This window comes from Rhinopithecus roxellana, chromosome 10, assembly GCF_007565055.1.
Source record: "Rhinopithecus roxellana isolate Shanxi Qingling chromosome 10, ASM756505v1, whole genome shotgun sequence".
Taxonomy (NCBI): domain Eukaryota; kingdom Metazoa; phylum Chordata; class Mammalia; order Primates; family Cercopithecidae; genus Rhinopithecus; species Rhinopithecus roxellana.
Genome location: NC_044558.1, coordinates 133,460,296 through 133,532,384, shown reverse-complemented (window position 1 = coordinate 133,532,384; position 72,089 = coordinate 133,460,296). Strand labels below are relative to the sequence as shown.

General features: G+C 38.1%; 1 protein-coding gene across 1 annotated transcript; it reads right to left on the bottom strand.

Moving 5' to 3' along the window:
• Positions 1-17,422: 17,422 nt before the first annotated feature.
• Positions 17,423-40,950, bottom strand: RASSF8 (Ras association domain family member 8). Its single transcript, XM_010379844.2, has 5 exons — positions 40,883-40,950; positions 33,692-33,859; positions 24,900-25,789; positions 22,561-22,705; positions 17,423-21,573 (listed from the first exon to the last, which is right to left on the bottom strand). The coding sequence occupies exons 2-5, from the start codon at positions 33,792-33,794 to the stop codon at positions 21,452-21,454; spliced, it is 1,260 nt and encodes a 419-aa protein (XP_010378146.1). The 5' UTR covers positions 33,795-33,859; positions 40,883-40,950; the 3' UTR covers positions 17,423-21,451.
• Between the last annotated feature and the right edge of the window lie 31,139 nt (positions 40,951-72,089).

Below are 72,089 nucleotides of genomic sequence, written 5' to 3'. Positions count from 1 at the left end.
CTATCAGAACATCCTCCCCCCCCCCTCCCAATTTGAAAGTCTCCCAAGCACCAGAGTTTCTTAGTAGAGAGAGACTTTTCTTTAGGGATAGTTAGTGGCATGAAAACAAATCCTAAACTTTAAACAGATGAGAATTTTGGGGCTAATGACAGGTAATATTAACAGTGTCACAAGATCAGGTTCTGACTTCGTAAAGATTGAAAGAGCGTAACTTCAGGGAGCCCTTGATACAGTAGAGCCAAATCGGAGTCCTCCTGCAGAGGGCATAGGATGACCAGGCGGTGAGGAGAGCCCACATTGCAGTGCAGTGTGTAATCCTGGGAGAGACCCTCTTTAATCCTACTCTGTTAGAAAACTGGAGAATGCCATGGCACTTTGAGCAGATGGAAAGATTTTCTCCACACAGGAAACTTTCCAGCTCTTTCTACAGTCTCTGCACTGCAAGCTGGTTTAAAGAATGTTAAGCTTTTTCTAAATAAATTATAAATGGAGGTTGAGGAAAGGCTATTGGGAATGCATTTTCTCTGAGTTATGATGAACAGAACAAATCAGGAAAAGAATCATTACGAAGTACTGTGAGCCACTCAATCTTTGAGAATTTGCTTTGATGACATTGTAGGGTGAAAAAAGGCAGCTAAGCTAATTTTTGTTTGGAAAAAAATTGTGTTTAAGCTGTTTATCTTAAATGAGAGATATTATGCTTTATGGATTTTTGAAAAAAAAATTAAGAAGGAGTTGTGGCCATGGAAGAGAGATGGAGGTAAGCAGATGCAGCAGGTGGAGTGTGCGTGTTGAGGAATGTAGCTCCAGGCAAGAGAGAGGAAATGGAGGCAAAGGACACCTGGGCTTTGGAAATGGACCTGCAGCTTCACATGGGTGGATCAAAGGCTGACCACAGGTTACATAGCCCAAGTATCTGGGACAGAGATGGAAATGCTGCCTTAGGAATGAGAGGTGATTCTGAATTGAGTCCACTGGAGAAATACACATACCATATATCTCCAGCGTGAGTGTTCACGCTCTGGAATCCATGGCATGCATGAAGGTAGATGACAGGTGAGAAGTCATAGTTCTGAATGCTTCAGTACCTCATTCCCCACATAGGGAAAAGGCCACGGAGCCGTATGTTAAGACCTTCTGCAAACAGGCAGCCTTCTTCCAAGTAGGCCCGAGTGCATACTCATGAAGCATATACTAAGCACTGGCGAACAGAGGAAGAACATCACATCAGTGTGTCCTTGTCTCTATTCCTCCTTCTCCCTCTCAGCCTCCCCTAGCACCGGTACTATTGTCAGGAGACTGAAGTCTAGGAGACAGAAGAGGAGGCCACCAGGAATGGAGAATGGATAGGCTGCGGAGCCAGTGAGAACAGATTCATTTTTCTGTTGTCACACTTGTGAGTAATTTGACTTGGGCAAAGAGTTTTTGTCTTCTTATACGCAAGATGGGACTCATACATTTGCCTTTTCATTGAATTCAAATTTGCTGAAGGCATATTATATGCCAGGGCCTGTAATAGGTTCTAGGAATTGAGGGGTGAAGAAAACAAACATGGTCCCTGCCCTTGTGCTGCTTACAGATAGGAATCAAATAACCAGAAAAATCACTGTATAATTACATAACTGTGTGATAGAAAGCAAAGAATGCTATTAGCATTTAATAGGTGAACCTAATCTGGTGGGAAGGGAAGGGAGGTTGTTAGGTAAGACTGTTTTTTTTTGTTTTTTGTTTTTTTTTAACGGAGTCTTGCTCTGTCACCAGGCTGGAGTGCAGTGGCGCAATCTTGGCTCATTACAACCTCCATCTCCTGGGTTCAAGTGATTCTCCTGCCTCAGCCTCCTGAGTAGCTGGGACTACAGGCACCCGCCACCATGCCTGGCTAATTTGTGTATTTTTAGCAGAGATGGGGTTTCACCATGTTGGCCAGGATGATCTCAATGGCTTGACCTCGTGATCCACCTGCCTTGGCCTCTCAGAGTGCTGGGATTACAGGTGTGAGCCACTGGGTCCGGCCCAGGTAAGACTTCTCAGTTAAAACCAGTACGGCAGGCTGAGGATTGGAGACACAGAGACCTCTCCGTGCAGGATCGGTCCTTAAGAGCAACAAGCAGCCTGATATGCAAGAGCACCCTGCCGCCTTGAGAGAGGCCTGCAAGGAGGAGGCCAGTCCAGCCACACAGTGGGGACACTGGATCCCCAGACTAGGGAGGTGTGTTCGGAGTTATTGACCTTTCTTCTTCTTCTGTTACCTCTTCATTGTTCTATGGACAATGCTTAGTGAAGAACTTTGAAGAGATTGAACTGACTGACAAATTTAAGTTGCAGCCATGTTTGTGATTTCTGTTCTTCATTGGCGTGATTTTCAAACCTCTCTGTGTTTATTGTCCTTAATACAAATCAGAGAATCGTGGAGTGCTAGCACTGGGAAAGACAGAAATGAGCTCACCTTAGTTCTTTATTGTACACAAGTGGGAACTAAGGCCCAGAGAGACTCAATGCCTTGCCCAGTGTTCAGTGGCTATTATGGAATAAAGATGATTTAGAACTGCTAGGCCTCCAGCCTCCTTTCTACTTTCTAATTTACTATTTGCTTTCCCTTAAAGTACCTGATAGAGTCAGGAAATGGGGAGTTTAAACAAACGTGAAGTCAACCTATTGGAAACTACTTCCCATAAAAATCTATCAGAAATGAAGTAACTGGCAATAGAGGGTATGCCAGAAGCAAAATGAAACAGGCATATATCTCTCCACAACACTCAGAGTTAAATATTATAAATATTATACTTTGTTTTTCTTAATTAAATACAGCATCAGCTAATTTTTGGCACTTTCCCTATTCTCCTTATGTCTTTATCTTCGGATGGCATAAGAACCCCTGAGCTAATATAATTCAGGGAAAAAGGGGAGCGGTCTGGTTCTCAGCCCCTGTTGAGGGAGAAGCATTCAAAGGTAGCTGACTAAGCCAGTAGCTCTGCTCCCCTTCCTCCACACACAAACGCATGCACATACACATGCATGCATACACACACATACTCCAGGCAAGCTCAGCATGAGAAACTCCCCCAGGCTGCCATGATGCCTCAGAAGCACTGTGCAAACAGCTTTGCCACCCTCATCCACTCTCAGGCTTGAGCAATACTGTCTCCAGGTGGCGTCTTACTTCCCTATTCAACCTCACTCCTCAGGTCCAGTGCAGCTTATTCATTTCATTGTGTTGGCTTATTATCTCTAAAACATAAGCATTGTCTGCAGGGCATTCTACTCCTATCTCAAAATTATCTTCACTTAGGCAATACCACCTGCATACAAAAAGCAATTTACTACCCTAAGAGGTAAGAAGAGCCCAGATACTTGACTCCCTAATAATCGTCTTTCCTTTCTGGGCATGGGGGCTGGAGAGAAAAGAAAGGTAATGTTGATAGTCTCTAGAAAATCTAGAGTTGCTAAAACCAAAACAAAAGAAACTAAAAACTGGCCAGGCCCGGTGGCTCAAGCCTGTAATCCCAGCACTTTGGGAGGCCGAGACGGGCGGATCACGAGGTCAGGAGATCGAGACCATCCTGGCTAACATGGTGAAACCCCGTCTCTACTAAAAATACAAAAAACTAGCCAGGCGAGGTGGCGGGCGCCTGTAGTCCCAGCTACTCCTGAGCCTGAGGCAGGAGAATGGCGTAAACCTGGGAGTCGGAGCTTGCAGTGAGCTGAGATCCGGCCACTGCACTCCAGCTCGGGCGACAGAGCAAGACTCCGTCTCAAAAAAAAAAAAAAAAAAGAAACTAAAAACTAAAAAAGACATTGGTTAAATTTGTCCTCATATGGTCCCATTACCTAAGTACAATTCGGTTTAGACAAGTGTCCCATCCACCTGTTGTTAGATGGTGACTGCTATGGTCTGAATGTTTGTGTCACCCAAAATTCATCTGTTGAAATCTTAGCCCGGTAAGTGATGGTGTTAAGAGGAGAGGCCTTTGGGAGGTGGTTATGTCATGGGGGGTGGCCCAAGGGAGCTTGTTGGCCCCTTTCATCATGTGAGGCCATAGCAAGAAGGCAACGTCTACGAGGAGTGGGCCCCTCACCAGACACCAAATCTGCTGGCACCTTGATCTTGAATTCCCAGCTTCCAGAACTGTGAGAAATAAATTTCACTTGTTTATAAGCCACCCAGTTAATGGCATTTGTGTTACAGCAGTCCAAACAGATGAAGACACTAACTCTTCTCCTGGTGCTTTTAGCTTCTAATTCCTCCTGGTCTCCTTCTCTGGCCTCTTCTGCCTGTGGGCGTCATAATTGTAGATGTTTGAGCTACATAATTGTAGATGCTCCTGTCCTTGGCCCTCTTCTTGGATGACACTAACACTTATGCAACTTGAATGTCCATGCAAGTAACATGGAATCTCACTAAAATATATATTCTAGCTCAGTAAGTGGGGCCTGAGGTTCTGCATTTACAACCAATCCCCAGACGACACCGAAGCTGCTGGTCCTATGATCATCCTGGGTAATAAATGCTTACATTTTTCTCTGAGAAAGTTTACCTCGTCTTCATTTTTAAATATATTTGTATGTATTTGGGGGCTGGGCGCTGTGGCTCATACCTGTAATCTCAGCACTTTGGGAGGCCGAGGTGGGCGGATCATGAGGTCACAAGATCGAGACCAGCCTGAGGCGGGCAGATCATGAGGTCACAAGATCGATACCAGCCTGAGGCGGGCAGATCATGAGGTCACAAGATTGAGACCAGCCTGACCAACATGGTGAAACCCCATCTCTACTAAAAATACAAAAATTAGCTGCACGTGGTGGCACCTGTAATCCCAGCTACTCGGGAGGCTGAGGCAGGAGAATTGCTTGAACCCGGGAAGCGGAGGTTGCAGTGAGCCGAGATAATGCCACTGCACTCCAGCCCGGTGACGGAGTGAGACTCTGTCTCAAATAAATAAATAAATAAAATAAAATAAAATGCAAGATTAGCTGGGCGTGGTGGCTCATGCCTGTAATCCCAGCTACTCAAGAGGCCGATGAAGGAGAATTGCTTGAACCTGAGAGGCAGATGTTGCAGTGAGCTGATATCATGCCATTGCACTCCAGCCTGGTCAACAACAGTGAAACTCATATATATATATGCATTTGGGTGGTGTTGGGGTGGGGGAGTTCTCCTACATTTTAAACTATTGTCTCTGTGCAGATAGTTTCTATATGTCTGCCTTCAGCTTTGTTTCTTTGTCAAACTTCAGACATGCAAATTCAAACCCTTTCTGGAGATCTCAATGCAGATCCTACCAGCATCTCAACAGGACAAGTATAAAACTTTACTCATCATCTTGTAAATGTCTTCTTTCCTAGTGGATCCCATGTCCACTAAAGATATCATGAAGTGGTAGAATTTCAGAGTTGATGAGGACAGAGGAAGTCTTCTGTCCTCTTTACAGTTGATGAGGACAGAGGGCTTCCTCTATTTATGGATAAGGAAGCAGAAAATGAGAGCAGTTACATGGCCTTTCCCAAATTACACCATGAGTAGATGGCAGAGCTAGAATCAGAAGTAGGTTATGCCGGATATTTCCCCACTAGAGCAGATTGAATCTTCCTGATTACCTCACTCGAAACTCGTGACTAATCTCCCTTCATCCCCATAGGTAGTTGGACAAAAATTATATCAATATTACCCCTGAAAGTGTCTCTTGAATATATTCGGCAATTTCCATTTCTCTGTCCCTGTTAGTTCATCCCTATCCACTCTTGAGTTAATATTAGAATAATTTTTAAGCCAGTCTCCTCATATCCCCTTCTTCCTTCTCAATCCTGCACAGAAGTCTCTGGGTTTGTCTTCTAAAAGAGATATCACTTCTATTTGCTGATTTTCTCCAACCTCATCTCCCATCACATTTACCCATTCATCTTAAAATTTGAGGCACACCAGATTATGAAAAGTTCATCACACTTTTCCATCTTTGCTGTTTATTTTTTGTAGTCTTCATAACTGATGAAATATTTTTTAAAATGTTGTGAGCTAACTCAAAGGCTACTTCCTCTGTGAAGTGTTTTCTTTTTTCCAGTAAAAGTTAAAACAGTTAAAAAAAGTTACTCTTGGCCGGGCGCAGTGGCTCATGCCTGTAATCCCAGCACTTTGGGAAGATGAGGTGGGCGGATCACAAGGTCAGGAGTTCGAGACCAGTCTAGCCAACATAGTGAAACCCTGTGTCTACTAAGAATACCAAAAACTAGCTGGGTGTGGTCGTGTGCGCCTGTACCAGCTACTTGGGAGGCTGAGGTAGGAGAATGGCATCGTGAACCTGCTAGGTGGAGGTTGCAGTGAGCCGAGAGTGTGCCATTGCACTCCAGCCTAGGTGACAGTGCGAGACTCCATCTCAAAAAAAATAAATAAATAAATAAAAAGTAAGTAAAAAATAAAAGTTACTGTCATCCCAGAATACTGTTTGACTAAATATCTGGGCACCCTATGGCTCAGTCAAGCTGACACACAAAGCTAATCGTCACAGTATATATGTATATGTGTATATATAAAAATATTCCTATATAAATGTATACATAATGTTTAGATTATAATACATATAACAGCAACCAAATAAAAGCTTTCTTCTAGGTCTGGCACAGTGGCTCATGCCTGTAATCCCAGCATTTTGGGAGGCTGAAGCAAGAAGATTGCTTGAGCCCAGCAATTTGAGACCAGACTGGGTAACATAGCAAGACTCCATTTCTACAAAAAATTAAAAAATTAGCCAAGTGTGGTGGCACACAACTGTAGTCCCAGCTACTTTGGGAGGCTGAGGCAGGAGGATTTGATTGAGCCTAGGAGTTTGATGCTGCAGTAAGCTATGATCACACCACTGAACTCCAGTGTGGATGACAGCGTGAGATTCTGTCTTGATATGATTTGGCTCTGTGTCACCATCCAAATCTCATCTCAAATTGTAATCCCCACGTGTCAAGGGAGGGACCTGGTGGGAAGTGATTGGATCATGAGGGCGGTTTCCCCCATGCTATTCTTGTGATAGTGAGGGAGTTGTCATGATATCTGATCGTTTAAAAGTGGCACTTCTCCTTTTGCACTTTCTCTCTCTCTCTCCCTCTCTCTCTCCTGTCACCTTGTAAAGACTGTGCCTGCTTCCCCTTTACCTTCCACCATGATTTTAAGTTTCCTGAGGCCATGTGGAACTGTGAGTCAATTAAACCTCTTTTGTTTATAAATTTCCTAGTCTCAGGTAGTATCTTTATACCAGTGTGAAAATGGACTAATGCAGAGAACTGGTACTGGGAGTGGGGCACTGCTAGAAAGATAACCTGAAAATGTGGAAGCAATTTTGGAGCTGGGTAATGAGCAGAACAGTTTGGAGGGCTCAGAAGAAGACAGGAAGGTGTGGGAAACATTGGAACTTCCTAGAGACTTTTTGAATGGTTTTGACCAAAATGCTGTTAGTGATATGGACAATGAAGTCCAGGCTGAGGTGATCTCAGATGGAGATGAGGAACTTATTGGAAACTGGAGTAAAGGTCACATATGCTATGCTTTAGCAAAGAGACTGGTGGCATTTTGCCCCTGCCCTCGAGATCTGTGGAACTTTGAACTTAAAAAAACATAAAATAGCATATCTGCTTAGAAGAAATTTCTAAGCAGCAAAGCATTCAACAGATAACCTGGCTTTTCTTGAAAGTATTGTCATATGCATTCATAAAGAGATGGTTTGGCCGGACACGGTGGCTCACACCTGTAATCCCAGCACTTTGGGAGTTCGAAGTGTATGGATCACAGGGTCAGGAGTTTGAGACCAGCCTGGCCAATATGGTGAAACCCCATCTTTACTAAAAATACAAAAAAATTAGCTGGGCATGGTGGCACATGCCTGTAATCCCAGCTCTAGGGAGGCCAAGGCAGGAGAATTGCTTGAATCCGGGAGGCAGAGGTTGCAGTGAGCCGAGATCGCACCACTGCACTCCAGCATGGGTGACAGAGTGAGACTCCATCTCCAAAAAAAAAAAGAGATGGTTTGAAATTGGGATTTATTTTTAAAAGGGAAACAGAGCATAAAGGAAAATTTGTAGCCTGACCATGTGGTAGAAAAGAAAACCCATTTTCTGGGGAGGAATTCAAGCTGCAGAAATTTGCATAAGTAACAAGAAGTCAAATGTTAACAGCCAAGAGAATGGGGAAAAAGTCTCCAGGCCAGTCCATGTCAGAGATCTTCATGGCAGCCCCTCCCATCACAGGCCTGGAGGCCTGGGAGGGAAAAATAGTTTTGTGAGCTGGGCCCAGGGCCTGGCTACTCTGTGCAGCCCCAGGGCTTGGTGCCTTGCATCCCAGCCACTGCAGCTCCAGCTGCAGCTAAAAGAGGCCAAGGTATAGCTCAGGCTGTAGCTTCAAAGGGTGTAAGCCCCAAGCCTTGGTGGCTTCCATGTGGTGTTGGGCCTGCGGGTACACAGAAGACAAGAACTGAGCTTTGGGAGCCTCTGCCTAGATTTCAGAGGATGTATGAAAAGGCCTGGATGTCCCAGCAGAAGTCTGCTGCAGGATCAGAGCCCTCATGGAGAATCTCTCCTAGGCAATGCAGTCAGGAAATGTGTGGTTGGAGCCCTCTCAGAGTCCCCACTGGGGCACTGCTTAAGTGGAGCTGTGAGAAGAGGGCCACTGTCCTCCAGCCCCCAGGATGGTAGATACACCAAAAGCTTGCACTGTGTGCTTGGAAAAGTTGCAGCCACTCAATACCAAAACATGAAAGTAGCTCTGAAGGCTGTACCTTGCAGAACCTCAGAGGTGGAGCTCCCCAAGGCCTTTAGAGATTACTCCTTGCATCAGCATGCCCTGGAAGTAAGACATGGAGTAAAAGAAGATTATTTTGGAGCTTTAAGATTTAATGAGTGCCTTGCTGGGTTTTGGACTTGCATGGGGCCTCTGGCCCCTTTGCTTTGGCCAATTTCTCCCTTTGGGGATAGGAACATTTACCCAATGTCTGTGCCCCCATTGTATTTTGGAAGCATCAAACTTGCTTTTCATTTTACAGGCTCATAAGCAGAAGGGACTTGCCTTGTCTCAGACAAGACTTTGGACTTGGACTTTTGAGTTAACGCTGGAATGAGTTAAGACTTTGGCGGACTGTTGGGGAGGCATGATTGGTTTTGAAATGTGGAAAGGACATGAGATTTGGGAAGGACCAAGGGTGGAATAATATGGTTTGGCTTTATGTTCCCACCCAAATCTCATATCAAATTGTAATCCCCATGGATCAAGGGAGGCACTGGTGGGAGGTGATTGGATCATGGGGGCAGTTTCCCCATGCTGTTCTTGTGATAGTGAAGGAGTTGTTATGAGAACTGATGGCTTAAAAGTGGTACTTCTCCCTTCGCTCTTTCTTTGTCTCTCCTGCCTCCTTGTAAAGAAAGTGCCTACTTCCCCTTTGCCTTTTGCCATGATTGTAAGTTTTCTGAAGCCCTACCAGCCATGTGGAACTGTGTCAGTTAAATCTCTTTTGTTTATAAATTACTCAGCCTCAGACAGTATCTTTAGAGCAGTGTGAAAGCAGACTGATACATGTCTCAAAAGCAAAATAAACCCTTTTTTTCTTGTTGAATACCACCAGATTCTCCAATTTGACTCTCAAGTAAACCACTCAAATTGCTATATTGCTATTGCAATATGACCTTATCTCTCTTGCCAGGACCTCTGACACCAAATAAATTTAGAAGATTTAGAGAAAACATAGTGGATAAACTCTTTACAGGGTCCTGTCTAAGCAAATACTCCTGGAGGGTTTGCATCTGCCATGTGGTAAATGGAGCTTCCAATGGAAGACTGGGCAAGTTCTTAGAAACCTATTTTATGGGAACCAATTTGTTCTTATTTAACCATCATAATACACCATAAGTGACTTGTCTTGATAACTTCCTCTTTTTTCTAAAAAAAAAAAAGTGTATCTATTTAAAGTGTGAAACATGATGTTTTGATACACAGAGTGCAAGTATTACTTATTGGTAAGCAAATTAACATATATATCACCTTCCAGAGTTACCTTTGTGTGTGTGTGTGTGTGTGTGTGTGTGTGTGTGTGTGTGTGTGTGGTCAGATCACCTAAAACCTACCCCCTTAGCAAATTTTCAACATGTAATACAATATTATTAACTATAGTCCTCCTGCAGGGCATTAGATCTCTAGACTTATTCATCCTATATAACTGCAAGTTCGTACCCTTTGCCCTATGGCTCCCTATCCTCCCACTCCTTCAGCCCTGGTAACCACTGTTCTAGTCTTTGTTCCTATGTATTTGACTTAAAAATTCCACATATAAGTGAGAACATGTAGTATTTTTTTTTCTGGGCTGGCTTATTTCACTTAGCATATGTTCTCCAGGGTTATCCATGTTGTCACAAATGGCAGTATCTCCTTTTTTAAGGCTGAATAATGTGTATATACATGTGTGTGTGTGTATATATACACACAATTTCTTTATTCATCCATCCATTAGTGGTCACTGAGGTTGAATCTTGGCTATTGCGAATAATTCTTCAATGAACATGGAGTGCAGATATCTCTACAAGATGCTGATTCCATTACCTTTGGGTATCTATTCAGCACAGGGACTGCTGAGTTGTATGATAGTTTTAATTTTTTGAGAAACTGCTCCACTGTTTTCCACAATAGCTATACTGATTTACATTTCCACCAACAGTATACAAAGGTTCCCTTTTCTCCAGATCCTTGCCAACACTTGCTATCTCTTATCTTTTTGATAATAGCAGGTGTAACCTAACAGGTGTGAGGTGGTATCATTGTGGCTTTGATGTGCATTTCCCTGCTGATTAGTGATGTTGAGAACTTTTTCATATACCTATTGGCTGTTTTTATGTCTTCTTTGGAAAAATATCTATTCATATCCTTTGCCCTTTAAAAAAAATTTTTTTTTTGGCAGTAGTGCGATCTCGGCTCACTGCAAACTCCACCTCCTGGATTCAAGCAGTTCTCCTGCCCCAGCCTCCCAAGTAGCTGTCATTACAGGCGTGTGCCACCACACCCAGCTAATGTTTAGTGTTTTTAGTAGAGACGGGGTTTCACGGTGTTGGTCAGGACGGTCTCAGTCTCCTGACCTTGTGATCCTCCCACCTCAGCCTCCCAAAGTGCTGGGATTACAGGTGTGAGCCACTGTGCTCAGCCTCTTTGACAATTTTTAATTGGATTATTTGTTTTCTGTTAAGTTCTGTGAGTTCCTTATATAGTTTGGATATTAAACCCTTACCAGATAATGGTTTGCAAATATTTTCTCCCAATCTGCAGTCCACCTTTTCATTTTGGTGATTGTTTCCTTTGTTGTGCAGGAGCTTTTGGGTTTGATGTAGTCCCACTTGTCCATTTTTGCTTTTGTTGCTTGAGCTTTTGGTGTGATATCTAGTCTTTACACTCCTGCTTATCAGAAAGAATGATGATCCCTAGATAAAACAGGAAACATACAACAACAAAAAAAGAGTTGAGGTTGGTAAATTTGTTTTTGTATATATAATCATGATCTTAATTACTAGCTTTAGTTTGGGTCTTTGTCTTTTTGGTTAGAGCCTTTTTTTTTTTTTTGAGAAGCTTCTAGAAATATTCATTTAACTTTACAAGGTACTTGACAATGGATTATTTTTGTTTAATGTCCTGAATTTTAAAAATACATATCTCTAGGTTATAAAGCTGTATTACATTTGGAGGACAATATGTAAAAGAAAGCACTATTAGATCCAATGGTTATTCCTCACTACTATTTGGGAAATAGACAAACCAAGTTTGTGTCTATTCATAGAAGGACATCTTACCTATGAATTTAATTTTAATTTGGGAAGAATTAAGGGTAATTCAATTCAGATTTTAAACATTTGTTTATGTTTAAAACATCTTCTTCCTGCATTATATTAGATCTGAGAAGATTGGTCAAGTGAGTACTTGGAAGGGGTTACTAACTTGCAGCCAGGAAAAGGCCTATATATTATAAATCTGTTGCTTAGAAACAGAAAGCTGGACTCTGGAGGCCTCCCAGGCTTCTCAGACCTCTCTCACTGAAGCCTGATGTGGGTTATGTGGCCCAGATTACTCCTCTTCATTTCTGCATGGCCTGCCCACACTTCCTTTGCCTTTACTCCAAGGCCATCTTTTAAGAGAGGCCTTCTCAAGCTACCTGTATAAAATCACAAACACTTCCTATCCCTCTTTGCTGCTTTTATTTTTTGCCTTAATTCTTATCACAATTAAAGATACTAATTTTTTGCTTCTTTGTTCATCATCTGTCTTCCTCTTTAGGATACGAACTCCACGTGGGCAGGGATTTGGTTTTTGTGGTTCACTGCTGTATCTCCAGTGTCTACTACACAGTAGGCATTCAATAAATATGACTCAGTGAAAACCTGTTTACTCTAATTCACCTCCTCATCAGAGTCTTCCTGGATTTACCCAGTTATCACCTGCATATGCTTCTGCAGAACTCTGCCCTCAACAAAGTTAACCTTGATTTTGACCTGACATTAAAGCCCACGTCTTCCCTCTTTATTATTTCAGATGTTTTAGAGATAAGTATTTTAACAAAGTATGATCCTGCATATGCACTCTGAAACTCAATTACCTACATACAAGTTATGGAAGATTTCCAGTAGAAAATGTGAAAAACTGGATTTTAATGAACTGTCAGTTCAATGATTCAGTAAGATGAAGTTCCAAAAAACCCAGCCAACCAAACCAGTTTAGTTTGAGCCTGATTCCTACCAATGAGCCAGGTTCCTAACTTAAAGAGAGCTTTCAAACTATACTTCAAGGTTACAGTAACCAAAACAGCATGGTACTGGTACCAAAACAGAGATATAGACCAAGGGAACAGAACAGAGGCCTCAGAAATAACACCACACATCTACAACCATCTGATCTTTGACACACCTGACAAAAACAAGAAATGGGGAAAGGATTCCCTATTTAATAAATGGTGGTAGGAAAACTGGCCAGCCATATGTAGAAAGTTGAAACTGGATCCCTTCCTTACACCTTATACAAAAATTAATTCAAGATGGATTAAAGACTTAAATGTTAGACCTAAAACCATAAAAACTCTAGAAGAAAACCTAGGCAATACCATTCAGGACATAGGCATGGGCAAGGAGTTCATGACTAAAACACCAAAAGCAATGGCAACAAAAGCCAAAACTGACAACTGTGATCTAATTAAACTAAAAAGCTTCTGCACAGCAAAAGAAACTACCATCAGAGTAAACAGGCAACCTACAGAATGGGAGAAAACTTTTACAATCTACTTATCTGACAAAGGGCTAATATCCAGAATCTACAAAGAACTTAAACAAATTTACAAGAAAAAAGCAACCTCATCAAAAAGTGGGCAAAGGATATGAACAGACACTTCTCAAAAGAAGACATTTATGTAGCCAACAGACATATGAAAAAATGTTCGTCATCACTGGTCATCAGAGAAATGCAAAGCAAAACCACAATGAGATACCAACTCACACCAGTTAGAATGGCAATCATTAAAAAGTGAGGAAACAACATATGCTGGAGAGGATGTGGAGAAATAGGAATGCTTTTACACTGTTGGTGGGCGTGTAAACTATTTCAACCATTGTGGAAGACAGTGTGGCGATTCCTCAATGATCTAGAACTAGAAATACCATTTGATCCAGCAATCCCATTATTGGGTATATATCCAAAGGATATAAATCATGCTACTATAAAGACACATGCACATGTATGTTTATTGTGGCACTATTCACAATAGCAAAGACTTGGAACCAACCCAATGTCCATCAATGATAGACTGGATTAAGGAAATGTGGCATGTATACACCACGGAATACTATGCAGCCATAAAAAAGGATGAGTTTATGTCCTTTGCAGGAACATGGGTGAAGCTGGAAACCATCATTCTCAGCAAACTATCACAAGGACAGAAAACCAAACACCACATGTTCTCACTTGTGGGTGGGAATTGAACAATGAGAACACTTGGACACAGGGTGGGGAACATCACACACTGGGGCCTGTTGTAGGGTGTGGGGCTGGCAGAGGGATAGCATTAGGAGAAATACCTAATGTAAATGACGAGTTAATGGGTGCAGCACACCAACATGGCACATGTACACCTATGTAACAAACCTGCACGTTGTGCACATGTACCCTAGAACTTAAGGTATAATTAAGAAAAAAAAAGTTTTGTTATCAGACCTGGCTGCCACATTCAAGATTGGTGTAGAGTGTGTGCAGGAGAGAGGAGACTGAAGACTGCACTATTTGCAAGAATTGGCAATATGCAGCCTGGGAAAGAGAAGACTGGGCGGCATCATAGATGTCCCCAAATACCTGAAGTGCTGTCCTATCGATGGGAAATTGTTTCTTCTATGTGGCCTTAAAGTTGAAATTACAAGGAAATCTACTTTGGCTCAATAAAAAGGGGACCTTTTTAGCTTGTCGAGGTGGGCTGGGATGGTGTGGCTCTCGAAGGGTTCAGATGTAGGCTGGCGTTGGTGGGTGATGTAGGAACAGTTTGTGGCTGTGCCCAATGACTGTCAGAGCGCTTTGCCTGGTGAGCCCCTCTCTTGGCTGAGTGAGTTGTTCCTGGTGTACATGCCACATTCCTCCCTGTCTCCCCTGCCTCCCTTTGTGTGGTGACTGTTGCTCATTGTTTCTAGTTTAAAGTGCCTATGATTTGCTTTATGCTTACAAATATTTTGTTACCAAGTATTCCAATTTGTTTATTTGATCTTCACACTTCCAGCATTGCAGCAGACTTGCAAATACTGACTTTGCATACACGGAATTTGTATTGTCCACTTTCTACACTTCCTTCAGTCTGGACCATGTCAGACCCTCTATCACCTTGGACACAAACATATGGCAGATACAAGAGAGTGGTGGATATAGAACATGTAATCAAGTATAATGCTGGGAAAACAGGATTCCAACATACTGGATGATGAGATTTGGATGGCTAAATCTGGTGCAGAGAAGAGCACTTCTTTCAAATCCAAGTCATTCTCACAGGGAACACTGCAAAAACACTCTACAAAAAGGAAGCCCATCTGAAGGCCCACCTCTTGAATACATATTCTATTCTCCATGTTTTCATTCTTTTTCCTTGCTCCTGTGCCAAACCCTTGCCCACCACCACAAAGAACAGATTATCTGTGACTAGTCACTGACAGACCCACAGCATCATTTCCACCACCCTTTAAGGCTGTGGATAAGTGGTAAACACCTGGATTATCTTTGATTCTTATTGTCTACTTAGGATATCTATAACCTGCTTGGTTCATTTCCTGGCTCAAAGAAGGTGCTCAATAAAAATTTGTCACATGCATCTGGCCTGGACTACTACATGCCCCTCAAGTAGTCTTTCTGGCCTCTAGTCTTGACCCTTTAGTCAGTTCTTCACATATCCAGTCAGAATTATCTTCCTAACATGCTAATCATTTAATTTCCACTCTTAAAATTCGCCTGTGGCTCTCAGGATAAAGTCCAAACTCCTTACCATGGCAACCAAGGCCCCTTATGATCAGATGCCTACCTACCATCTCTCTTGGACCTCCCTGGCTCTTCACTGTCTGGCTATAGCTCCACCAGACAGCTCTTTTGGTTTATATCACCTTCTCCAGGATCTTCCAACACACTGGGCTGGGGTAAGCATCTCCTAATGTGTTTGTCTCCATCATACCCTATCCTTGCCCCTATAGTGGTTCTTAACATGTTGTACTGAAGTTGTCATCTCTATCATTAAGACTGTAAACCAGCCGGGCACGGTTGCTCACCCCTGTAATCCCAGCACTTTGGGAGGACGAGGTGGATGGAACACGAGGTCAGGAGTTCGAGACCAGTCCGGCCAACATAGTGAAAGCCCGTCTCTATTAAAAAAAAAAAAAAAATTAGCTGGGCATGGTGGCAGACGCCTGTAATCCCAGCTACTCAGGAGGCTGAGGCAGGAGAATCGCTTGAACCCAGGAGGCGGAGGTTGCAGTGAGCCGAGATTGGGCTATTGTACTCCAGCCTGGGCAACAATGCGAGACTCCATCTCAAAAAAAAAAGAGCGTAAACCTCCTTAGAGAACAAATATATGCTTCTCAGTCCAGTGTCCGGACAAAAACGGGCTCACTAAATGTCTGTGGAAAGCATAAACACATCCTGCATATTTATGCCCATTTTATAGGATTCCACTGATCTTTCCTAATAGACACAGCACACATATGTGGAGTGGGCAGTGACTGAAGTTAACAGTAGTTCCTGTTTCTTGCTCTGCCATTAACAAAACATGATTTTAGAGGACAGAATGGATAATTAAAAATTTTAAAGTCCCCCAAATTAGGGCTTATTGGTATTTTGAATGACTTTTTCTCATTTCATCTTTGTTTTTATAACGTACTATTATTCCCATATATATAGAGTGAGACTTTTTTTCAGAGCAAGACTCTCTCTCTCTATATATATATATAGATGGGAAATTGTTTCTTCTATGTGGCCTTAAAGAAAGTTGAAATTACAAGGAAATTTACTTTGGCTCAATAAATACTACTTTGGCTAAATATACATATAGAGTCTCCCTCTTGTCGCCCAGGTTGGAATGCAGTGGCGTGATCTTGGCTCACTCCAACCTCCGCTTCCCGGGTTCAAGTGGTTCTCCTGCCTCAGCCTCCTGAGTAGCTGGGACTACAGGCGCCCGCCACCACACCTGGCTATTTTTTTTTTTCACTTTTAGTAGAGACGGGAGTTCGCCACGTTGGTCAGGCTGGTCTCAAACTCCTGACCTCAAATCATCTGCCTACCTTGGTCTCCCAAAGTGCTGGGATTATAGGCGTGAGCCACCGTGCCTGGTCCCCACGTGTAATTTCTAAGTAAACGTTTAACTTCTTATAAAAATATTCCTATGAAAATGAGTTTATATACTTCCACATTAAGAAGTGGTTAAAATGCAGAAACTGGGCACTGTAAAGCTCATGCGTCTCTCCCATGGAATATAGAAAAGTGCCTTGCAGTCTGAAACATCTAGGTTAAAATGCTGTGTCAGTTACTTAGGGGTTGTGATTTAGGAGCAGTTCCTTGGATGGCTGTGAATGTTAAAAGTGTGACAAGTACCCCATATTGCATTTGGCATATGGTAGGGGCTGAAATGTTCGTTCTCTTCCTCTCACTTATGGTTTTAGGGAAATCTGGGAATGCAGAGGTTCATTAAGCTATCATTTCTTCTTTCACTTTTGAAATAAAAGGCATATTAGTTTCTTAATTCAGTTTTACTTTAATAAGCCACCTTTTGAGCAATAGATGACTCTTTAAGTATATGTGAAAAATGTAATTATGTGCAGTCATATGTGCCCCTATTGTCTCCAGTATCTTTTAAAGGAAGTAAAATTGTATTTTAAAATATAAAGGATGTAAGAAACAAACTGACAACGGTAATGTCCCAATGAATCCTGAACATTTATTATTTGGGAGAATATCCAATATTGATTCTTTGTTTTCCAGCTCATAATGATCAGAAAATATACATTTGAAATGAAAGTCAAAGAAAAGAATAATTACATATAATACATATTACAGATTTATTTGTACATAAGCAAAGCAGTACTAAAAGCATATTTCTGTGCTCACAATTAGTGAACATGGCAATTTTCTGTTTAAAGCTGCAGCAACTCAAATCCTCCCAGGGTCAATAAAGAAAAACATATTGAGAAATACATTTAGGGCTATCACCATGTCTGGCTGTAAATCTATTTTTTAATCTTTCCCCTCCCCCCTTATATATGTATATACTTTATTGCCTTTATATTTCTGCTGGTTTAATATAATTAGTATACTAAATAGTTTTCTGCATTTATTTGGTTTCTAAAAATATATAAAATGCATTGAAAAGAGCGCCCGCAGCTTTTAGGCAGTCACTGTCCTGGCATCGAAAGCTTATTCTGGAGATGTAAAGCAGCAATACTGAATAAATAGTGATTGTTTTGTCTTCTTGATACAGCTGATGGCCTTCACCCCAAACTTAAAAATACTGTAGCAAATAGTATAAACACGCAACTTAAAAAAAAAAAAAAAAAAAAACATAATATAAAAGTAACACTTACGAGCTAATTTTAACACAATATAAACCAATAAAGACAACTTTAGGTAGAACAGGGATGTGAACACAGCACGGGTATATAAATTAAGGCCCAATTTATCAAAGGCAATGCACAACAGGAACTGTCCATCTGCCCACGCACTTTGCATGCCTGAAATCGGAAGTTTTTGTCTTTTCTGTGTTATTTCCTTAATCCATTACAGTTCTGTGTTGGGAGATGTTCACAGAAATGGCTTCAAATGAACAGTATGTTTCTCTAAAGACCATTTTGCTCTTATTCACAGAGAAAATTTTCCTTTAATGCAAGTGTAAATTACATTTATGCTGTGGAAGCAAGTGCTTACATGTTCTCGTTATATACTGCTATACTTCCCATTTCACACCATAAATTCTATTTTTTTACTGTATTTATATAGTTTTTACTCTATCAGTCTTGCTGTAGCTCTTGTTTATGACTAATTTGAACTAAAGGAATTGATGGTTAGCTCATTGATGACTGGGAGAATTAAATAGGTAACTCCTATTAATACCAACTGAAGTCTCATATTATAAAAAAGTCCCTGTGCATCAAGACAAAAAAAAAAAAAACAAATGTTATCAAACCAAAATATCTCAGAAGGACAACCAAAGGACTATGGACACTATGTCTACAGGTGACACACTATGGGCCATTCTCTGAGGATGACAGACACTCAAAAGGTCAAATATACCAACGCTATTCCAAATTATTTCTTGGCAAGATAAAAAGATCTTTAAATGTATTTAATACTTATAGAAAATCACAAGTTGCAATATGTTTTTTTTTTTAAAAAAAAAAAACACAAAATATTGTAATCTAATTTAGTATTTAGAACCTGAATATTCCCCCCAGATGAAAATTTTATATTTGGCATTTTTGTATACCATTGCCCACTCCCCTCTGAAATGTGTCCAAGATGTGGCACTTATCTAACTCATTTGTATTTGCAATAGATAAAAATGATCACAAATATACTAAAGTATCTTCAGATGTTCCTATGAAAACGAGTTTTTTCCCGCTGATTATTAGAAAATATTCCTTAGATATGTGCTTCCAGAAGTAATATAACTAATTAAAAAGTACAGTTTCTCAATGTATTCATCATATTCACATTTCTACACTTTCCTCATCTAGGAAATTTTTAAAAATCTGTAATCAGGTCTATGAAGATTACTTGGCAGCTTGGAAATTCTGATGAAGTTGTCAGAGACGTTAAATGTGACACTATGCTGGGAACCCAAGACTACTGCAAGTTGCTAGGATGCTGCTTGTCCTTCTTTAAAGTTATTAGGTTAATTCTGATAACAATTTATAGTAAGTTGGATATTGACTGTTTTTCATGGTATGCTAAGGCATCTCTGAAACTTCTAATTGCAAAGTTTAATACTGCCTCCAGTTTAACATTTTGACTTAAATAAAATGTGATCAATTTATAAAATGTTTTTCTTTGTGAATAAGATCTTGATTTCTCTGAACAACAAAATGACTTTATACAGAATGAGTTATTTAGAAATAAGGCATATATTGGGCATATGTAAATCACTACTGTCACAAAAGCTATAAATTATTTTTTAATCATTCTAATTTTAAATATAGGTAGATAGAAAATAATTATTATAAATTGTAAGCAAATGTGTACAGGTTGTGGTTATTTAGGTAAAAATCATTTACTTCAGTTATTTGCAAAGTAACATAATGGCAAGATCACTTTGCTAACTCCAAGAACCCAAAGAAAATCCTATCTTCAGTTGAGGTCCGCCACTTAGCTGCACTAGAAAAGGCAACTCTGCATTATTACTTTCAGTTCTCTTGAAGCTTCTATACAGTCTCATAGCCATTCTTAAAATTTTTCATAGGAAACCTAAGTAGAGCAGCATTGTCAGCATTCATTAAACCAAAGTAAGTCAAATGTGTTAAAACATCCAAAGTTGCCTTCATGCATAAGACATATCTCTATTGTTACCACGGCATTACTATATGAATTCACTTTTATTTTGTTGCATGTAAATAATAGAGGATATAATTTCTTCAGAATTAAAACTACTTTAAATTTCAGATTAAAGTCTTAATTATACTGTACCAAATGTAACCAGAGGGAAAGTAAAAATGGCTAAGTGGTGTCTGACTGAATCTGTCTAAATATTACTTGTAAATCTTAGTTAAGTCACTACTCATGAAAAAGGTGTTGACTCATTTTTGGCTTTACAAATAAAAAAACATATGTACAAATGGAGATTAATGTCTTGTAAAAGTCAAGCCTAAAAATAAAAACATATGCTGAATTAGACTTTATTTTCTTGCTAAAAAGTACCTAGGGTTTAATCTCCTTTCCATCTAAGTGACTGGAAGAAAACACAAGGGTCCATAATACACAGAGTAAATGATGTGTGAGCAATACCTTACCCATGGTGTGTACACCAATAGATCATACACATGAAGCAATGTTCCTGAAGTAGACCAACCCTGCCCTCAGATACCTATAACTTATATGATAGATCAATTCTGAAGATCCGCGAGTGTAAATGATGAGACAGGGCAGAAACAAAACACATGATGTATCAGGAAACCCCATGCCTGTTTGGATACATACTTAACAATTACATTTTTGTTCAACAGTGTCTGAAACACTGCAAATGTTTTAGACATACAATTTACCTCATGAAAAATATCTTTTATGCTATGTGGCCACAAATATATTTGGAAATATTGTAAAGGAAAGACTAAATTCCAGATTTAAAAAACCCCTGAATTCTTTCACCTAATTAAGCACTGGCTAGGACAGTTTCACAAAACAAATGCAAGCGGCTTCCTCTGGAGTTAGTTTTGATGGTGGAGCACCCTAGGACACTTGTGTAGTGTAAATCAGCAATGCATGGATGGAGTCTGGCAACATGCACACAGTCATAATCACACAATATATAATGTAAGTCAGTCACAGGACAAGTCAATAAAAATATTAAAACATCAACATTCACACATTAATTGATTACATGAAATAAATTAAACTAAGCCAGTCACAAATTTCTCTTCACTCTAAGTCACGGTTTATTTATGTATACACACTATATAATACTTTCCTAAAGCTCTCAAAATACTACAAATAAAAACGAAGGCTTTGCATTACAGCTGCTGGACAAAAATACCAACACTGTTGATGTGTGAAAACACAGTTTCTTTGTTCTTTAGCATCAGTGCACAGGGTATGGCTCCAAGTGGTATGCAATTTAGGAGAGAAAAAACATACAGCGGCTTGTGGAATAGATCCTCTGTTCATCATTGGCACAAATCAGAAAGGAAGTTTACTGTCCTTGGTACCTCTTTTGGGTCTCCCCCCTAAAGACAGATAATGTCATACATATATGCCTTCAGGATTAAAACCAGATGAGATAGGATTCTGCAGAATGCGGAGATTACTGGGGAGCTGCCGAGATGAACCAGGTCGCTTCAGGGACCCAGACTGGAATGGTGCCTCTAAACAGGAAACAAAGAAAGCCACCTGATGAACTAGTCAACTTGGAGTACTCAGCAATATAATAAATTAGACTGCTTCCTGCCCCGAAAGAGAAAACTGCATAGCGCAATAATTGCAATCCCCTGTGTGCCCTGGACTGGGGGAGAAGAGGCTAAAACCTTCTCAGGTCTCTTTGATAAACTAGTTTTTGGTGATTTGAACAGTGAATGATCTTTACAAAAGGCAAATATTTTGCTTCTTTTTTTGGTTGCTCACACCATATGCATACACAGATTTGGAATTGTCTTTTAAATATCACTACAAATAAATAATAATTTTTAGAAGAAAAAGAAGGAAAAAGGGGCATAAGGAACAGAGCCAAAAATCAAATTAACAGACTATGACTCATATACTTCAGAAAAAAATTTTAATAAAGAAGCAGTTTAAAACTAATTATATGACATTTGGTGATTACATGCTCACCTAAGTAAATAAATAACCTAAATGTTACTGGTTTTCCTCTAGAAATGGGAAATAAGTTTAAAAAAAAAAAAGAATTTTTAAGTGTCCCACTTAAAAATTAGCTATGAATGTCAGGGTAATATTTTAACTGAATACAAGTAGTTTATTCAAAATTAAGCAGATGGCCAGGCATGCTGGTTCACGCCTGTCATCCCAGCACTTTGGGAAGCTGAGGCAGGCAGATCACTTGAGCTCAGGAGTTCGAGACCAGTCTGGGCAACATGGTGAAACTTCATCTCTACAAAAAAATACAAAAAAAGAAAAGCAGCCAGGTGTGGTGGCATGCACCTGTAGCCCCAGCTACCCAGGAGGCTGAGGTAGGAGGATCACCTGAGCCCAGGAGGTCAAGGCTGCAGTAAGCTGTAGTTATACCACTGGCGTTCCAGCCTGGGTGACACAGTGGGACACTGTCTCAAAAAGCAAAAACAAAAAAAGTTAAGCAGTGAGAATAAAGGGAAAATAAACCATATTTCTCAACATCTTACCCCTTTCAATGTCTGCATGTGAAGCCTCTATTTCAATGGGCTCCGCTGGCAAAACGGTAACTTTTGTCCCCGTCTGCTGGATAAACTGCTGGAGATTGACTTGCCGCAACTCCTTAGTCAACTGCTCCAGTTCCTGTTCTTTGTCCTAGACGGAAATTATTACTTTTTAAATTTGAGGATTCACTACTGGACCGTGCAAGACATCTTAGTGACAATCCTTCTACTACAGGGGTTAAATGTGGGGTATCTGCTTTCATAAAAGGACATGTAACAAATCTGGTTTACATTGACATGATGGGCTAAAGAGGTCACTTCCACTCTGTGGTGTAGGCCAAGATATAAGCCAAGAGAAAACAATAGTTTCATCAGTCTGTCCTCTTAAATGCGACGCTTTCCTCTGGAAAACCATTATGCACTCTTACGAAATAAATATGTCTATAAACTTTCATTAAAAAACAAAAACAAAAACGCGTTTCTCAGCCTGTAAACTCATTGGTGGAAAATAAAAAGAAAAAAACCCCACAGGTTTTTACCCATCTCTGTGTTATAGCAATCTTGCTAAGTTGGTCACAAATTTACATATTAACTACTTCACATTAACATATGACTACAAAGTTAACTGTAATTTGGTCCATGGATTTAGAGTTCTTGTTTTTTGTAAGCTGTTTCAATTTTCATGTGATACATTACTGAGATTTATCTTACAGCATAAGGAAAGCAAGATTCCCACAAGATTCTCACGATGGAATTCTTAAATCCTTGACAAAGATTAGAGAACTACAGAGCCTTAAAGGAGGAGATCAAGTTTGGACAGCTGGAAAGCTGTACAAGCAAGGAGGGGCATCCTATTATTTAAACAGCTTTTTATTTCTTTCTTTCCTCTACTGTATACAAGAAAAAGTATCCTGGCTCTACCCAAGCTGGGTGGGTCTCAAGGATTTGGTAGGGGTTGGGAAGAGATTAGAAGTGAATGGTTGTTTCCTCCATTTATTTGAGTGTAGGGGGTACTTGGGGACATATCAATATTTGATTATCAGACACTTTTCAGTGGGTTAAGAGGGATTTACTAGTAATGACTGTGTTTTAGTGTTTTCTGTAAGTGATATCAAAAGCAACACAACTTCCAATTGTACCTTTTTTTAAATGTCAAAATGAATCTCAATAGTAAAATACTGATAAATTAGAGGCTGCCAACCTTCTACTGCATGAGAAATTCTTGATTTTCAAAATGTGGGTGGTAGTTTTATCTCTTATTACAGATAGTCACGGAGAAAGGAGACCACATCAGTTCTTCCTAAAACCTCAGCTTTCTCTGATTGTGGAACTAACTGTTGATATTCTAAAGCAGCTCTTCTCAAACCTCACTGTACACAGCCACTACTTGGGCTCTTGTTTCAATGTAGATTCTGAATTTCTTACAAGTGTACCCTGAAGCTGCCTGGCATGGACTACACTTTGAATAGTAAGCTCTAAATCAGCCCAGTCCAACAGAACCTCCTCCAGTGGTGGAAATGTTCTGGGTCTGCATGGCCAGTACAGCAGCCACACGTGCTACTGGACACTTGAAATGTGACCATGTGTGACTAAAAACAGAATTTTAAATTATTTAATATTTTAACTGCCTTATTATTTAATCTTAACTTAAATTTAAATAGCCATATTGTAATCAATTGTGTCTCCTTCTCATCTCATCTGATAGAGACTGTTTGATACATCTTTGCAACTTTTGCAACATAATCACAAGGTCTTTTCAAGAATGGGTATCCAGGAAAAGTAAGTTGAGTGATTAGGGTTTAAGTGGCAAAATATAAATCTTCTTGTATGTGAACTAGAAAGGGGGAAAATCAGACAGAAATCTTCGTGCCTCTCTCAGGAAAGCAAAGGAGGGTACTCTGGAGAGGCGAGAAGAGAGGAGGGCTGTTTATGTGTCAGGAAAGAAGCTGGGACTGGCTGGCAACAATGGAGAAGTGACAGAGAAACAGTCAGCTAGCCACAACAATCCCTGGCCAACCAATCCGTGGACAGCTCTTTCAGCTCTGGTTTCCCTTTCTCTGAAAGGAAAAGGTGAGATTCACTATCTCATCATTAGTGTCCATTCCATCCCATTATCTAATGCTACAACTGCCACCGTAAGACAAGGCTCTTCCATGGAGAAGGATCCGCATGGCTACTGCTCTCATCTAAGCTGTCATAAGTCACAAGAATTCGACAAAACTTTTAAACAAGGCTGGGTTTCTAATTCTTTGAATATAAGGAAAAACTGACAATGATGAAAAGGAGATTCCAAGAAGGTATTATTTTAAATGGGCTAAACATTCTATTTACCAAAATGTGGTTACCTGTAAGCGTTTGGTGGCTTGTCCAAGAGATCTTTCCACAGCTTTAATGCCATTTTCCAACCTCAGACTCTGCTGGCCTTGAATGTCAATTTCCCCTTTGACCTTACCGATCTTTCCTTTAACCTCTTCCTCATTGACCTGTGCCTCCTGAACTTCCCGTTGCAATTTTTCTGCTTCAAGACCACTTTCCATAGTCCGGATCTGTGCCAAATAGTCCTTTAATTTGTTTTCGCATTCTGTTATTTTCTGTCTTATTTCTTGAAGTTGATCCTTCAGCTGTTTCTCATTTTCCTGTTCAATCTGTAATTCATTTTCCCAGAATTCTTCCTCCTCAATTTCTACATCGTTTCTTTTGATCTTTTGCTCTAGACGGACAATTTCCTCTTCAAGGTTGGAATTATACTTTTGCTCCCAAAATCGTATTTCTATTTCATTAGATTCCAGCTGTTTCTCAATGGATTGAAGCTTCTCTGTCTGCAGACGGATCAGCTTCTTCAACTCATCTGCTGTTGTTTTGCAGTTATTCAGCACCTTTTGCTTAAACTCAGTTTCTTTACCTTTTCCAAAAATGTCCATTAATCCTTTGGCACCTCCTGTAAATGTCAGTGATTTTCTTTTCGGTTCTCTCCTTTTGATTGATTTGTCGATCTGAGGCCTCAGTTTAGCTAAGGGGGGCAGACTCTGCCTGTATAAAGTTCTTTCAGGAATTCGAGCCACACTGTCTGAAGTGGGTCGCTCACTAAGCGATGGCCCGGTTCGTCGTAGAATGAGCTGCACATCACTAGCATACTGCCCCCATTTGTTTAAGGATATGATAGGATTTTCATGAGGTGCTAAGTGTCTTTCAGTATCTCTCCATTTCTCTATAAGGGTGTACCTTCCAGTTCGACCTATGTAAAAAAGGTAAGAATAAGTTGTCAAAATGGGATATGTAATAGTTTAAAAATGGAGTAAGAATGCCATTTGATGATTGCGTATTTTTGATTAGCATCAGAGGGTCAAGTTTTAGAGTCTAGTCCAGGTTGCCTTTAAAACCTTTACTTGAAGACACCAAACCCCTCACGACATGCAACAACATAAAATCAGAAGATGTGTATTGCACATACTCTTCAGGCTTGCTTAGAAATTCAACTTCATACTTTAAACCTGGGTGAGACCCTTATGCTCTTGCCAAATACCTGACTGCCTAGAACTTCTCATTTGGGGCAAGACTGAACAAAGTTTATTTTCTAGCTGAAACAAAGGACAATAGAATCGCCATGTGAAGCATGAGGGGCTGGTCCAGGAACGAGGTGGAAATGCAAAACTCAAAATACATTTCCACTGTGCAAATCCCTTGGATTTTTCCACCTCAGAACTTGGGAGGGCTGGAGGCCCCATTTCTCCTCCTCAAAGGAGACATGGGGACCAGTGAAGAACCTGTGACTCAGTAGCTGCCCAGGTCTCCTCTCCATCTCCATCTGAGTGCTCTACCAACCCGTTGCTCACACAGCTGGCATCTTCCTGGACACCCATGGCAAATAAAAAATCAGCTCGATGAAAAAACTCTTCAAACCAAATTCATATAAAAACAGGGGCCTGAAGAGAAGACTTGTTCAGTTTTGGTAATATGATAGTATCAAAGATTCTTCTAAAAAAAAAAAAAAAAAAAAAAAAACTCAGAGCAAAATATTATTAAAAACAAACCAGCGGGCTGGGTGCAGTGGCTCACGCCTGTAATCCCAGCATTTTGGGAGGCAAAGGTGGGCAGATTTCTTGAGCCCAGGAGTTCGAGACCAGCCTGGGCAACATCGCGAAACCCTGCCTCTACAAATAAAATATGAAAAAATTAGCTGGGCATGGTGCTGTGCGTCTGTAGTCCTAGCTACCTGAGAGGGTGAAATGGGGGAATCGCCTGATCCTGGGAGGTCAAGGCTTCAGTGAGCTGTATTGTGTTACTGCACTCCAGCCTGGCGACAGAGTAAGACTCTGTCAAAACAAAACCAAACAAAACAAAATACAATCACATATAAATTGAAAAATATACTGAATCTAATAATTATGAAAGTAAGATAAAGTTTCAGAAGAGTATGAGTGTAATGCCATAAGCTTGAACATGCTTAAATATTTTCATTTAAGGTGAGTGGGTCAGATGAATTATTTAAATTTTGTGAAAAGCGTACATAGTTAATTACAAAGAAAAAAAAAAAACCCAACGCTGCCATCCAGCAATTATACTTGTATAAACAGCTACTGATTTACCTTCCTGGCTTTCTTTTTTAAATTTCATGAGCTTCTGAGCCAACAGTAGTATTTTTTGCAATTACTGCATCAATAAATGGAAATCTAGATGTGTAAATATCAACACCCATGTATGCAATTCATAAGCAGCACATTAAAAAATGATTTCGCTATAAGCATATGGGTGTGTTCTCCTTTAGGGAGACCTGAATTTGGGGTGCAGCTGGAAGTTGGGGCTTTGAAGGCAAATAATCCTACGTGAGTTCCTTACTAGATAAGCAGCACAACTTCCCTTCTAAAATGCTTCGCAGATTCTGAGGGTTAGCACCTACCACATTGCCTGGCCCACAGCAGGCATTCAACACATGGTAGCTATTAAGACATTTTTCCTATAACAAAAGGGTTGACCACAGAATTCCTTTAAATAGTGACGTGTCATCACAATAATCTTTAATTAATTAATTAATTAATTTTTTCTTTTCCCCTCCCTTGCCCAACAACCTGACTTTCAAAAAGCAACTCTTCCAACTATGTAAAGCTAGACACAGTAGACGGGACAAGGGTTCTGGAGTAGAAAGGTTTGGGTTCAAATGTGGCTCTGCTTCCTACTGCGCTTACATGATCTGAACAATTAAATTTCCTTTAGCCTCAGTCTCCTCATCTGTGGAATAAGAGTAGTATTTCCTTATCTGACATGGTTGTTCTGAGAGTCACGTGAGAATGTAAAATATAAAAATGTTTGTGAAATTGAAAAGTGCTAGATATTATTTGTTTATCAAAATGCCCAGGCTAATAAGGGGGATGTAAAGGAAAACCTTAGCACAATAGATTAGCTTCTTGAAATAAAAAAATGTTTCCAATAATTTTCAGGTTAAAAATTACTCTAATTGCTCCCAAAGAAAAACCACGTGACACATCTGCAATGTTAAAACTGTCCCATGTGTACAAACTGCTTCAAAGGTCACAACACTCTGCCTATCAACTACTTTTAGGAATCTTACTCTTCTCTGAACCTCTGTGTCCTCCTTCAGTAACAGGAGGGGTTAGATAAACCGGTAGAGTTCTTTCCAATTCTATCAGCCCAGTGAAGTATCTTTAAAAGGAAAACTGAATCATCACATTATATGAACTAAACAAAAAATTTTAAAGATCCTAATTTATTCATAATTAAAAATAAATCTAGTTTTCCAGAGCTTACTGGTACTGCTACCCTCTGAGATTGTCTTAGTAGAAGATTATTTATAATTGCTTTTACTGCCAGTATTTGCTTTTGTTAAATTATGCACATTTAGTACTACTGGGCCAAAAATTCCATCCAGCAGTATAAAAAAGCTTTTTTTTTAAAAAAAAGGTAAATGAATAGATTTGATTTTATTATATAAATTGGGTTTTAAGTATTTTATATAGGAATTAAATTCCATAACTTGGCAGTGCTCTACAAATTCTATTTCCTTCATTTACACAGATTCTGATTCCTCCTGCAAAACTCCTTTTAGTGTATTTGACCACATGGATACATTTAGTTATACCTTGTGTACTATTTTGATGTAATCTTAAAATGAATAAAAAGGAATATCTATCTGTCTGTCTATCTATCTATGGCATTTGTAGTTTAAGCTGTATTTGCATTGTAAGACTGTGTGACACTGTCAAGTAATTTTGATCCAACATGGGGTAAAAAAATATTATACTTTTAAATACTGAAGCGACTGAGACTAATCCTAAGAATTGTTAAATTTATATACTGAAGAAACCCACACACAGATTTTAATGCATTAATGAAATCTTACTGAATGACTGATTGACATAAATTAAAAGAAAACAGGATAACAGCTTACTTTCACTTAAGAAAGCAGAATACACAACTATGAAGTAACATAAAATTTTTGAAAATACACACCAAAACTCAAACAAGGGTCACTCAGAAATTTATGCCCTGAATTCAACCATTTTTTAAGACTCCAACAATTTTTATAATTTTAGGAAATTTCTCCTTAGAATCATAAATCAAAATCATGATTTAAAAGTTACATCTTGCTATTTAGTTAACAAATATATATTGGACACCACATATTTGTCAGAAATAGTGCCAGGCTCCATAGAAATAGATTCTACTAAACACCTTCATCACCAACCCTCTGGAGTTTTCATTTTAACTGACATTTGATGTCTTCTTCAGTATCAAATCCTTCACACTCCAAAGATGAATATTGGACATTATTCAAAAGAACATGACAAAGAAATGGTACTAATCTCTTATTAATTTAATGCTAACATATTTTCAGGTTTCTGGACATATGAGAAACAATGTCAGTAACACCTGACTTATTCTTTATCTATGGAGGATAAGCTATTCAACAGCACTGAATTTTTCTGAGAGTAGATACTTTGCTTCTTGTCAACATTTTAATGAAAATTTTGTAAAATCTATTACGCAGACCAGGATTCTTATGCAAACTCTAGTAAACACAATTAGCTTTTTCCATGACTCAGAATTCTTACAGTGAGTGTTGATCTCTCACTGTAAGATCTCTGTAACAGAACTTACTTTATTATCTTATAGCCTGTAAAAGGCTTTTGATGCTTTTATATATATCATCTTAGTTAGTTCTGTGAGTTAAGCAATATAGATACTATGATCCTCATCTTACCAGTGAAGAATAAAAGCTTAAAGAATTTTAAGTAATTTTCTGATGACATTTAGTTATTTTTTACTATACTATTTAAGTTCTGAGTGAAACTACTAAAATAACTCTTACCTCACAGTATTTTTTAGAATGACAGTGATACAATAAGTTATCTGTGAATATACCTGTCAACCAGTTGTGCATTCAAACCATAGTTACATCATCCATAGTATATTTTCCCAGTGTGTTGATAAGGATATCATGTAATCATAGAATTACTGTCTACTTAGAATTATATGATAAGCTCACTACTACTAAACATAATAAAAACAGTTACAGAGTACCTGTGATTTCCTGGGCATTGTGCTGGTTACATTAAAAAATATATAAACCAAAATAAATGGAAGACACGTATCACTATAAACCAGAAGACTTTGGGAGCTGTTCGTTAACACAGCATAATCTAACCCATCTCAATTGATGCATGTTATGAATTAACATGTATTCACATTCATTAAAATAATATTCTACAGATGTGGAAAATACAGAAGCTAATTAAAATAAAAATCAGACTATTGTTATAAATATTAATATTGTAAATGAATATGTGGAAAATTAATTCACAATACAACAAATGAAAAATGAGACAATGAGACTCAAAACTACAAAAAGCATATGAAGAGTATAATTTATTAAAAGCTTGTCTATGGGTACACAAATAACATTGTTTATTGCTAGGAAGTAGACTCATGAGTGATTCTCTTACCGTCTTTGTGTTTTCTAAATTTCAAGATAATCTACAATAAATAATATGACTTTATAAACGTAGAAAACTAATCAATTTTTAAATATCTAAAATTGATATTTTACATGTGAAACTTCCTAAATGTGACAACATAAAATACATATTCCTTTCCTTGTCTTCTCAAGGACACCAAATATCAAAGTACTGTGGATCAGAAATCCTTTCCCTCAATCTCCTTGACTTCTTTCTCTTCCTTCTTTCCTCTCTCATTTTTTGTTAGCTGGACTTTTATTTCTGTGTTAAGCTCTAAGCTGCCTGAGGGCAGAAATACATCCTTGTCATATTTTTGGTTTGGGATATTGTAAAAGCAAATGCATTTTCGCCACTGTAACTTGAGACAGATGATCTGTCAAAGGCTTTCTGTTTCACTTAGATTTGAGAAGCAGTTTAGACTCTGAAAAAATATATATTTCTGAGACATTTTACAGGGGAAACAAAGTAGAACATTTAAATTGGGAATGCTTCAGAAAGCTCAGGGTGTACAGTGACAAACTGAGTGCACTCTTGCAGGGCAGTTGAACCACTTCATGACAAGAGGTTTCAACTAAGGTTTCACTTTTAGTTATTCTGTCATCATTTCAGCATGTGTCCCACATCCATCAGCTAAATCTAATCTGTCAAGGTTGTCAGATTAGTGTAGAAAAGATTTCTTCCTATAGTAGTAGATAAATTCAACATCTTTCATCAAACTATGTTGTTTTTAGCTCTTTGCTAATTCAATTTGATTGATTAGTAGCATGAAGAAAATGTTAGCTGTCATGTATATATTTGCAGGTTGACACCTTGTGTGCATATTTTCATAGTAAGTCATTTTGATAGTTTCTATGGTTTCCTAAAAATAATTTTAACTATCCAGAAAACAACCAATAACTCCTAATCAAGAATACTGTGTGTGTGTGTGTGTGTGTGTGTGTGTGTGTGTAGTGCCCCTATAAGGCAAAGACGTGCACTTAAACCTAAGAAACCAGTCTACAAGTTGCTTCACTATAGATTCCTGACAGCCACCTGTGGTTCTGTTCATCAGTCCATGCTCTACTAATAATCCAGCTAGCCACTTACTGTGTTAGGCCTTGGAAGTTCTGGGGTTGCTTTTCAGAGAGGCAATTTTCTCTAATTAACAAGCCCTCACCACAGAAACCAGAACCCACAGCTTTCGGCTACTTGCCAGTGGAGTCATCTCTAGATGAATTCTGAATTCAATGAAGTATTTATGATACAGAAAGAGTTGTCTGGCCAAGTTTGGAGGAATATCATAAAACATTTGTATTCAAGTTGTCAACTTTTCAAAACAGCTCCTGGATTGAGTTATTGAGAAAGTGAAAGTGGGAGGGTAAATGAGTTAAAATGTCTTTTTGGCTTGTTCACAAGTAAGTATACTCTGTAGTCCCAGGGGGCAAGCACATACATAGTACCTCTGGGCCTTTTCCCCTTGAAATTCTGGGTAAAAAGTGTGATTATGGACAGATGCAGCTTATAGCACTACTCAACTACTTTGACTTTTGCAAAAAACTACTCTTTCTTTTTTTAGTACTGTTCATGGCTTAATTCCCAAATATAACAAGGAAAGCCAGGTTTGACAATTAATAAATTGTCAAATTTAGTATTCTTCCCCAAGTAAACTTAGTATTTTTCACTAAGAGAAAAAAAAGCTGTATATTTTAATTCACATAAATTAAGTGAAGCTCTTAATAGGGACAATTACTAAATAAGCTTGAAGAATATGAAAAAATTAAATGCCTTAATTTTCTCCTCCTTAATAATTAAACTTAAGTCTACATATATATGATTCCCAAATGCAAAAAGAGTTTCACTGGATGTGAAAGCTCAGAATTTTCACCATTGCTGCAATATATTCGTGTGTGATAGTGTTTAAGGAAAAATCAAAAGATGTCACTATTAGAAGAAAGTCTCTGTCTTGTATAGGGCACTGTAAGCCTCTGACGGTGCATCTGCCACATCACAGGTGGCACAATCTTCTCTACCAAATGCTAAAGTGCCTTGGCAACAGTATGACTCATTTCAATGCTGAGCTAATTGACATGCTTCCAATATAAACTGGCAAGACATAAAATCAACTTTTGATAAGGAGCTCAGAGACAAAGAGGCCCTGAGCACTTAGCATGGTGCTGGTCACACAGCTTCCTCTTAATACATGTTTGTTAAATGAAAGATTTAAGATGCAAATATAAACTTGGACCCATATTGCTGGTTTTACTGATGCAGGTGTTCACGCCCTCTTCATTTAAGGCAACTAAACATACATAAACTATGATGAAGATAAGCTTAAAATAAACAAGAAGAAAGGGTAAAACATGGTAGGAGAATAACATGAAGCCAAGAGCTGTGCTTCATCTTCACTGTATAATAAGATTTTATTTTATTTTTAATTTTATTTTATTGATTGATTGAGACCAAGTTTCGCTCTGTCACCCAAGCTGTAGTGCAGCGGCATGATCCCGGCTCACTGCAACCTCCGTCTCCTGGGTTCAAGAAATTCTTCTTTCTCCGTCTATAACTAGGATTACAGGTGCGTGCCACCACGCCCGGCTAATTTTTGTAGTTTTATTAAAGACGGGTTTGACCATGTTTGCCAGGCTGGTCTTGAACTCCTGACCTCAAGTGATCTGCCTGCCTCAGTCTCCCAAAGTGCTAGGATTACAGGCATGAGCCACCGTGCCCGGCCAATCATAAGATTTTAAAAGTATACATTATCTTTCCAGTGAAGAACGATATTATTTCATTTGTTGTATTTTCTAAAAGTATGGAGAAATAAACAGTAAGTGGGATTTTTCCTAATGACGGATTCTGGGAACCAAGAATCTAAATTCTTAATCTGGGTCTAAATTTTGGCTCAAGGAAACATCTGTAGTTTCAGAAGTCATTGTTTGGGCTGAACAACAGGAGAGAAGAAGGCAGTGTAGGTGCTAACTCAGGGTTAGTAAAATCTAGGGGTGTCAGAGAAGCATCATTATCACAGATTTACCTAAACACTGGCAAACTGTAATAAGTACAAGTGTGCCTGTGAGACTTATTATGGAACCAAATGAACAAAATCCATTAGAAATCTATATTTAAAACAAACATATACAATGAAAGGAAGCATAATGTACTTTTCTCAGATACCCACAGAGTTCACTTACCTATTGCTTGAGCTAAGGCTATGACAACCTCCTGGCAAGTTGTGACTTCAGTGACTCCACAAACAATCCTCTGAACTCCATCCACCCATACTTTAAGTTCCATGGTGCAGCAGCCAGTCACTCAAGGGCCCTGAGAGTGGTCATCAGGGTGTTAGGTCATGTCTCTAGCTGCAGGAACACGGAGTGAAGAAGGTTGAGTCTGTGGAGTCAGCTAAAAAAGGGCAAAAAATCACTTGTAGTAAAATGAATCAACATTTCTTCTAGTAAGCATGTAAGTATTACACAAAACCAATTTTAACATATCATAATCTTACTGAAGTACACAGGCTTATTTTACAGAAATGAATTAAGCAACACAAATGTAACTACAGTCACCTATCATGACACTGTTTCATGTTACAACTATTTTTTATAAAAATTTTAATCATGAACTCTTGCTCCATTAGGTTAAAAATTCCTATTTAGTTGCCAAGCCCTATTTGTGTTGTTTATCTGTCCTGTTTTTTCTTTTTGGATTATTTCATTAGGGTAATTTCTGAGGCAAAAATAAAGAAAAAAAGTTTGTCATTTTAGGAATTATCAATAAAATTGAACCAATTTGCAGTGCTTTGCCAATACTGAGTATTAATAAATTTAAGAACAGTTGTTAAGGTATCTTACTCAGTTCACATTCCTGATTAAGAAAAGAAAGAAAGAAACTGCTACCTGCCTGCCTTCCTAATATTTTTTTTCCCATATTATGTCACTCTCTCATGTATGATGTCTTGACAACTGTTTTTAATGTGTCCCTTGCCTCCCTCTCCTCACAGGACAAAGAGTGTCTTCCCCGCTGAAATGCCAACACTAAGCACAGCATGAGGACAGGTGAGTAAAAATCTTAGTTGAAGGAAACGAATTCCTTTGACGACCAACAATATCCTCATGTATGAACTGTTTATCCTTTTCTCACTTAACTGGGTTTGACAGTTTTCTTAAATTACAAGTTATTCAAAAATTATAAACACTAACCCTTTGTTCTACTTGCTGTGTTTACCCAGTATTTGATTTTGCATTGGCTGCATTATATGCCAAGCAGAAATTTTTACTTTGTCATATAGTCATATTCTTTATTTCCTATATTGATAAGAATGTTACTCGCCTGCTAAAAATGATCACAATTCTTTTTCCTGTGGGTTTAAAAAAATCTCAACTCTTCCTATGTAAATTCTCTAATCAATCTACTATTTTTTGTTTGTCCACTGTTTTGTGGTCTTCCCACATCTTTGTTGTTTTTACAAAAGAATGTTAAAATTCAGGAGATGCAATAAACATTGATTTAATTAAGAGAACATTTGGATTTGTTTATAGGTTTACAGTGGCACTGGTATTACAGAATTAATGGCTTATTTAAAAGCTTATTTTAAAAACACTAAAAATTTTTCTTATAAAACAGTAGTTACTACAAACAGTGGCTTAGTCTCTTGTGCATTCTTTTAAAAGATCTAAGACAGTTCTAGGCCATCTGGTCACCTGGATACAAGAGTCACAACACATGCAAGGGGAAGGAGAATAAACCTAATTACTTTCTCCAGAGAAGGTACACAAATCCTTTTTGTCATCCTAAAAACAAGGAAGGCCTGCCTGAACATTAATCTCTTAGCAAGTTGCTTTAGCTCCCGGCATACGACACAGCATAGGTTTCATTACCCCCATATGAAGAAAGAAGGGGCCACCTTGCCAATGACAAGCTGAATCCATAACCGTGTTCCTCAGTTATTAGGGCCTGCGAGATGTTAAAGTTACTGGGGATAAAAGGCTTCCAAAGTTAAAGAAATGTAAGAAAGCCAGTAAATAAAGTTAAACAAGTTCATTTACAGCTAGACTTCTCTGGAGACTTTAATAGGCTGGTGTGCACTCTAAATTTCAAAGGAGAGTTTTATATGCTGCCCAATCTAGAGAATGTTTAAGAAAACAGAAAAGTTCTGACTTGTTTCCTCTTCTGCGAGGCATTCTATTTACTAAAAATAGAATATGTTTTATTCTTTCTTGGGATAAAATTAAGGTATCAAAAATGGCCAAAGATTAATATATTGCTTTATTAAATTTTTGTGAAAGCTGGATTAAAGTCTATGTAAAGTGCCTCATTATTCATTAAAAGATCTCAAACTTGGGAAATCAAGCAAGAAAGGGTACAGATCTCATTAAAGTCCCCCTGCCACCAAGAAACCCATCATTTAAAATGATCCTATGGGACTTTTTTTTTTTTTTCAATTGTGAAAGAAAACATAAGCTCTATCCTTTTAACACATTTTTAAGTACATGATACAGTATTATTAACTATAGGCACCATGTTGGACAGCAGATCTCTAGAACTTACTCATTTTGTGTAACTGAAACTTTAGACCCCTTCAACAAGCAACTGCCCATTTCGCCCTGTCTGCAGCCCCCAACAACTTCCATTCCATTCTCCGTTTCTATAAATCTGATGTTAGGTATCTCACAGAAGTTTTACACTCCTTTTTATACTTTAGCATACTGCCACATATTTTCCTATCTGAATTATCATTGTTTCACTTTGAACTTTTAATCATATATTGAATCACTAATTCAACATAGTATTGGAAATTCAGGCCAAGGCAATCAGGCAAGAGAAAGAAATAAAGCGTAGTCAAATGGGAAGAGAGGAAGTCAAATTGTCTTTCTTTGCAGATGACAAGATTCAACATCTGGAAAACCCCATCGTCTCAGCTCAAAAGCTTCTTAAGATGATAAGCAACTTCAGTCAAGTCTCAAGATACAAAATCAATTTGCAAAAATCAACAGCATTCCTACACACCAATAACAGGCCAGCAGAGAGCCAAATTATGAATGAGCTCCCATTCATAATTGTTACACAGAGAAGAAAATAACCAGGAATACAGCTAACAAGGGAAGTGAAGGACCTCTTCAAGGAGGACTACAAGCCACTGTTAAAGGTAATCAAAGACGATACAAACAAATGGAAAAACATTCCATACTCATGAATAGGAAGAATCAATATCATGAAAATGGCCATTCTGCCCAAAGTAATTTATAGATTCAATGCTATTCCCATTAAACTACCACATTCTTCACAGAACTAGAATAAACTATTTAAAAATTCATATGGAACCAAAAAAGAACCCGAATAGCCAAGACAATCCTAAGCAAAAAGAACAAAGTTGGAGTCATCACGCTACCCAACTTCAAACTATACTACAAGGCGACAGTAACCAAAACAGCATGGTACTTATAGTAAAACAGACTCATAGACCAATGGAACAGAATACAGAACTCAGAAATGAGACCGCACACCTACAACCAACTGATCTTCAACATACATGACAAAAACAAGCAATGGGGAAAGGATTCCCTATTTAATACATGGTGCTGGGTGAATTGGCTAGCCATATGCAGAAAATTGAAACTGGACCCCTTCCTTACACCTTATACAAAAATTGACTTAAGATGGATTAAAGACTTAAATGTAAACCCCAAAACTATAAAAGCCCTAGAAGAAAATCTAGGCAATATCACTGAGGACATAGACATGGGCAGAGATTTCATGAAAAATGCCAAAAACAGTTGCAACAAAAGCAAAAATTGACAAACGGGATCCAACTAAAGATCCTTTGCACCGCAAAAGAAACTATCATCAGAGTCAAAAGACAACCTATGGAATGGGAGAAACATTTTGCAATCTATCCATCTGACAAAGGTCTAATATCCCGAGTCTATGAGGAATTTAAACAAATTTACAAGAACAAAAAACAACCCCATTAAAAAGTGGGCAAAGGACATGAACAGACACTTCTCAAAAGAAAACATAGATGCAGCCAACAAACATATGAAAAAAGCTCGACATCACTGATCATTAGAGAAATGCAAATCAAAACCACAATGAGATACTTAAAAGTTCAGAAATAACAGATGCTGGCAAGGTTGTGGAGAAAAAGGAACATTTTTACATTGTTGGTGAGAGTGTAAATTAGTTCAACCACTGTGGAAGACGTGTGGTAATTCCTCAAAGATCTAGATGTGGAAATACCATTTGACCCAGCAATCCCATTATCCCAAAGGAATATAAATCACTCTATTATAAAGATACATGCACATGTATGCTCACTGCAGCACTATTCACAATAGCAAAGACATGGAATCAACCCAAATGTCCATCAATGGTAGACTGGATAAAGAAAATGTAGCACATGCACAACATGGAATACTATGTAGCCATAAAAAGAACAAGATCATGTCCCTTGCAGGGACATGGATGGAGCTAGAAGCCTATTATCCTGAGCAAACTAATACAGGAACAGAAAAACAAATACTGCATGTTCTCACTTACAAGTGGGAGCTGAATGATGAGAACACATGGATACATGGAGCGAGGACAACATACACTGGGGCTTGGTGTGGGGTGGGGAGGGAGAGTATCAGAAAGAATAGCTCGTGGTTGCTGGGCTTAATACTTAGGTGATGGGTTGATCTGTGTAGTAAATCACCATGGCACACATTTACCTAGGTAACAAACCTGCACATCCAGCTCATATATCCCAGAACTTAAAAATTGAAAAAAAAAGAAAAAAGAAAAATAGAAAAGCAAGCTTAAACTATGAAAAAAATCATGGCACTATTCATGAAGTCATCCGAGGAGCCCATCTCTCCATCTTCCCAGCAGAAGCCCCCAGGACCCCCCTCTAGGAGCTGTAACCCTGATCTTTCCTTTATATCAACTCCAACAGTTCTATGTCCAGCCCCCGAACTAGACCACAGAAGAAAACGGAAGTCCTACAATGTAGGTGCGTGTGGTGGATCGGTCATCGTTCAGACTAAAGACCTAGGCAGCAAAAGGACATTCCAATTGGAATTTGGAATATATTTTTCCATAGAAACAGTGATGCAGGTAGAATGAAGGTTCTACTGCAAAGGTTTCAATATAGTTCAGTTATTGTTTTCATTATGAGGTTTCTAGATGCAAGTCACTATTATTTTAATAATTTTTACAATGAAGCACTAGGCTTATTCACTAACATGCTATCAGGGAGTATTCTTTAGCTAAGAACCATTTATTGTCATAATATCCTTCTGGAATTGAGCATTTGCATCTGTGGAAACATATTACCTCAAGATCAATGCTTTCTTAAAGGAATTACAGCCATTCTTCATTATTTGCAGATTCTATATTTGTGAAACCTGCCTAGTTGCTAAAATTTTGTTTGCAATCCCAAAATCACTATCTGTGGTGCTTTCAGGGTTATTTGTGGATATGCATAGAGTGTGAAAGTTTTGAGCTGCCTGACACACACACTCCCAGCTGAGACTGAACAAGGTGACGTTGTCTTTGTGTTTCAGCTCTCATACTGTCAACATGTGTCCTTTCTCAGTCTACTTGGTGCCATGTTTTTTGTGAGTTTTGTTGGTGGGATTTCACCATTTAAAATGGTCCCCAAGCATAGTGCTGAAGTGGTGTCCAGGGTTTCTGAGGCAAGAAGGCTGTGATGTGACTCATGGGGAAAAAATACGTATTATGTAAGCTTTGTTTAGGCATGAGTTACAGTGCTGTTGGGTGTGGCTTCAACATTAATGAATCAATAAGCACTCAGTTGAGTTTCTTATTCAAAGCCCATCTCCAGATAGTTTATTGACAATTACATTTTTCTCAACCATATGCAATGTTAAAGCTCTCTGACTTTGAAACAGAGACTTCTCTCATACCCAGAGGTGTTAACAGTGCATACAACAGTATTGGAAATCTTTTGGAAGTACAATATTTTGTAGAATAACTAAAGAATAGCATTTATTTCTGAATTAACAATTTGGGTAAATTTTGGCCTGTCAATATTTATATTTATTGCATATTAAATATAAATATAAATGTTTATATTTAATGTTTATTAAATAAGTTATCTTTAAACAGAAAAAAACACATAAAGCAAAGTTATGTATTGATGGGTTACCAAAAAATGTTGTGACCAGAAACTCCCTGAAAACTAACAGGAATATTCATTATTAAATTGAGTAAGCTCATATTCTTTCTTCTACTATTTATTACCCTCAGGTGCCAGCATTCACACAAGCCCAATGATTTAACACTCTCAAACATTACACACTTAAGTATCCAACAATTGTGGAAATAAATGGCACAAGGGCTTATTATATGCTAGGCACTGTGCACCATGTTTCATTTATTCCTCACCACATAATTCATCAAGTTAGATAGGATTAGTCTCATTTCAACATGAGACACGTGAGTCTCAGAGAGCTTAAATAACTTTTTCCAGTGTCAAAAAAATCTAGTAATTTGGGACACATATTTGAAATTTGGCTGAATACAGGAACTAAAGAATAAATAAGGCTAGGATTCCCCAAAAGGATTCACTGCACCCAATAAATGTTTTTTTAAAAATGTCCTAAACCACCCTAAGAAATCTTATCTTTAATCACCTGGAAACTGGTTTTTGTGAATAAAAAACAATCAGACAATATACACAAATTTGTCATTTCAAGAGAAAGAAAAGAGGTGCTAAACCATGCTAAAAAAAAAAAAAAAAAAACTGCAAAGAATTAATTAATTCAAAGAATCAATTAATTCAAAGAATCTATGAAAAACACATGCCAGCAAAATGAGTATCTGATGCTCAGGTTCCTTTTTCAGCATCAATGAATTATTCCTTCAGTTTTGGAAAATCACATCCAGCTTTATTTCTACAGAATTCTAAATAAAATATGTCTGAACATACACATTAATTTTAACTCCTGTCTTAAATACAAAGCAAAATTTCTTGGAGATTTCCTGCATTTTCATTAAATTCACACTATTAAAATATATGTTCTGGAATAAGCCATTTTGTTTGAGGCAATATTGATTAGTGGAAACAAGATGCACCAAGGTTCAAATCCCGAGTCTACTACTTCTTGTGTGATTTGAGTCACGATGCATATTTTTCCAGGTGGCATTTGTAAGAAATGGAATGAAATAATGTCTTTTCAAATTGTACGTTATCTAGCACAGGGCTTGGCACACAGTTTGAATTCAAGACTTAGGTCTGGGTACGGAAGTGAAAGTTCTAACTTAAAAAGTATAAACTTTTTTATGGAAGGACAAATCAATAGCAATGCAAATTTTCAGAAACATTTATACTAATAAGAGCATCTGAAAATAAAGACATTTTAGGTTATTAATCCACATACCTAAGAGCAGCAGCACATTCAAAAATTGTAAGTAGATATTAGAAATGGTAATTCATATTTTAAGATTTCAGTCACATCTAGTATAAAACATGCTATGGATTGGCCAGGCACAGTGGCTCACGCCTGTAGTCCCAGCACTTTGCGAGGCCGAGGCAGTGGATCATGAGGTCAGGAGATCGAGACCATCCCGGCTAACATGGTGAAACCCCGTCTCCACTAAAAATACAAAAAATTAGCTGGGCGTCGTGGCGGGCAGTTATAGTACCAGCTACTCGGGAGGCTGAGGCAGGAGAATGGCATGAACCTGGGAGGCAGAGCTTGCAGTGAGCCGAGATCACATGCCTCCGCAATCCAGCCTGGAGCGAGACTCTGTCTCAAAAAACAAAACAAAACAAAACAAATGTTATGAATCAAGTTATAATTATTGGTATGAGAATACTGATCCTTCTATTAAGAATTATGTCTTTTTCTTAGGATAAACTTTTTAAATGAATATAACTAGTAACTTTAGTTTTTCATTTAGCATCAACTTTAAACTGAGTGCTATAAGGGTACTCAGTTGAGTTTCTTATTCAAAGCCCATCTCCAGAAAGCTTATTGACAATTATATTTTTTCAACCATATGCTATGTTAAAGCTCTCTGACTTTGAAGTAGAGACTTCTCTCACACCCAGCAGGATTAATAAACAGTGCATAAAACAGCATTGAAAATCTTTTGGGAGTACAATATTCTGCAGAATAACTAAAGGATGACACTTATTTCTAAATTAACAATTTGAGTAAGTTTTTACCTGTCAATTAAAGTTCACCATGGAAATATAAGATTTTTATGTAGTAACCGTAATTCAAGAAAAAGCAAAATCTTTATGTAAAATTACCTGTTTTAGAAAACCAAGAGATATGTTTCAATAATCAAAGGCTTGTCTCAAAAATTAGCCCAGCTTCAGAATAATTCCTCTAACTAATCTAATAGACTAACCAACACCACTAAAAAGGTCATTTCTTCCCATTCCTTCCAAGTTACGTTTTGTAAAATCATTGTAATACCCCAAGGAAACGCAAGAACACGCTTATTAGACTGATTTCTTCTTTGACGTCTATCTGACAGAAGAACACTTACAAGGCAAGTATTTAGCTTGGGATTTTAAGCCCAGAACATCACACCTTATAAAAGGTGAGGAAGGGCTGGGCGCAGTGGTTCACGCCTGTAATCCCAGCACTTTGGGAGGCCAAGGCAGACAGATCACCTGAGGTCAGGAGTTCGAGACCAGCCTGGCCAATATGGTGAAACCCTATCTCTACTGAAAACACACAAAAAATTAGCTGGGTGTGGTGGTGGGCACCTGTAATCCCAGCTACTAGGGAGGCTGAGGCAGGAGAATCGCTTGAACCCAAGAAGTGGAGGTTGTGGTGAGCTGAGAATGCACCATTGTACTTCAGCCTGGGCAACAAGAGTGAAACTCTGTCTCAAAAAAAAAAAAAAAAAAAAAGGTGAGGGAGGAAGAAGGCACAGAGAGGCCAGAAAGCCATGAGTGGCATGAAAAACTGGCCACTTGGGAGGTATGAAAAATGAAAACAGTAGAAAGGAATGGAGAGCAACACACAGAATGTACAATTCAGTCTTGGTCAGGGCTTCCAATGGCCCCGTAGCCCTTATTACAAGCCAATTCCTGATGGGCCCAATCTCTCTAGTATTAGCAGCTCTGAGCCAATTCTAACTGGGATGCCACCATTCCATACAAATGCCATTATTCTCGGCATATGCATCTTTCTACTCTTTCTTCCCCCTCCTCTACCACTCCAGCCTTGCTATATTTTTCTTGCTAAGTCATAAGCCTACCAACAACACTCAAAAATACATTTGGTTCTACCTGGTGAAGGCTCTAAAGAAGCTGTCAAGCTTCTCATACCCAAAGATGTCAGGGATGGGTCAATGATGGTACTTTCTCCAGGCAGGTGAAAGGTTATTCATTTCAGAGTTCACGGAAACCAAATGGATCAGACAGTGCACAGTGAGTGCTTTTAATTTTATGCTGCCTCAGCATCCATTTTTAAATATAAGTCAGCCTGGCTCAATTGCCCTTGACACAGTTTCCAGTACTACAGCCTACTCAAATGGTTCCAGCCAGTAGCCAGGGATAAAAACTTGGAGGTATCTCTCCTGCCTCATGGACTGGGCTTCCCGCTTTCCAGCTGCTTCCTTTAAATGGATCCTTCAGGCATCTGCCTGTGACTCACATTTCATTATCAAAAATAGAACGCTACTTGCCAGCTCCCTTTCTCTCTCTACCTGCTTGTGACCTGACCTACCTACATGTGGCCTCCAGGCATGCTGTGTACCCCCCAGGGTCTGTAAGTACTACAGACTCTTAAACTTTCACAGTGTGGCTGTCTTTGAAGCCATGCCTGCAATGTGACCCCTGATGGCAGGGCAGCCCTGAAGGGACCCAGGCAGGTGGATCCCCTGCTAGTGCTCTTTTGTCCAGGTCTCTCTGCTGCTGGAGACTGTAGTTACCAGCTAAGTCAACACAGTTTCCTTCAAAGTATTAATATGTCTCACCTTTCATAGCTGGCAGCCCACTGGCCATCAACTAGTACAGTCATTTCACTGAACGTCGAAGGCTGAGGCCTGGCCAGGTTATACACAGGATCAAGGTCCCATGCACAGGTGACAGCAGAGCCAATCTTTGCACAAAACTGATTTAGATTATTCAGAACACTGAAATTAAATTATTTGACATATATTTAAATAAATAAAGTGCCCAGTACAGAAGATGTTGAGGGAGTTGCCCCTCTCAAGAATTCTAGTTAAAACAGATCATAAAATGAGTTATTATTGATATAAGAACATTAGCAAGAAAAAAGTACGTGTGGTCTGTTCTTGCTAATTTTCTTCAATGTTTATGGAAGGTGGAACAACATGGGACTTTACAATTTGACTTTCCTGGCACAAAATCTCATAAATAAGAAATATAAAAATAAGATACCATTGGGCTCCATTTCTTGCTGCAGTATTATAAAAAAGGAACATAAAAAGCCATCTGTTTTGCAATTATACTTTGTTAGGATCCCAGACTACTTTGCAACCCTCCAGAGATGGTTTGAGGCATGCGTGTAGTGCCAAGTTCTATGATGGTTTAATTCCTGCTAAAGCTCTCAGAACTGGGATTAGAGACCACACTCTCAAAGTCTTCATGTGAAAATCCCTGAACTCTGCCATCAATTAAATTGTGCTTTCTACTACATGTGCTATTTCATGGCTTTCTTTCACAAGTCATGAGAAAACTGGCAGTGAGTATAATACACTCCTACAGAAAAACAAAATCAGTGAAAACTTGGTGATATTTTAAGGTAGATTTAAGTATATCTGTGATATTTCTCTTTAAGTAGGTACACATTGGTACCTTCACCGAAAACCAACTAGCCAAATGGTTAACACCTTGCTTTTACTGACTTTGGCAACAAGAATTCTTAACTATGTGAAAGATGCAGTGTTGACTGTTTTATATAAATACTATTTTTTTTTTTTAAGAGATGGGGTCTCCTTAAGTTGCCTAGCTGGTCTTGAACTTCTGGCCTCACGTGATTCTCCCACCTCGACCTCCCAAAGTGCTGGGATTATAGCCGGGAGCCACTGCGCCCAGCCACTCTTTTATTTAATCGTTTAAAAAAAAGTTTAAAAATCTTTTAGGTTGTCACCAAGGCAGAACAGATATTTAATCCTTTTAACACTTATCTGTTGCTCTCTGTGACATGAATTATTAAACAAAAGAGGAAATGGAGGCATAGAGAATCAGTAACTTACTCAGGGTTACCCACCCGGTAAGTGGCAGATGCAAATCTTAACACTCAGAACTACTACACAGTTACTTCTATTCATGAAATAAAGTTATTAGCAAAGTTTGCAAGGAAATTTGTAATCACTAATTCTGGCTTAGGAGAGAAAGTAATCAAGTAAATGTGATCATGTGAGTTATAATTTCCAACACTACTAAACCAAATGATATAAATTTAGTCAATTATTGCCACAGAAATGAGGAGAAGAAAGAGCTGGTGTTCAATAACCAAATGAGACTTAGGAATATATGATCCCTGAGGTTCTTGGTGAAAGCTGCTCCTTTCAGTCTCTCTCATCTCAGTAAAGCAGGAATAGAGCTACGCTCTGAATCCAGATGTTATATGATCGCCCAAATCTATGTCCTTTCCATTAAAATCTGTCTGCCAAAAATAGAATCACTTTTCTTCTGCCCACCTGAATAGGTATGGGCCACCTGATTAGGGACTTTTTTTCCATGAAAGAGATGGCAAATTAAGTTCATTATCTTTTAGTCACCATTCAGGTATAATGAATCTAATTCTTGAATTTAATATTTAAAAATCAAACTACTTGAATTATTTACATATTTAATATTTAACATTTTGCAATGAAATCCACCATTTTACTTAATAGGGGATAAAAAGACATTTATTTTTTATCCATGAAACCAAGATGACTATGGACTTCTCATTTATGGTATTGCAAATATTGAGCCCATAAATCCTGACAAACAGGAACATTTCTATAGTTACAATAAAGTAAATGTGAAAACTTTTCAACAAAACATTGTCCATTGTTAGGACTACAGTGGTGGCTTCAAAGAGTCAAACCTCACATATTAAAGCATATTCCTTTGCAGGTACACATTTTTAAAGCTAAGTTGGTATGGAAATACTTCAAAGACAAAACAAAATTATTTTGTGAGGGAACGGCAATAAAACAAATATGTAAGATTGAGGAAAATCTGAGCCCCTGACTCATGAGTCGGAGTGGCTGCTAGACTATAAAACTTCTATTGGACTTCAATGTTAAAATTTAATGAGCACAGTAGACAAAGCAGAAAACTTTAATGTTTCTTAAAATTACTATACTTATTCAGTTGATAAAGTACCAAATGCTTTAAGAATATGGAAGCCAAAAATAATATTTGGCAAAACTAACCGTGCATGATCCCTATGAGTCTTTGTCAAATTAAGGCTATTTCAGTTAATAGAGAACAAAAAAAAGTGTCCACTCAAACAATTTGAAAAGGCAGTTAGTTTTTCCTTAATCTCTAAGGGTTAAGAATAATTTCGATTGTTCTATTTGTTTTCTGAAGAAAATCTAAGCCAATTAAATAATTAAGTCCCTAGATGACATGCAAAAATAGATACATCCTTTGGTGATATTTCAAAGTAACCGGTATCTTTCAGTGTAGCAAAATTTGAAGAGAGGCTCATTATTCAGTGTAATAAAACAAATAATGCTTTTGTTCCAAACAGCTATACTTTATTCTTCACACTCTCTCTAGCTGCCATTCTCTTTAAAGAGATATTGTGTGCTGCTCTGCAATTAATTGGGAAAGTTTTGGGCTTTAAATAATCTAGGAGGTACTGTATTGTTTAATGAGCATTTCACACTACTGGAGAAGACAGACACTAAGTTTAAGATGTGCATCGTGCAATTCCAAGGCAAAAGACCTGATATTTATTGTAAAAATCAGTGATACTGATTAAAGTGGTACTCTATTTTACAGGATTCTATAAATAGAATTGAGCTTAGGCCTACTCCCTGTCCTTTATTGAAAGTACATCACCAGGTGTAGATGAATGTGACACAGTCATCAGCAGTCAGAATGAATGAGCTATACAACCGAACCTAGAGCACATGAATAATATAAATAGTCCAACTGTAGGGTACAGCTACTGAATCAATTAACTGTATAAAATTCTAACATACTTTTCAAAACAAACTGCATGCTTAAGGGGGGAAAAACCTAGTTTTTGCTATGCTTACATAAATACATTTGCATTTCATTAATATATCTGACTTCCACTATGTGTTTATATTTAAGTCCTACATTTTCATATTAAAAACCAAAACTCAAGCACTGCTACAGCAGTCATTCTGGCAGAGGTAGCTTGCGGAATCTCTGCCAGGAAACCCATGGAATGCAATGGGTTAAGCAAACTGGCAAAAATCACTCCAGCAGTCACAAAAATCTCCAGCCTGCCTCAGTGAGTTGCAAAGTGGGAGGAAGTAGCAGCATGACAATAGTGACTATTTAGATAGAAGAGGGCTGGGAATAGTACTGGGAGAGTGTTCATGACTAGCAGTTGAGGAAACTAGATTTTTAAAGAAACATTTTAATTGCAGTATAACATACAGAAAAATTCAGAAATCCTGAATTATGAATTTTCACAAAGTGAACACACTCGTCTAATCATCTCGAAGATCAAAAAAAGCCCCTCTCCTAGGCCCAACGCCCTTCCTCAAAGGCAACTATTATGATCTTTATCATCACAGACTAGTTTTGCCTGTTTTGGACTCTATAAATGGACTGCATCATATATAATGGTGCCTGGTTTCTTTGGCGTTACATTATGTTTGCTGAGCTTCATCTGCGTTGCTGTGCAATCGGTCATTCTTTCTCTCTGCAGTAGAGATTTCCATTGTAAAACAAACCACAATTTATTCATCTATTCTACTGCTGATAGGCAATTGGGTTTCCAGTTTTTTGGCTATTACAAATGCTGCTGCTTTGAGCACTTGTACCTAGGAATGAAACTGCTGCATTCTGCAATTGCCTGCTAACTGATCTCCCTGCCTTCTTATCCTGTCTCCTTCCTTGCACATCCACTTCACAGATTACTGCTAGAGGTAAATGGTTTTCAAATACAAATCGGATTCCATTCTCCTGGTCAGAATCCTCCAATGGCTCTCTACTGCCTTCAGGATAAAATCCAAACTCTGCACAGGTTACTGATGTGCTACCCCTTAATCATCTTGCAACTCTCCCAATTCCCCTCTACCCTTATGCCAAAACATTTCTGTTCTCTAAATCTATCACTCTCCCAAGCATCTCTGAGCTGCATATGCTGCTCTTTTTCCTTGGTAAATGCTTTGCATTCTTCTCTGCTAATTCTTGCACATCCTTCAACAGGCAGCATACCAGTTTTTTGGTATGGAGGCGGGCACTCTCCCTGTGCTTTCAAAGCATTAGGTGGTTTTGTTTCATATCAAAGTGTTTATCTGGCTACTCCTCTCATTGTCCTATTACCTCTGGAACCCCTCAGCATAGTGGCTGGCACAGAATGGGTGAACCATGTGTGTTTGTCGAATAATATAGGCATTAATTGTACAGGACAGAAACAGTTTATGCTTAACTAGGAGGGGAATGGGCACAATACTAATGAGAAAATGTCAGTGTGATCCCAGAGGGAATAAAATTGGCATTCGAGTATTTTAAGCAATACTGTGGAAAAGCCCTGCAGTATTGATTTAAACTCCTGAAATAAATCTTACCACTAATTGATGCTACTGTGAATATTATATCACACTGCAAAACCCTTAAATATATCCGAATGCATTATCTCAAGAAAAAAATGCTATTGTTCTAATCTACAATTTGTGGTTTCCATATGATCTTAAATAAAACAGTTAATTGAAATAATCTGTAAATATTTAAAAAAAGCTCAGTGACAGGAAATGCTCAAGTAAATCATACTTATAAAAGAGGCAGAAAATTACAAAGATAACATCTACTATCGCTTAGAAATGAAAAAAAAATCAGTACAGTATAAAATTATCCTGATACATTTCTTAACACCTTATCACTTAAGCAAAGGCTTTTACTCCCTAAAAACAAACTAATCAAAATAGACTGAATCTCATCAGGAAAGAAGACATGCTCCACCCTACAAACTCAGAAGGTTTTAATAAAAAGAATGTAAGGAATCTAACGAAATCAAAACAAAGGAATTCATAAAGTAAACTATGCAGACTTTTCAAGCCATTTTCAGATTCTGGTTTATAAATTATCTATCTGAATAACTTAGATTATGGAAAAAAAAAATCCAGACCCACAGATAGGCCTGGATAGGCTGTGATTAACATTGTCGCCCACTCCTAGGCTTGGGAATGTATAGAGTGAACATAACACAGCAGGTGCTCTTTCTCTAACCCTTCCTTCAAATGTGTTGTTTTCTCAGATTGCCATGCTCTCCCCTTTAACTGGAGAAATAATAAACCAACCTTTCTGATTTACAGCTATATTTCAGAAAAGAATTATATTAAACAAATATACACCTTGTTTCATTTTTAAAATCAGACTGAAAATTCCAAAACATTTACAATCACCAGCAATTCATTCTCTCAGTATGATTCTGTCATAAATAAAACAGTTGCTAGGTTTTGGGTATTTTGAATTTGTAAGGACAATACATATTTCTGTAGAGCTATCCAGCAAAATTTGAAATTTGCATCTAGAACTAAGACAGGCACAATATATCAAATTATCAGAGATGTAACATTATAAAACTCATTTAAGTATACTCTACACTTTAAATAGCATCTCCTTAGCATTATTATACAAATTCATGTCATACTGTCCTATGTTTCCATTTTAAGACTGATCTAGGCTTGGAATTTAGTATTTTACTGTGTGTGTGTGTATATATATATATATATTTATGTATGTAGATATATGTGTATGTGTGTGTATACATATATTTATGTATGTAGATATATATGGGTGTGTGTACACACACACACCCCACTCTGCTTCTTCAGCTATCATTTAAGCTAGAAATCAGAGTTTTCCCCACTTCTCTACAATTCCTAGTCTTGTGAACATAGTGCATACTCATTAAATTAACTGTATTATCCAGTTGATAAACTGTTCAAGTTACACAATCACCCAGTGTCAAAGCCAAGGAGATTCATGCATTTCTGATTACCTAAAATTCTGCAAATTCGAAATAATATTAATCCAACTGAGCTCCTGAAGAAGCAAAATAGTATAGATCTCTAAGAAAGAATGAAAAACTCTAAAAGCTGTATATATGAAAACATAAGAAATCCTCAAAAACTCAGCTTGTGTTTCAACATGATAGACAACAACATATTCAGCAGAACGGACAGATTAAATAAACGATTAAGAATACTATGTATAATTGTTAGTATAAGAATACTTATAAAAAATAAGAATAAACTATGCAAAAATCATGGTCTAACCAACTAAACTCAAATATTCATGTTAGTCCTATATGAATATATTGAATGCCCAGAAAAGAGGAAAAAGCCACAGCCTAAGAAAGGGTCAGCAGTCACCTTGCTATTAAAATGGGAAGCAGGGATTCAAGGACTAAGTAGGTTACTCCTGAGGAGGCCAGGTGAAGTGGGGTGTTAGGCAAGATGTCAGCAGTGTGGCATGGGACAGATATTTTCACAGTCAAGAGGTATCTATCTATACCTATTCAACTGAAGCACTAGTAGGAGCTGCAGCTTCTACTGACCTGGTTCTCAAACTCTGTGGCACAAGCCCATCACAAAAAAACATTTCCTACCCTTTTCTGCCTCTTCCAAACTTTAGAGCAAAATACTTTTCCTCCTCCAGGTAAGATGCCACTTCACCACTCCCCTCAGCCACTATTACCCCCCAATAACCTTCACCGCATGTCCCACCTCAGTGACACTAGCCCATTTTAGAAGTCTTTCCACTGCTCAAAGTTTACTTACTAGTGGCAGAATGATAAGGGAATGAAGTTGGGAAATTTTTTGGTTCCAATCCAAGGAGCCAATTATTTGTGTTTAGCTATTAAACTAAAAATCTTATGTCAAGGAGATAAACAATTTTCTAATTTCTTTTTTAAAAGTCAAGAATACTAATATATTTAAAGTTACGATTCAACCATTAAAAAGGCAAAAAAAATTACAAAAAAAAAAAAACAAAAGAGCCACAGTTTAAGTGAATCTCAATGCTCAAATGCTGTTGAGAGAATAATCAAAGTCAAGAAAATGAAGTCATAATTTAAATACCTGATGTGATTCATAAGCTCTATGTTAATTGCAGTGTTACCCGGGTCAGACATTCAGTAACATACATGATTACGCAGAAAAGACACAAATGACAAACATTATTTCTCTGTCTAAAGTTACTTATTCATTAAATCCAGGCAAATCAATTAATTTGTTTATATTAAGCCATTAGTTATACCTTTTATTTAAACAGATCTACTCAAGAAGTAAATAACAAGTAAAAGAAAAAGTTTTTGCCTCAACTTTCAGGTCACAGGGTGATTCTTTCAAAAGTAACATGGCAGAAACATTGAATGAAAATTCATACTATTAGAAAAATCAATGGAAGATGACATGGGAATCACCAACTACCGGTATTGTTAATGTGCCACGAAGTTTATGCAATAGGCAATAGGTTAACTGCAACTCTGAGATAACGCCTTCTGCGTTTTTTCTCTGAAAAATTCAAAATGGTGTTGACAAGTCTTAGATAATTTATAAAGGCATTTAACACTATCATTTTGTAACAGGGACCCCCCTACCCCTCTCCTTCCAAAACAGCAAACAGCTGAGATTCACTGATCTACTCAAGAGTTAAGTTACAAGAACTGAATACAGAACTCAAGTCCCAAGCCCTCAATCCTCTAACACTCAGCCTCAATAGGAGTCTACCACTGAAATCAGAACTCTGCCCACTTGGACCTGCTATTCTCCCCCACTGATTCACAAGGGAACTATGAGCAGCAGACAGAGAGATCACGTTCCACCTGCCTAAGAAAAAAACGGGATGAAGACTGTCCTATCTACTTAACAAAAGCTAATTCTTCTGGCAATGCTGTGAAAGTTACCTTAAGAATTCACCTTCTGAGTCTGACCTGAGCAGTATGCCAAATTTCACAGGAGTAGGATCCCCAATGAAAATCACTGCTGTGGACCTTCCTTTCCCAATCACAAGGAACATCCATGATGTCCCTTCCAGTTCTGTGATTCTAATGCTCCACACTGTGAAACAATTAAAATAGCTTTTTAAAAAGAGAATTCAAAAGCAAACTTTAAAAACATAAACATTTTCTAGAAAAATAAGGGAAAAAGTCTTACACTTATGTAGAAAGAATAAATATCTGTAATGTACCACAAAGCTCTAAGTAGAAAAAACTGACACAGACCTGAATGATAGGAAGGATTTGTCTTTGAAAACAAAGGAGTAATTTATCAGGGCAATAAAATTCATTGTGAGGACGCTAAAGTCAAATTAAATAAAACCAACAAGAGACAAAACAATGTCCTAGTTTTGTGCACTGGGAGCTAAGGCTTCACTGAGCAATAATTATATCTGTTGGAAACCAAGCAAATTAAATATGTCCCCTTTTAAACGTGTGTGTGTGTGTGTGTGTGTGTGTGTGTGTGTGTGTGTGTGTTTTAACAAGAACATTTTAAAAAACAAAGCATTTGAGTTATTTTCCCAAATTAATCTTGGGAATTAAAGAGTTGGTTATACAAGGTTTCTGGATTTTTTCAAACGTGCCCTGGGTAACAGTAATGAATATGTATGCTGAAGATACATTTAAAAGCCAAATATCTAGTTTTGTAGTTTTGGCCTTTCCAGTATGCCTCAAAGCTGAGGTTCTAAACACAAAGTATAAAAACATATAAGTACATTTGCAGGATCTACGGTGCTCATAAATGAAAATGCAAAATACTTTCAAGGAAACAGTCAAAACCATAGTTTTTAGCTTATTTATTTTTGTGATCTTCATTGTATTTCGTCTAGTCAGTTCTACTTCCAAAGGGACTGAGGTTCTTTGAGACCTTGATCATGAAACAAAGCTTCACTCTAAGAATAAAGGTACAAAATAGTAGGGAAGACCCTATTCTGAGAGCAAACTATTTGATCACGGTGCCATTAGTTCATCCAAAGCATATACATCACGTGCAACATGTGTGTCGACTCCAGAAGTTTACAAGCCCAACTAGATATGACTGTGATGGGGGTGTGTACAAGGTAGAAAGACAACACACCACACTGAAGAGGAGGGGATGCCGTGCAAATACACACAGCACAGGCACTCAGCCCAGTCCTAGAATTGAGCTGGCCTTGGTTAATACATAGCTGCTTTTCTCCCTCTCTCCACCTTAAAATTGTTTTACCCTTAAGCTAGCTGGCTAGGGCACAATTTTCCTTTAGTCTCTGACTAAGAAAACAAGCTTGCTGTGGTGACCCTTTAGGGGAAGCTCTTGGTTTCAGGACACAGCCACTCCTCTGAAGCTTACCCCTGCATCCCATACAAGTATCTCTTCAGCACCCACCTCCAAACAAAAACTAGAGGGGCCCACGTCATGAAGGCCCACCAGCCACATAAAGGCTATCCATGCAATGAAATATATTTGCTTGTGAAAATAACTATCTGAATTCACTGTGCTAAGCTTGTTGTTTCTATGCCAATCTGATTGCTAGTTATAAACATCTAATAATAAAAACAAAAATATTAACTAAACACAATTTGGTAATAAAAATGTTTAAAAATGGAATGAAGGTTTTGGGAACGGTATAATAAAATGGGATTTTGGTAGTAAAATAATTATAAACTCTAGTCTCTTTCTAAATATGCCCTAAAAGGTATACAAAATACAAAAACTGTACGAAATAACTTACATGAAAATTTAAACTTATTTGCATAGCATTTACTTTTAAAAGAGTATACCAAAGGGAGTGACGGTGGTGTTTAGCAGTGGCAAAGATCCACAGAGGTGACAAAAGAGCATCTATCACTGATACTGCTTATAATATCTGGACCATGGTGATAAGGAAGGTCAGCTTTTAGGACTCTTAATTTTATTGTTTTCAAATTCTCTACAAACACTGTTTCCCACCTTGCCTCTTCCTACTAACTGCCCTGGGTACAGCACTGTCAAGGGGTTATCCGAATTTAATCTTTACAGCTTTTATAGTCTATGGGTAGACTTTTTCACACAGTACAAGTAGGGGATTTCAAACAAATTATTAGGCAACCAAGCAATACTGTTAATAGTAAAATTAGATAAACTCTGAGATATAAAAGGAAAACACCAACTTCCTATCACTTAGATACTACTTTATCATAGTGTAATAGACATACACTTTTTTTTTTGTGACGGAGTCTTGCTCTGTCGCCCAGATTGGAGTGCAGTGGTGTTATCTTGGCTCACTGCAATCTCTCCCTCCTGGGTTCAAGTGATTCTCCTGCCTCAGCCTTCCCAATAGTTGGGATTACAGGCGTGTGTCACCAAGCCTGGCTAATTTTTTTTAGTAGAGACAGGGTTTCACCATGTTGGCCAGGCTAGTCTCGAACTCCTGACCTCAGGTGATCCACTCGCCTTAGCCTCCCAAAGTATTGGGATTATAGGCGTGAGCCACCACGCTCTACCAGACATACACTTTTTTAAAAATTCAAGTTACCAGTCTTCTGGGCTATATTAAATATTAGTTTAAATATTAGTCTCAAAGTCATCTTGGCTCTTTTAAAATAAAAATTAGGCCACCTTACATTAAAATTTTAAAAATGAAACTGTTCCAAATAGCCATATATAAAAATAACTTTCTAAAAAATAATAAATATTGAAATAAGTATCAAATTTTTAAGAATAGCTTAAATTTTTGCTAAATGCTTTTCTATTTATTCCTCAGTAAGAATTTTTCAGTTCAAGCAAACAGAAACCTTCTCTTTTTCTTGAAGGGATGGATGAAACAAAACAAAACAGAAACAGAAGTCACTGGTTTCCCCCGACATGCCCTCCATTTATAAAGATGTGATTCACAAAAAAATATTTAGGGCATCTCTGCCATTGCTGAGCTTATCCTGAAGTTAGTGACGAACATGGATTTAAGCAAGAGAGGCCCCGATGTATATAATATTAAAGAGATTAATGAGTGATCATTGGGAGTAAACTAGGCTGTTCTTGGATGGATTTGGACTGAAGAAAAAAGCTAAAATGAAGAAGCTGTCATGGTATCTGCCCTTTAGACTGAGTTTGGGCCCTTGTGCTCAGAGGAGTGAAATCATGGATGGCTATATACACACACACACACATATAAATTATAAATATATAAAAGAATCAAATATATGAAAGTATATAATATATAATGTATGAAATTATAGATATATATAAAATTATATATAATTTCACATATGAGATATATATTTATATATCACATATGTGAAATTATATATAATTATATATAAACATAATTATATGAGATTATATTATCATATAATATATAACTGTATGAAATAATCATATAATTATATATTATATATAATTATATAGTATATGAAATAATTATATAATTATGATTGTATATTTCATATATAATTATTATAGATGAAATAATTATATATTATATGTAATTTCATGTTATATATCTAGTGATATATATCAGATATATAGTGATACACATTACTAGATATATATATTTCATATATTATATATCTAATGATAGCTAGTCCCCATCTTCACAGTTGGCTGAGAAGAATGCTACTTGGGCTAGAAACAGAAGAACTTCTTCAAACAGTTAACATTTATTTAAAGAAAACAAAAGTGTTTATTGTAAGAGAAAAAATTTTAAGCCTAGGAAATACTGAAAAGGTGAAATTATATATATAACTATAATTATATAAAATTACATATACAATATATAATACAAAACATATGTACTATATATAATTTTTATATATAATTTCATATTATATAATAATATATATAACTTCATTTTTTCAGTATTTTCTGGGCTTAAAATTTTTTCTCTTACAATAAACCCTTTCGTTTTCTTTTTTTAAAAGAAATGCTACATTTAGTTCTAGATCCTTGAGGAATTGCCATACTGTTTTCCATAATGGTTGAACTAGTTTACAATCCCACCAACAGTGTAAAAGTGTTCCTATTCCTCCACATCCTCTCCAGCACCTGTTGTTTCCTGACTTCTTAATGATTGCCATTCTAACTGGTGTGAGATGGTATCTCATTGTGGTTTTGATTTGCATTTCTCTGATGGCGAGTGATGATGAGCATTTTTTCATGTGTCTGTTGGCTGTATGAATGTCTTCTTTTGAGAAATGTCTGTTCATATCCTTTCCCCACTTTTTGATGGGGTTGTTTTTTTCTCGTATATTTGTTTGAGTTCTTTGTAGATTCTGGATATTAGCCCTTTGTCAGATGAGTAGGTTGCAAAAATTTTCTCCCATTCTGTAGGTTGCCTGTTCACTCTGATGGTAGTTTCTTTTGCTGTGCAGAAGCTCTTTAGTTTAATTAGATCCCATTTGTCAATTTTGACTTTTGCTGCCGTTGCTTTTGGTGTTTTAGACATGAAGTCCTTGCCCATGCCTATGTCCTGAATGGTACTACTTAGATTTTCTTCTAGGGTTTTTATGGTATTAGGTCTAACATTTAAGTCTCTAATCCATCTTGAATTAATCTTCATATAAGGGGTAAGGAAAGGATCCAGTTTCAGCTTTCTACTTATGGCTAGCCAATTTTCCCAGCACCATTTATTAAATAGGGAATCCTTTCCCCATTTCTTGTTTCTCTCAGGTTTGTCAAAGATCAGATGGCTGTAGATGTGTGGTATTATTTCTGAGGACTCTGTTCTGTTCCATTTGTCTATATCTCTGTTTTGGTACCAGTACCATGCTGTTTTGGTTACTGTAGCCTTGTAGTATAGTTTGAAGTCAGGTAGCGTGACGCCTCCAGCTTTGTCCTTTTGACTTAGGATTGTCTTGGCAATGCGGACTCTTTTTTGGTTCCATATGAACTTTAAAGCAGTTTTTTCCAATTCTGTGAAGAAACTCATTGGTAGCTTGATGGGGATGGCATTGAATCTATAAATAACCTTGGGCAGTATGGCCATTTTCACGATATTGATTCTTCCTATCCATGAGCATGGTATGTTCTTCCATTTGTTTGTGTCCTCTTTTATTTCACTGAGCAGTGGTTTGTAGTTCTCCTTGAAGAGGTCCTTTACATCCCTTGTAAGCTGGATTCCTAGGTATTTTATTCTCTTTGAAGCAATTGTGAATGGAAGTTCATTCCTGATTTGGCTCTCTGCTTGTCTGTTACTGGTGTATAAGAATGCTTGTGATTTTTGCACGTTAATTTTGTACCATATGACCCAGCCATCCCACTACTGGGTATATACCCAAAGGATTATGAATTATTCTACTACAAAGACACATGCACACGTATGTTTATTGCGGCACTATTCACAATAGCAAAGACTTGGAATCAACCCAAATGTCCATCTGTGACAGACTGGATTAAGAAAATGTGGCACAGGCCAGGCGCAGTGGCTCAAGCCTGTAATCCCAGCACTTTGGGAGGCCGAGGCGGGTGGATCACGAGGTCAGGAGATCGAGACCCTCCTGGCTAACACCGTGAAACCCCGTCTCTACTAAAAATACAAAAAACTAGCCGGGCGCGGTGGCGGGCGCCTGTAGTCCCAGCTACTCGGAGGCTGAGGCGGGAGAATGGCGGGAACTCGGGAGGCGGAGCTTGCAGTGAGCCGAGATCGTGCCACTGCACTCCAGCCTGGGCGACACAGCGAGACTCCGTCTCAAAAAAAAAAAAAAAAAAAAAAAAAAAAAAGAAAATGTGGCACATATACACCATGGAATACTATGCAGCCATAAAAAAGGATGAGTTTGTGTCCTTTGTAGGGACATGGATGCAGCTGGAAACCATCATTCTTAGCAAACTATCACAAGAACAGAAAACCAAACACCGCATGTTCTCACTCATAGGTGGGAACTGAACAATGAGATCACTTGGACTCGGGAAGAGGAACATCACACACTGGGGCCTATCATGGGGAGGGGGGAGGAGGGAGGGATTGCATTGGGGAGTTATACATGATATAAATGATGAATTGATGGGTGCTGACGAGTTGATGGGTGCAGCACACCAACATGGCATAAGTATACATATGTAACAAACCTGCACGTTATGCACATGTACCCTAGAACTTAAAGTATAATTAAAAAAAAAAAAAAGAAATGCTAACTGTGTGAAGAAGTTCTTCCATTTCTAGCCTAGGTAGCATTCTTCTCAGTCAACTGTGAAGACATGGACTAGCTATCACTAGACCCTACAACTTATCATACAAGAGTAAAACTGGTTGGAAAGCCATTTCCACAGAGTAGGTATCAGTGCCTTAATACAGCCTAGAAGAGAAGTTCATTAACTAACCTTACCTCGAGAGATTAATAATGTTAACCAGTAGTATTGGGCAACTGGAAAAATGTCTATTAAAGTTTATAGGGCAACACCAGAGTAATCATCATAAATACCAAAAATAGGATAGTTCATAGTGACTAATGCACATAGAAATTAAAAACCAAACGCTATGACAAATAGAAAGTACCTAGAAAGGTAAAAGCAGTCTACAACAAACCAATTAGAATGCATCTACACTTGATGAATCTGCTGTATGGTGTTTTTTAATTAGACTGTTTTTTTTTTAATGTAGTTTAAATATCATGAATTTTAATAGGCACGTTACATGGAAAAGATGTAATAAATAATTCTGCTGTCTTTGCATCTTATCCCACTCTTGTTTGATTTCCCCTTATGCATTTTAGCTAAGATGTAAAAAGTAGGAGGTTCCTTAATTTCGAAATATGGGAAATAAACACTGGAGGAAAAGGAATAGGAGTTACTTAGCCTGTCAGAAAGAATAATGATTTATTTTTTCCACTAAGATTATTTGCTTAGTCTTTCCCACTGAAAAGAACGAGTTTAATTTTGGAAGTGGTAGGAATGACAGAAATCCTAGATCAAGCTTGTCCAACCCGTGGCCTTCAGGCCACATGTGGCCCAACACAAATGCATGATCTTTCTTAAAACATTATGAGTTTTTTTTTTTTTTTTTAAAGTTCATCTGCTATTGTTAGTATATTTTATGGATGGCCCAAGTCAATTCTTCTTCTTCCAATGTGGCCCAGGGAAGCCCAGGAAACATCTCTGTCCTAGACAGACCACTGGGGCTATTTTGTCCTGCCCCTGTGGACTTAGGGACATTGACACATGTCCCCTCACTCCTACTCCTTCACCCCTAAATCCCAGCTAATGCTGTGATTATCTTAGTTGATCAGTTTGCGACGTGCCTACCATTTGCCCAGCTCACTCCAGCCCGTTCTTCAACTACTCCCCACCTTTGTGAGGCAGCCACATCTCCCTGCCCTGCCGTGTACTGCTTCCTCTGCTTGGAACATCTTTCTCCCCACTCCACCACCACCTCCCTGCTAGCTTGCCGGGGTCTGGTCGACGTGATGGTGGTCACGTTGAGAAAGCACCAGCAGATCCAAGCGCTTCCTCTTTGCTAGGCACATACAATGACTCAAAATAATCCACTGAGGTTATGTTATTATCCCCATCCCCATTTTGCAAATGAGGCCCTGGAGGCTCTGAAAGGTGACCTAGCTAGCTGGAGACAATACAGCTGGTACGAGATGGGAACTGAGATATGAATGGAGGCTGATTCGAGAGTCCTGGCACTCAACCTTTTCCTGGAAGGTGGCAAACTGGACGGGGACAAGGCAGATTTGCATTGCATTAAATGCAAAGAAACAGTTTTCACCTCCACAAAGAAATATGCCATTAAAAAATTTTAATACTTCACGTTTTACGTTTCTTTCTATGAAGACGGATACTGGCCGGGCGCGGTGGCTCAAGCCTGTAATCCCAGCACTTTGGGAGGCCGAGACGGGTGGATCACGAGGTCAGGAGATCGAGACTACCCTGGCTAACACGGTGAAACCCCATCTCTACTAAAAAATACAAAAAACTAGCCGGGCGTGGTGGCGGGCACCTGTAGTCCCAGCTACTCGGGAGGCTGAGGCAGGAGAATGGTGTGAACCCGGGAGGCGGAGCTTGCAGTGAGCTGAAGTGAGCTGAGATCCGGCCACTGCATTCCAGCCCGGGTGGCAGAGCGAGACTCTATCTCAAAAAAAAAAAAAAAAAGAAGACGGATACTATTCATGTTCATCTTATGCCTCTGTCATTAAAGAAAGGGAACCCAACAGTGTTTGCAGAACTTATTTCCTTTTTCCCTCCAAAATAACAATCTGGATAATCATATTAGTATCATTTTTCTAGCGAAACCACTTACATTCTAGAAAATGGTAATGTGCTTTTAGCATGAAAGAATGAAAATAATACCTAAGCTTTAACAGCAATATAGGGGAAAAATATAAAAAGATGTGGAAGATCTCACTATTCTTGTCATTTTACATTGTGAAAACAAGAATATGCTATAAAACAATGTGTTGGTTTTCTGTTATGACCTGAAACATCACAATTTTTACTTAGTGCTTCAATACGTACATGAGAAAATACCAAATTCTTTTGCTCAAAGGAGCTCCACCATACCTTGTAATGGCCTGAGAGCGGAGCCTCAGTTTTGGTAAGAATGTGGTCTCCTGCTGATCAACTTGATCCCCTTTGGTCTCATTACAGAGTATTCATGGTTCAGCTGAACCATTTAGCAACATTTAAACCATTCTTAGTATTTACCTCGGGGAAAAGTCACATTTCAAGGATAGCTGAAGTATCTAATATATTTAGTTGCTACTCTAAAGCAGACAGGCCTGCTTGAAAACAAGATCACAGCATACATTGCTCTCTGCAGGACCTCTGTGGGTAGGAAGCTCTTTTTTTAACTGATTATGTAATATTTTAGTTTTGGTAGTAAAAGATTCCAGATGTTTACTCTAACAGCTTTGTAGACACACGGGGATTGATGTTAGACACATAATCACTGGTTTTGGAGCAGGGCCAATTGTGTACATATGCTGTTTAATTATGTCGACACTCCAGGCATTTCAAACATCAACAGAATTTCTCGGCTCATATTCCCATTACGATTCCTGCTTTAAATGATTATAGAGGGGTATGGAAACTGGGCATTACACATGCTAATGAAATCTATCTAGCTCTTTTTACTTTTAATAGATTTGGAGGTTTCATGGGTTAAAACTCTCTTAGGCTATAAATAGCAGGTAAATATAATATAAAAACTGCCAGGAAACATTTGCCTCAGAATTTTTTGCTGCATGCTAATGTGGCAATTTCAAAAAAAATTTTTTTGTCATTGTTCTCCTTCCTAAAAATTCTCACATCACAAGGGAACCTTTGATTCCGCCATGAAACAGTCCCAAGAGTCCTAGAATTTGACTTTGGGATATACTTCTCTATACAAACAGTGCTAGAAGTTAGTTTTGTATCAACATTCCAAAGTTCCTTACCTAGATGATTCTGAACAACCTGCTACGAGTATGAAAAACATACACAGAATTTTGATGTATATTAATGATTCAAATTTCTCCCACTTCCTTTTGGGGAAAATGAAGCAGTAACATATACAATATTTCCACAAACTTTCTAAAAGACATTTCAAAGTTTTATATGTGAAAATGCAAAATGAGTAGCTCATCACAAGAAAGGATAAACTGGGCTAACAAACTGTTACAAACTGAAGGACTTGTTCAAAAGAGCAAGCTCAATGGAAAAATCCCTGATTGGTAAATTTTCCAGATACAAAATTTTCCAGCATCTCAAGATCATAGTTCTCCTAAGTTACAACTTATCCTGGGATATGGGGAGTTTCCTTCATGTACTGTAGGCTGCTGACATCATGCACATAAATTGAAACTAAATACATATACCAAAACATATATTTCATCAAAGTAACTAACATGATGATGAGAAACAAGATATTTTGGTAAATTTGTTTGAATCATATTTATAAGCAACACACGTAGGTCAGACCAAGCCATTGCATCTCCTCAGATTTTTTATATTACTCTGAATAAGAAATATTTTCAAAAATGACGAAAATATCTGTAGTTTTACATCTGTGGCTGCCACTGAAATCTCTATTAAACCCTCTTTTTCTCTCAAGTTCTCCCATTCCCACTCTGATCCCACAGACTCTACTTAACAAGTGCCTTTAGAAGCAGGCAAGCATTTTCTAGTCCTTTACTTTCAAGTCTGTCAGACCATCAACTGCTTACCATTCTTACTGCCAACAGCAATAGTTCCAAACCTTTATCATCTCAGGTCCTCATATTTTTATAGTTGCTTATACCTCTCTGTGATCCACCTGGCACACTGCCACCAAATCTGACCCTACCCTCAGTTGGACTCAAATCCTGTTAGTAACTCTACTGTGCCTGTGGCAGAAGCTTAACAAAGGGCTGCTGATTGAGTTCAAGAACTCTACACTGACTTCACACCATCACGATGAGGATGGACGGGTCTCACGTGTAACGATGAGCCAAAATACACTCTGAGAATCCAAGTTAAATGGCAGTGTTTAAAAAACAAAAATACTCAAACAATCTAGCATCTTGGGGTGTTGGAATTTTAAAGGTTTGACAATTGGCAAAATCAAAGTAATCCAGAAATTTAGCCTAATGTACTGGCAGAGTATCATAAAGTCATAATACCCATAATACCTCAACAACAAAAAAATGGGGACGGGGGAGTCTACAAGTTAATTTGGCACCAAGTTACCCGTTGTAAAATAAACCTTATTTGGTTGTTGTCTCAGGCATTATGTAACTGTAAAGAGTCTTCATTTATACTGAAAGCTGCAATAGTAAAGCTGGTCAGAAATCAGACATATTTAAGAGAAAAATCTCATATTTCCTACTGCTTCAACTCACTGTTCCTGACCATCTTGAAGTGGTCTGCAAGCTATGGCCCGCTACCTGGTTTATAAATAAAGTTGAATGGAAAACAGTCGGCTTCATTCATGTATGTACTGTCTATGGCTGCTCATGTGCTACAATGAAGTTGAATAGTAACAACAGAGACCATATTGCTTGCAAAGCCTAAAATATTTACTTACCTAGCCCCAAAACCAGCCACTTGTCTGGTACAGCATGGGTGAGGAAATATTTTCTGAGTCCTAACTTTGTTTTAGAAGTTAATCTGGGCTGCTTATCTACTAAAATCTAAGTTTAGGAAAAAAAAAAAAAGATAACTTCGGGAATGTCTATTTGGTTTATAAAAGAAAGAAGTTAAATATTATTCACTCGACTAACATGTATTTCTGTGTGGGAATTTCTGTTGCACTGCAACATCTCAGCGTTTTTACTATGGCATTAGTAACAGCACTGCAGAGCATCACAGGCTGTAAAAACATTTCCGTGTGTGACAGACAAAACTCAATATTGGAATAAAAGGAATAGAATACTCCATCTTATCTAGACAAGTGGTTTTTAAAAGTCATCCTACAGAGCCCTGTAGAACTTTCATTGAAAACAAGCACAATTACATGGAATGAATTCATTTCTGCTTCTTAGAGCCCCTCTACCTGGGCTTATAAACCATGAGAAAGCATGAAGATTTACACTGTCACAGAAAATACTTAAAAACCAAGGCTTTTGAACCAAATGGGTTTTATTTTCTCCTGAATAAAACATTATTTGGATCATGGAGGGGGGGAACTACTAAGAATTATTTTATCACTAAGTGTACTTAATATAAGTTGCTATAATGTTTATCAATTATATATTAGAAAACAAATGAATTGAAATCAACCTTCAGGCAATTCAGACATATGGTATCATAATCAAAATCCCGAAAGAAAGATACTTTATCTTTTTGCCTCATTTTTATTTCAACACTTATTTTTACGAAAAATAAATTAGTTGCCCTAAACTCTTTTTAAATAAAGTGATCCACAAATAAGCAAACAAGCAAAGATTGAAATAAAAACAAAACTGACAATTTGGCGGTCATTTACTGGCAGACTAAACAAGTTAAGAATAAATATCTCTGAAGAAGCAAGCCAATTAAATGTCGGTTTGATGGCTGATTCAAAGATAAATAGTAGCCAGGAGTATAACTCAGACGTCATAGTTTGAGATTGATTTTTTTTTTTCCTTTAACCAGTGGGTAAAACTGTTTTTCTGTTATAATAAGAATGGTCAACACTTAACCAACAGAGAAGTTTTAAATTTTAATAACAAAAGAGGGCCAAGGAGATGGTCTTGTTCCTCAGAACAAAAAATAATGTTAAGGATATATTTTAGATCTTAAATTAAGGCCAATCACGAGTACAGAGCACAGCTGATGATTAACAGAAGATGCTGCATTTAAACACGGTGGCAGAAGACACTGCTTTACTTCGAATGAATATATGGTACATTATAAAAAGTGACAAAACATAAACATATGAATATAATTTAAACAACGGTAAAAAGAAAGCTTTTTGTTTCTTGAAATTGGGGCTTATGGTTTTAGCCACCAGAGGTCACCCTTCCCCAGAGAGATTAAAAAGCAGGGCTTTGAAGCACTGTCACTTACTGTGTATTTGTTAAAGGAATACAATAAAAAATAACAAGGGTTGGCAATATTCTTCTTTCCCCAGCTAAAACATATGTGAGGCTGGACCTGCCCCACACCTCTCCCTAATGCAGACATGCTGGTAATGGAGAAGACGAGAGCTGCAAACAGCCTGAGAGGTTAAAGTGATCTACATGATAGACATGAGACAAATCACTGAGGGGCGGGGGTCAGGATGCAGTTCCCTGGGAGAAGAGAGACTTGTGGAATAGCACCATGCTAATGAGGGATAATGGAGAGAACTGGAAGAGGTTTCCAGAATTCTTACTGTATTATAAATACAACCATTCCTGGACATTCTTCAGCTAACACTGCAGTAAAATTTTATATGGCCTTTTTTTTCCAATTAGTTTTGCATGTCAAACCAAATTTGGCTTTTTTTAAAAAAGGCAAATTAGGCAGGGTTCCTCCAGAATTCAACATATACTTTTACAATTGGATTGGAGAGAACGAGATATTTAATCTATCATAGTGCCTTGTACAAAATATACTCAGCAAACACTCTTCCTCATTCACCCCTCCTTACACATAATACAAGAAGGATCTGACAACCAAAAGTTTCAACCTCTTTCATTTCAATTCTGTTCATTAAGAGGGCCCAATTCTATTTATTGTCACTTACTGTAGCTACAAGAAGTAAAATTCAAAGGTTAGAGTGCTTTTTAATAATTTCATGTACGTGGCCAAGGAACATATAGACATTTATGACTATCAAGAAATTACAACCTTCCAAAGCACAGTATTTATTCCATGTAGCACCAAAGGAAATCCCAAAGAAAAGGTACTTAGCAGCCTAGAAGTCCTTGCAATTTCTTTGTGAAATACTTGGTTAGAATTCACTGTTTCACATTCCAACATACTGGCAAATAAGGTTATCACACATCATTATGTCTTTTGATACCTAACAACTTTTTTTCCCAACTACACAGGAAAGGTATGCTCATTAAAAAATATTCAGAAAATGAAAAAGGCTCTTAGAAAATAAAATCACCTATACTCTCACAGAGTACAGGGAAAGAAAATGTAGTTCTGAGTGAAACATTTTTAAAACACACAAATTAAAGTTACACAGTCTCAAATTCTTTTAATTATAATTCATCTACGTTATTCCCAAATCAACTATAATCTGTCCCGGGTTTTACCAATAACATAGTTCCAACAGGTTCACCAAGAACCCGACACTGCATGGGCTTTCTTCATACTGTTTCCTATGTCCTTGCACCATCTTTGATGGCCCCAGAGCATCTGCACAGCTAACGTTCCTCACAGCCACACCTCTGTCCTGACTTCCACATCTTGTTTTCCATGGCTTCTCCCACCCATCTGGTCATTCCCCCCGTCATCTTCTGGGCTATTCTTTTTCACGCTAACATTATTGATTTCTGGCTCAGTCCTCTATGCTTCTCATTCTATCCCCTCTCTCCCTAGGTGACCAAAGTCACCCTCATGACATCAACTACTGAAACTACATGTTGATGTGCCTAACACACAATAGGTGCTTAATAAATATTTAGTTTTATTAATGGCTTAATGATTAATAACTTTCCAATCTAATATCCAGGAAATTCTCAGCTCCAAGGCTACAACCACACAGCAGAGGCCTCTTACCACAGCTGAGACTGGTAACTGGCTGATTAATCATAAAAGCAGGTTAAAGCAGTGAGTCACGAAAACATGAAAGAATTTTGTACATTTAACTTTAACCAGATAAATACCCATTCATCTGCCAATATTTTTAGAGTCAAGGCCAACTCTTAAGTGAGGGCCTGCTGACTTAAGTCAGTGTCCTTCTTGCCTAAATCACACCCATGGTGAATTATCGGTGCTATCCAGCTTCTGTTTGTTTGTTTAAACAACAGCTTTACTGAGATATCATTAACATGCCATACAATTCACTTACTTAAGGCACACAACTTGATAGTTTTAAATATATTCACACAATTATGGAACTATCACCAGTCACTTTTGGGACATTCTCATTACCCAAAAAGGAACCCACATACCTATTGGCATTCACTGCCCATTTCCCATCAAACCCCCAGCTATAGGCGATCATTTACTTCCTTTCAGTCTCTACGGATTTGCCTACTCTGGATATTTCATATAAATAAAATCATACATGTGGTCAAGAATCATCCATATTGTAGTATCTGTATTTCTTTTTTTATTGCCAAATAATATTTCATTGTATCATTATATCACATTTATTAATTCAGATAATTTGGGTTGTTTCTATTTTTGGCTACTATGAATAATGCTGCTACGAACATTCATGTAAAACTTTTTGGATGGACATATATTTTAACTTCACTTGGGTATGTAATTAGGAGCAGAATTGCTGGGTCATATGATAACTCTATGTGTAACATTTTCAAGAACTGCCGGACTCTTTTTCAAGGTAGCTGTAATATTTTACATTCCCACCAACAGTGTATGAGAGTTCCTATTCTTTTTTTTTTTGAGACGGAGTCTCGCTCTGTCGCCCAGGCTGGAGTGCAGTGGCTTGATCTCAGCTCACTGCAAGCTCCGCCTCCCGGGTTTACGCCATTCTCCTGCCTCAGCCTCCCGAGTATCTGGGACTACAGGCGCCCGCCACCTCGCCCGGCTAGTTTTTGTTTTTGTATTTTTTAGTAGAGATGGGGTTTCACCGTGTTAGCCAGGATGGCCTTGATCTCCTGACCTCATGATCCACCTGTCTCGGCCTCCCAAAGTGCTGGGATTACAGGCTTGAGCCACCGTGCCCGGCTGAGAGTTCCTATTCTTCACAATCTCACTTACACTCCTTATTATCTGCCTTTAAAAATTAATATCATGCCTGTAATCCCAGCACTTTGTGGGACCGAGGCGGGTGGACCACTTGAGGTCAGGAGCTCGAGACCAGCCTGGGCAACACGGTGAAACCCCGTTCCCACTAAAAATACGAAAATTAGCTGGACATGGTGGTGTGCGCCTGTAATCCCAGCAACTTGGGAGGCTGAGGCAGGAAAGCCACTTGAATCCGGGAGGTGGAGGTTGCAGTGAGCTGAGATCACGCCACTGCACTCCAGCCTGAGCAACAAAGCAAGACTTCATCTCAAAAAATGAAAAATAAACTAATATTACAGCCAACTTAGTATGAAATGATATTTTCATTTTGATTCGCATTTCTCTGACGGCGAATAATGTCAAACATCTTTTCATTTGCTGATTGGCCATTTGTATATAGATATTTGCCTAGTCAAATACTTTGTCTATGTTCTAATGGGGCTATTTGTCTTTTTTACAATGAAGTTCTTATACATTCTAAAAACAAGCTCCTTATCAAATTATTTGCAAATATTTTCCCATTAAAGTCGTCTTTTCACTTTTTGATGGTGTCATGTGAACACAAGTGTTTAATTTTGATGATGTCCTGTTTACTTTTCTTTTGTTGCTTGAACATTTGATGTCATATCTAAGCAACTACTGTTTAATTCAGGATCAAGAGGATGTATGTCTAAGTTTACATCTAAGAGTTTTATAGTTTTACTTCTTACATTTAAGTCTTTGATCTATTTAATTTTTATATACCTGTACATAAGGGGCTAACTTCACTCTCTTGCATGTGGATATCCAACAGATCCATGAACATGAGATGTCTTTTTTTTTGGTCTTTAATTCCTTTCAACAATGTATTACAGTTTTCAATGTATAACTTTTACAATTTTTTGTGAAATTTATTACTAAGCATTTTATTCTTTTGATATTAGAAATATTTTCTGAATTTCATTTTTCAATTATTTACTGACAGTATATAGAAATGCAATTAAATTTTGTATACTGATCTTGTATCCAGCAATCTTGTTGGATAGTTCTAATAGGTTTTTAATGGATTCCTCAAGATTTTTCCACATGCAAGGTTGTATTCTCTGCAAACAGAGGTAGTTCTACTTTTTCCTTTCCAATCTGAATACCTCTTATCTCATGTTCTTGCCTAATTGTCTTGCCTAAAACCTCCAGCACAATGTTGAATAGAAATGGCAAGGGTGGAAATCCTTTTTCTGATCTTAAGGAGAAAGCATTCAGTCTTTTACCATTAAGTATGACACTGGTTGCATGTGTGCGTGTGTTTAGGTGCCATTTATCAGGTTGACAAAGTTCCCTTCGATTCCTAGTTTGTTGAGTGTTATCATAAAGAGGTGTTGAATTTTTTCAAATGTGTTTTTTTTTTGAAATTGAAATAATCATGTAGTTTTTGCTCTTTATTCTATTGATGCAGTGTATTAAATTGATTTTTTGTTTTGTTTTGTTTTGAGATGGAGTCTCCCTCAGTTGCTCAGGCTGGAGTGCAGTGGCGTGATCTCGGCTCACTGCAAGCTCTGCCTCCTGGATTCACGCCATTCTCCTACCTCAGCCTTCCGGTAGCTGAGGCTACAGGTGCCCCCACCACGCCCGGCTAATTTTTTGTATTTTTTAGTGGAGACGGGGTTTCACCATGTTAGCCAGGATGGTCTCGATCTCCTGACCTCGTGATTCACCCACCTCGGCCTCCCAAAGTGCTGGGATTAAGTGAGCCACCGCGCCCAGCCTGAATTGACTTTTTATATGTTTAACCAAACCTTGCATTCCTAGGAAAAATCCCACTTGGTTCCAGTGTACGGTCATTTTTATATGCTGCTAAATTTAATTTGCAAGTGTTTTTTTGAGAATTTTTGCATCTATATTTATTAAAAATATTGCTGTGTAGTTTTCTTGTAAAGTTTTGTCTGGTCTCAGTATCAGGGTAATTCTGGCCTCACAGAATGAGCTGACATTTTTGATCCTATTTTTGGAAGAGTTCATGAAGAATTGGTATTAACTCTTGCTAAAATGTTTGGCAGAATTTGCCAGTGAAGCCATTTGGACACAGACTTTTTTTGTGAGGAGATCTTTATTCCAATGAGATATAGAAATGTTACTTCAGGCTGGGTGTGGTGGCTCATGCCTGTAATCCTAGCATGTGGGGAGGCTGGGGTGGGAAGACTGCTTGAGGCCAGGAGTTCAAAATCAGCCTGGGCAACAGAGCAAAACCTCATCTCAATTCAAAATTTAAAAAAAGAAAATAAAGAATTGTTACTCCAGTACAAGTATTTCCTCTTCCCACTTTTTGTGTCTTTATTGTGATAAATACTATGTAAGACAATATCTATGTGCCTTATAAACCCCCAAATAAACCATTACACATACAACTTTGTAGAATTATTTGACTATTAAATGAGCTGAGGTAAGTAAGAATGGCAGGCAGATAGAGAGAATTTGCCATGTTAATCTTATTTACCATGCTTCGTTCTCTTCATTTCTTCCTGTGAATTTATCATGTGGTATAATTTCCTTATTCCAATACATCTTTGCATCGCCTATCATCTCCTTTGTGTTGGCATTATGAAATATATTACATTTCCATCTTTTGAAAACTCAACAATTTTATCTATACTTTTAAATAATTTCTTTTAAAATCAGTTACTAGAATGAAAAAGGAACAAACATGCATCTATACTATCTTTCGTAATTAACTAATTAGCTTTCCTATTTTTTTTTCTTAAATGCGGACTCAGATTACTGTCTGGAGTTACTTGCTTTTATCCCAAAGAACTTCCTTTCGTATTTCTTGTTAAGATGCGTCTGTTAAATTCAAGTTTAGTTGATCTGGCAATGTGTTCATTTTGCATAAAATTCTTAGTTAAAAATTCTTTTTTAGTTTTTTGAAAGTCATCCCACTCACTGACTTCTGATTTTCATTGTATCTGATGAGAAATCAGCTATTAATGTTAATGCTTCCTTTTAAGTAATATCACTTTTCCTATTGCTGCTTTTTAAGATTTTCTCTTTATCTTTCAGCATTTTTACTATGATGTGTCTCTTTGTGTTTATCTTACTTGGAAATTGTTGAGTTTTTTGAGTGTTTAATGTTTTCTATCAAATCACAGAAGTTTTAGCTACATCTTTAAGTTTTTTAATTCCTTTTTCTTCCCTCTCTCCTTCTAGTACTCCCATTACATAGGTCAGGGCCCTTAATGATGTCCATATTTTTCTCTGAGGCTATCTTCATTTTACATCTTTGCTTTTTCTATTTTTTGAATTGCATAATCTCTACTGATCTATCTTCAGGCTCATTAGTTATTTCTTCTGCCAGTTGAAATCTACTGGCTGGGCGCAGTGACTCACGCCTGTAATCCCAGCACTTTGGGAGGCCGAGGTGGGTGATCACCTCAGGTCGGGAGTTTGAGACCAGCCTGACCAATATGCAGAAACCCCGTTTCTACTAAAAATACAAAATTATAGACATGTGAAGGCACAAGCCTGTAATCCCAGCTACTCAGGAGGCTGAGGCAGGAGAATTGCTTGAACCTGGCAGGCGGAGGTTGCGGTGAGCTGAGATCGCGCCATTGCACTCCAGCCTGGGCAACACGAGCATAAAACTTCGTCTCAAAAAAAAAAAAAAAAAAAAGAAAGAAAGAAATCTACTGTGGAGCCCCTTTAGTAAATTTTTTTAGTTATTATACTTTTTACTCTAGAATTCCTATTTGGTTCTTTTTTATAATTTTAAAATAATTTCTATCTCTTTACCAATATTCTCAATTTGATGAGGCAGTGTATCACACCTTCCTTTACTTCTGTAAGCGTGGTTTCCTCTGCCCTTTAAGTTTTTCTGTTGAATTTCACATCTGGGTACTTTCATAATTTGCTGTTACTGTTTTTCTTGTGTATGGGGCACACTTTCCTGGTTCTTTGCACATGTCAGTTTTTTGCTCAAACCTGGACATTTTAGGTAATATATTGAATCAACTGAAGATACCTTTCTGGGCTTGTCTTTGTTGCTTATTTGTTGAGTAATTTGACAATTTTGGGAAGTCTATTTCTCCTGCAGCATGAAGCCTTTGGTGCTACTCCTCAGAGGGTCAGTGTTGGGCATGCACACAGTTACCAGGAATGACAGTGTCAGGTTAGCAGGACTCTCTGTCTCTTTCCCTCATCTCTCTTTTGCCTCATTTGGTATCCCGCTCAGCTGTGTAACTCAAGGAATTGCCAGCTCTATTGTTTTCGACAATGTTCTAGAGTATAAACTGTTTCATAGTCTCATCCAAATAAATTGCAGGGGGTAGGGTTCTTTGGCCAGTCTTTGAGGTTTGATCTGATCTCTCAAGAAGGAGGGCTCTTCTTAGCTCCATCTCTGATTCTCTTTCGAGAACTAGTTGGCCTATGTTTAGCCTGCTGCTCTCAAAAGCTAGCGGTCGGTTCTTATTTGCTTACCACCAAAGCCTCCATTGTTTCTGAAAGCATCCTTAGGCTTAAATTTCCCCACACTGTGCTTCAAATAAAATCAATTCCTTTGGGGAGGGTTTCTGGAGTTCTCTGTTCTTACAGACTGCTTCTCTCAGTGGGCAAAATCTCTCAGCCACTGCTCTGGGGGCTGGGTAGGGGTAGTAGTCTTTGATATTCTTGGCTTGCCTTTCTCAGTGTTGAACTTCTCTCCCTTACAAGCAAGGTGATGGCAGCTTCAGAAGCTGCACAGACCTGCACCTTACAAGCAAGGTGGGGTGAGGGCGATTGGAGCCCCAGTATTCTAGGCTTGCTACACCTGGGGTAGAAACTCTGCCCTATGTGTAGGGGCTGGGTGGAGGAAGAGAACCTCTGACCACACTGGCATCCTCACCAGGAGTTTAGCCTCCGTAACTTAAAGCTGGAGGGGATGATAAAAGCTAGCAGTTTGCTCTCCCAGTGAAATATGGTATCCCCTCGTTGGGATCTGTAGAGCCCTTAAGACCTAATCACCTCATAAAGGTCTCACCTTAATACTGTTGCAATGGCAACTAAACTTCAACCTGAGTTTTGCAGGGGACAAACATTCAAACCATAACAGAGTGGGTCATAGTTCAAGTGCAGGACTTAACTGCTCTGACCAAGTTTTAGATTTTCTTAAATATGTGTTTCTTCATTTGTTGAGTGTCTGTAGGACAATTTCCAGTACTTTTTTTTTTAAATAGTTTTTACCAATTATGTTTGTTTTGCTGTGGA

What these genes read in the sequence shown, in the direction of transcription:
- RASSF8 (XM_010379844.2), bottom strand. Translation starts at nt 33,794, where the DNA reads ATGGAACTTAAAGTATGGGTGGATGGAGTTCAGAGGATTGTTTGTGGA. An exon ending in AGCCTTAGCTCAAGCAATAG is followed by an intron (nt 25,790 to 33,691) that starts GTAAGTGAACTC and finishes TTTTTTACATAG; the next exon opens with GTCGAACTGGAAGGTACACC. An exon ending in ACATGCAGACATTGAAAGGG is followed by an intron (nt 21,574 to 22,560) that starts GTAAGATGTTGA and finishes TTTCCTGTTTAG; the next exon opens with AGGCACCATTCCAGTCTGGG.